Source organism: Macrosteles quadrilineatus, unplaced genomic scaffold, assembly GCF_028750875.1.
Source record: "Macrosteles quadrilineatus isolate MER2022 unplaced genomic scaffold, UCM_ALF_1.0 Scaffold_4__1_contigs__length_99947679, whole genome shotgun sequence".
In the NCBI taxonomy this organism is placed as follows: Eukaryota; Metazoa; Arthropoda; class Insecta; order Hemiptera; family Cicadellidae; genus Macrosteles; species Macrosteles quadrilineatus.
The window spans coordinates 30341269-30400459 of NW_026542597.1; the positions used below are offsets into that span (position 1 = coordinate 30341269).

The 59191-nt window shown below is 37.0% G+C and overlaps 1 non-coding gene across 1 annotated transcript; it reads left to right on the forward strand.

Moving 5' to 3' along the window:
* The first annotated feature begins 46391 nt into the window (after positions 1 to 46391).
* On the forward strand, positions 46392 to 46463 carry Trnad-guc (transfer RNA aspartic acid (anticodon GUC)). The gene has a single exon. It is a non-coding gene; the product is annotated as a tRNA-Asp (tRNA).
* Positions 46464 to 59191: the final 12728 nt, after the last annotated feature.

The following is a 59191-nucleotide window of genomic DNA, read 5'->3' on the forward strand; positions in this document are numbered from 1 at the left end:
TATTATTTCACCTTGAATCAGTTAAAAAAAACATTGTCTTAGGGGATTTCCAAATTCTGTTACATGTTGAAAGCTTGTTGAATTTGTTCTTAAACTGTGCATAACAGTCTTTTTGGAATGCACTTTTATGAATTAAAACAGTAGAAACAACAGTAAAACATTTAATCCTCCTGAACCTTACCAAATAACTTTGCTTGTTCTTGAAAAACTAGTTTTTGTTCTTCATTGTGGTGCTGGATAGAGCAGTTAAAAATGTTATCTTGGATACAAAATGTACTTTGGACATTGTGACACAGGCTGTTTTCATTTCAATTCCGTCCTTTGTACCTCAGGTTCGAATGCAGTTGAAATTACCCTTGGAAATTAACATTATAAGGATGAAAAAGTAAGGAGGAAAGTTAGCCACGTGCTGCAACTCCTGCCAGACTCAGCACCATTACGTCAGCAATGCAAGGTCGTGCTGACACTGAATATTACATCAGCAGTGTTGTGTCAGGTCTGGCCCATGTGTGTATTCTACTTTGGTAAGTCCTAGTAACTAGAGACGCTCAAGTAGGTTACTCTGTTAGACAATACGTATGCAGTGATATACTTCGTGTTTTAGCGTTGTACTCATCGGCAACATAGGCAAGGTAGCCTACTTGTTTTTCCTAATAGCATTTGTAGCCAAAGTCAACCCTGTATTCTCTATCAAAAATACAAAACGGGCTTGATGTAGTTCAGTGTGCTACTGCTACACGCTATTAAGTTCTAAAATAATGTCTCTGGAACTCAAGATTTGGATGTCGTAACTATCATAGGTTCTTCTCTACAGCTCCGTTTTGTAAACGGCAGGTAAAGGAAGAGATTCTGTTTATAGTTAGACCCACTGTTGATCGAGACCCACTATGCAGGATTTGGAGCTGGTCAAATGAGACTGCTGATCGCCTTCTTTTCGACTGTAAGGAACTTTTTGGGGTAGAACAAACCAATCTCGGTCATCTGGTAAAAACTGCTTCCCAGATAAGACAATAGGGAGTCAAAATATATTAATCCACGTTTGAAAGAAGAAAGTGAAAACCACTCGTATAGTATAATCCAGAACTGTTTTCAAATTCCTATATTATAGGTGTAGTACGAAACATAAGATGAGTCAAAAAAACTTCCTCATGAAGGGGAAAGTTCTTTGTCAACAAATGTGTTTAGCTTGATCAAGTGGGTGATTATCATGCAAAGGCCCAAGATCTATCTCATGTTCCTCATTTTATCTTCAGCAGTATAAATACTTAGCAAGAGGTTACGGCCTGTGAATGATAATCCTCTAATTTCCAAGGAATTGAAATTACTCCGATACTTAAATTAGGGCTAAATGAAGACGTCCACAGTCTTAAGTTTACAAGGAGTATTTTGGTTTATAGCAAATTCCCAAGTTGTACTTAAGCATAGACAAATAGAATATTCTATTTGTCTATGTTATAAGTTACAATTACTCTGAGACTTAAAGTGGTGCTAAATGAAGACGTTCTTAGTCCCAAATGTATAGGAAATATTTGGCTTATAGGGAATTCCCAGTAAGTGCTATCGGTAAAAATGCAATTTTGAATCGCTTTCGTCATTTCGTTTTCGTCTTGTACCGTTTCACAAAGTCATGCTTTTCCATATGAACATTTTACATAGACTACTCTGAAGGGGACAAATCCCTTCCCATGTTAAACTTGTCATAAACTTGTAGTCCATTTTAGAATAAAAAGCTCTGACTTCTCCTGAGCGACCGATAAAGTATCCTGCTGTAAAACGCAGTTTTCTTATTTGTTGACTTGTTAGTCGCGCCAAACATTCAGGGTAAATTATTTATATAACAACTCTATTATCATGACTAAACATTGACATTTCAAGAGTAGTGTATTTAGATCTATGGGTTTATGTAACTCAAAGTGAGTGAATTTCGCAGCATAATCCAATTAGAGCGTAGAAATGACTCGACCAAGGCTAGGAGGAGGAGTAGCATCCTGTCAATTGAAGAGCCATAGGCTTGACCAGGTCAAACGGCACTGTGGGGACCACAGCCATGCGTTATGACCATAACTTTATGGTGTACAAATAAATGGATCATTGCCCAACTTGGGTATGATAAAAGTATCCTCAAGTGCTTACTGAAGTACTTTAGCCCAAAATGACTTGTTACGTGAATAAGATTGAATTCCATACGTTTAATACTGCTGGACCTATAGGAATCAATTTGACTTTGTATCTGCCACTTTGATCTTGTAGTCTTGGAGTACCTACATGATTTTCTTGATGACATTCATTTGTTAAGTTCTCTACAACTCACAATCATAGGGTTTGTTTTGGAAAAGCAGTATTTTTGTAAGATTTTAGAATCGTCCTAACTACATTTTTGTGGCAGATATGAAGTTATGAATTAAAAAAATAACGTATTCAACTTTTTATATTAACAAATCAAAGACCAGTGTAAAGCAGCCATTTTACGTTTCTTGTTATGCAATTTACAAGAGAACCGTAATTTGGATTAATGGTTGTAATTCAGAAAAGAATCACTTAGTCTTCCATTTCCAATTCCTGGGATCAAGGTCGTCTACCCACAACCGTGCTGGTGGCCACAGGTTATATCAGGAGATGATGAGTCACTTAGTCGGATCCAAGGGTCCGAGTAGTCTGTAGTAGTCAGTGGGTCCCAGTGGGTCCAGGTTAGCCACACCTTCAGTGACTCACACATTCCTGTCGCCACGACCTGGCCCTTGGTAGTTTAAGAATTGTGAGAGAACGTAAATCCTTAAAACATATTCATCTCCCCTGATAATTTGTTTATGATTTTTATTTATAATTATATTTTTCGATTCCACTTTACAAGGTTTCAATTAATCCAGTAAATATATTATGTTAACCATACTTAGCCTATCTATACATGCTGGGGCCGCTGCTAAGTCCACACCATCATACATGACAGGGGCTGCTGCTAAGTCCACACCATCATAAAAGCTAGGGGCCTCTACTAAGTTCACACCATCATACATGCTAGGGGCCTCTGCTATGTCCACGCCATCATACATGCTAGGAGCTGCTGCTAAGTTCACCAGCAATCGTAAATTATATTGTCATCCGTCTTACTTTAACTATTCTTGGAGAAATGTATTGTATTTCTGGTATTCCCTGAACTGGTTCTTTGTCAAAAACATCAATCAATTGAATACATTTTCCCAATTAATGCTTAAATAGTTGTAACAGCAAGCACCAAGAAAAGTCAAAACTTTAAAAATGCTATATAAAAAGTACAGCTTGCTTCTTAAAATCAAGGCTTGCTCGTGATTCGCCCGTCCGGATGCAGAGGTCTGTAGCAGGCTGGTGTCCAGATCGTTATCAGTGGTATTACAAGGTATGACATCATCAGATGGCCCATAAACTCTCTGTAGGAGGGTCCTGCAACCGCCCACATGACGTCACGGGAGTTATGGCGTTGCTGCACCATGGGAACTCGTCACGTGACCGGGGAGAGAATCAGCAATACTCTCCATAGAGTAATCAGTGAAACTGCGGATAGTGCAGAATGTGCGAAGAGTAACCGACAATTTTTACGAGCTTTGAAAACTCGATTCATGATTGGAATAAGAATCAGAGATCGCTCTAAAAAATACCAAAAATATGTTTAATTTAATCACACTGTATACTATACATAATAAGAAAAAGTAATGTACATCTTTTATGTCAAGTGTTGCTAACCTGTTCCGTGGGAACTTGATCGAAAGGATAATCAGAAATCGTCTTCATAGAGTAATAATTTAATCTCCAGATGATGCAGAATGTGCAAAAAGAGATGAATCTGTTTAAACAAGTGTTTCCGACATGTACCATGGTAGCATTTCATGTGATTAGAGAAGGAATGAGAGGACTCAAACATGTTTAATCTGTGAGTCTGCGAAAAATGAAGAGTTTGCCAGAGCGACCAAAGTTCCTCACGTCCTTTGTTTGAAGCCCTGCACACACCAGAGCGATACTCCGTGCGATACTGGAGCGGGCGCGATACTTTTTCTTGGAAATTCTCTTGCGATACCAGTGGTCCGTGCGATACCATGGAGCCTTATGGAGCCGCACACACCAGAGCGAACCGCGATACGCGATACCGAGGCGAATGCGATACCGTAGCGATAGTATCGCGGTAACGCTGCATGCACTGTTTGCAGCGCTGTATCGCGGCGATACCAATGTGGCCAAACGATGGACTAACGTGTAAAAACAACAACAACATGTTTTGTATCACCAAACATTTACTTGAAGTTGTTTATACATATCCGATGCACTATGATTTATATCACGTTTTAGCAACTAGAAATTTAAAATAGGGTTCGTCTTCATTATTTGTTATTAAACTACGTTTTTCTGAAGAATTTACAATAGAATTCCCAAACATTCAGACATCTTGGATTTATTAATTACTAGCTGTAACCAACGATATAAACAACTCTGGCTGTAACCCGCGGGCTTTGCCCCGTTTAACTTCTTAATTTTCAAGATTATCTCGTTCGCATGGCTCAATCACGTCCTGGTTGAAGTTTGTTCGCTACTCTCACTCACCTTTAGGTTGGAGCTCGTTCGCTACGCTCACTCACCTTTAGGTTGGAGCTCGTTCGCTGCGCTCACTTGCCTTCAGGTTAGCTCGTTCGCTACGCTAACTCGCCTCCAGGTTGAAGTTCGTTCGCTACGCTCACTCACCTTTTGGTTGCAAATTAGCTGTTGTCATAAATGTAAAAGAAATAATAGTGCTGCACCCTGTTGGTAATCCTTGTAACTTTGATGCTATTGAACATCATAGAACAGAACCAACTTGTTTAATTGAAACAGCTGTTAAGATTCAATAATTCCATTTCTCATAAGGTTAACATGGGAAACTCCAGAGCCACTGGGGCGGAGCCCGAAAGGATTTTTGAAATAAGAATATGCCTATATGTTAATCGGGAATGTGAGCTATCCATGCCAAATTTCTGCCCAATCGGACCAGTATTTTTCGAGTTTACTTTTCCCATACATACATACACACATACAGCAACCACCTCTTTTTTATAATAGTATAGATAGATTTAAACCCTTAAACATTTGATTTGAATTATCAATAGTTTTTCCAGTGCCGCTGTCAATCCAATGTTGGGTGATTGCTGACAGAATAGCGTATTTAATACTGGTTTGATGACGATTCAAATTACTATTTAATAGTACATACAATATTGTATTAGCTATAGCACAGCATATTGTAGAGGTTTTGCTAGTCAGACTAGACGAACTAGAGAGATGGTAGGTAATGGTAATGGTAATGGAGGTGGGTGGAATGCTAATTGATCCGTCAACTCATTGAAAAATATATCTACATACCAGTCTTACCTTAAGGTGATTGGGGAGCGAGCTGGCGTAGTGGTTAGGGCGCGGGACTTCAGTCCCTGAGGTCCCGGGTTCGATCCCCGCCAAGTCACCAATGGATTTTATCTAACTGGTAATGCCGCAACCCCTAGGTCTAGCTTGAAGTAATGTGAAAAACAATCCCAGGCTCGTGCCTAGCGTCCTAGGAAAAAACCTTAAAGTGATTGCTAGCCGTTCTTCGGCACTCGCTTCACGGTAGTGGGTACTTTCCTTTTCGATAATGCCAGAAATCAAACTCAGCAACTCGTCAAAACATTCCTGATTAATTCCAGAATATGTAGAATCTTGTTTAATCTTTTCTTAACTGGGTCATGAGCGTATATGGTACTCGCCAAATCGCAGCCGTTCTTATTTATGTCGTATACCCACATTTTCCTTGCTCTCTCATCTTCTATAATAGCACGGCTAGTTAACAGAAAAGCTTCTTCTTCATCAGACCATGTCATAGTTTTAAGTTTACACACAGTACAGTATACAAACACTAACTATAACACAACACTTTTGCAACTAGAGAGTCTCACAACCACCGCACCCTCTGAGGTGTACTAGCTTTCCCGCGCGTCCCTTTCCCGCTCTGGTGTGGAAGCACCTGTTTTCGCTGCGATATTATCACCCAAATATCGCAGATAAAATTCTAGGAATAGTATCGCGCGCCCCCAGCGATAAAGTATCGCTCCGGTGTGTACAGGGCTTGAAGTTAATTGTTTGCGATTTTAATTCATCGTTGTTTAAAGGAGTATTGTCTCTTATCATTGCAGCTCCAGTACTCGAACTGTGACGATAATATGATCGTATTTTAGTGAAATTTGTTGATTGAAACATCATCTTCTTTACTTCTTTTCTATTATTTTAGTGTTTTCCTCCTTCTTATCATTAACTAGTGTTTTATTACTACTATAACAATTCGTTAATGACAGCTAAATTGTGTTTCTCGACAATGATCGGGTTTGGTTCTGTATTCGTATATATTTTTTCTATGTTAGACACCTTACAATCTGGGAGTCCGATTCCAGAAACGTCCTGAAACCTTTGTTCAGTTATTTTTCTTAAAATGAATGCGAAAAAACATTCCTTACGTGAAGCGTTGCTGAGATTTTACAGTACTTTTAGTTTTTAGTGCATTTTTAAGAAGAGGACCGCCACAACTAAAACTTATCCTATGCAAGTCAAGTTAGGTTTTAAACTAGGTTAGTCAAAATCAAACCTTGTAGAGGGCCAATTTTAATAATGGCGGCCCAGATCCAATCCAAATAAATTTACTGTTCATAGTAAACCAAAATCAAGTTTACCCGGTTACTCCCGAAACCCGCACACGACACGTGATATAAGAAATAATTACTGTAATTAATACATCTGTTGTGATGGGTTGCCTAGTTTATAGTCGGCCACAACATCACGTGACCAAGTGACCACGTGCTCTGAACATCTGTTGGATTTAAATGGCGGGCAAACAGCAGCTGATTGTGGCTACAATCTGTTAACAACAGATGTTCAAACCACCAGCTGATGAGAATTATAAGTTGGGCAGCAGGTAGGCACACACTGGGACTGGAGGCTGTTGATTCTGTTTCTAGAATGTTTTGGTTCGTTGATAACTGTTGTGCATTTTATTTTATTGGTTTATATTTTTCATTATATGCATTTAAATTAGCTTGCAATTAAATGGAGCTTTTCTTGGATGATCTGCTGTAATATACATTTTCTTTTTTTACATGCATTCAACCATACTTTTAGGATATGTTTTCAAATTAGACAAGACTCACAAAAACACCAATATATTACCAGAGTTGTATGCCGTTCAATCGAATATACAGGATGAAAAAAGTCCCGGGACGCTTAAATATTTTAAAAAGTAATAAAGATACAGCTTCAAAACTTGCTGTTTAAAAGCTTACTTACAACACTGTTACTAAACAAAACTCATTTTTACACATTATTCAATGGTGTGCTAACCCTTTAGGTGCATGACCCGCTAGGAGCACTCGTTTACGCTAGGAGTCAGAAGACGAGAAGACAATCTTAAATAAAAGCATAGATTGATATGCACATCAAATTAAAGAGATTTGTTAGTAAAATACAATGCCCCCCACCGAACTCAAACGGACAACCGAGTAAAAAATGACAGCTATTCAAAGATGCATTGAATGTTCATTGCTATGTATTTATAAACTACCGTACCTCCTCAGGAGGGCACCCGCTAGAAGTCAGAAGAAAATCATAAACTTATGCATCGGTCAATATGAATACACAATATGAATAAAGGCCTTCATTATTAGAATATAATGCCGCAAATTTGAGCTCCAAAGAAGAACCGAGTAAAAATTGAAAACGTTCAAAGATTCAAAATGGGCAGATTCAAAACAATCTTTGAACGGCTGCCATTTATTACTCACTTGCGGGTTCGAGTTCGGGTTTGCGGCATTGTATTTTACTAACGAAGCTCTTTAATTTATTATCAATCCATGCTCACATTTAAGATTTTCTTCCGACTTCTAGCGGGTCACCCCCCTGAGAAGGTAGCGCATCACTGATAATGTGTACAAATTATTTGCAAACCAAAAACTTCAAGGATTTTACTCTAATACGACTTTTACTTTCCGGAACAACGGAGTTGTTTGTGAAAAATGAAACAGTTTTTTTTTTTTATTTTCCTACGCAATAATAAGTTACTAACGAATATTTCATAATTTTAGCTCCGACCAGCAATCATTATCCGAATAACGTTTATCCTGATTCCTCTAGGCTTCTCCATTTCCACTCCGGTACCGTTGCTTTGTTTGCACAGAGCAAAGAATGTTTGTCACACCAAATGCCTACAGAGAACGACAAAAGATCGAGACAAAGACAAAGAGAAAGAAAGACTTGGCAACACGGCACGCCTGCATTGTACAACAGGACTACGCTTGAATTTCTTCGCCTGCTGTAGGCCTTTATTGTTTTTGTTTTCCTCTATCCCATGCATGGGGCTGTGCCTCAATATTAGCGGTGACTAAACAGTAAACGTAACAACGGAAGTAGGAATAGTAAACCTGTTACTCTATCTGAATCACGCGTTATAAATCACATCAAGTCTAGTGAGTCACAACACAATCCCATTGTGTGAGTCTAATAGGGAAATGCTTATCACAGTACAAAGGTTATGTTCCGAAATTTACAGCAGTCATCTTCTTGCTCACGGTTTCAGTTTTCCTTAAGACCATGGGTGCCAAAGGGGTGCGAAAAGGTTAGGAAAACAATTTAGTAGCTAAAATGTTCTCTGAATACTTTTAATAATTAACCTTTTAAAAAAGTACATTACTTAATGACCATAACAAAAATCCGTTTTAAAACACCATAATGTAAAGTTAAGGGCAGAACCCCCCGGATTTTCGTAATCTATTGCACCCCCTGTTCCAAATCCTGCTGGTGCTTATAAAGACTTATATAAGCAACGACATCCTGCCAGCCCATGAATCACTGGAATGTCTAAATCGGAAGTAGATTAGACACACATTAGAAAGTAGCTTAGCCATTGTGGGAACGTATTTATAAACATCATTTTCCTTGTTAGACTCATCGTAATTTACATCTATAATTGACATAGAAGATATTTCGCCAAACTACATGTTCACAGGTAATACATGCAACTTACAGTTGGATTTTTTTTAGCTAGAAGCAGTTTAGGTGTGGTGGAATATCTTTGAAGATGAACCTATTTGGCTGTATTGCGATCATGTGTTCATACGTGTCAAAATTTGAGGTTAAATCAAAACAATTTACCGGTTCGGTTTGAGTATTTTTATTTATGTGTCTTTTTGAGCATATTAAAATGAAAATAATTTTTGGATAGAATACAGTGTCCGACTTCCTTGTAATATGGCCTACATTTCGTTGATTACAAATTCCTTCATATTTTAACTGCACTGTAAAACTTTATTGTGAAAAATTTCTTTAAAAATCAGGGCAATTTGCTGTAATCAAAAGTCGCTTGAAAAGGGATAGAACAAAATGAAGGGTCCTAACCACTGTTCATTACTAATTTTCCTTATAGACGTTCATTAAATTAAAATGTCTTTAGATATTAATTGCATTATACAATTTCAATTTCTTTTTATCTATGCTGTTTTGCTGCTATGAAGGTTGTAATTAAGTACCGGGGGACCATGGGTCGGTATTGTTTATTTCGATTGTAAAAGCAATACAGTATAAAGGAAACATTTATGTAAAAGTCGATGGTAAAAATCACTTGTTTATAATAGCATAAACATTGTTTTGACAGTTTGTTTCAAATAAAACCGCTGATTGAACATTTTTGTTTAGATTCTACTGATTCTAGTTTACATAAAATAAATATGATATTATTAAATTGGTATTTATTTTACTGCTAAGCCAAATTTTGCTAACAATTGCCGCAGTACTTCGGGGATTACGTTTTGAAGTATAATATCATTGACTTTACATCTACACTATCTTAATATCTCTTTATGTGTAGATATAAAGTCAATGATAATATTAATATAGTATTAATAATAAGTATTGTATTAATAGACAAAGGTTTTGATAGGAGAGCGCCAACTAAAATAATCAGTATTTGATCGGAACTATTTTCTCCTAAATATATCGAGTAATCTTCGGTAAAATCTTTGCTCAAAGTAGTAACTGATGTTTTTCCCTTTGTACTGTATATTGTAATTTGCTAGTGTACTGTGGATGGCTTGATATAAAAACAAATGTTACAAGTCTTTTGTTTACTTTTTCCTTGTTATTTTGTTCAATCAGCATGGTTACTTTAACCAACTTAGCAACCTACAAGGCTAATGTTTAGGCCTAAATTTTAAAATGAGCTGTGAAGCGAAATGCGAATTTTCCTAGGTTGTCGTCAATCGGTCAATCACGTTTTAGGCCAGAAACTATTTACAAGATTTGAAGGAAATTGTCGGCGCAGTTTTCGAGATTTTTGTGCAAGAATACACATAAGAAAAAATTGATCTTATAGAGAATAGGATAATAAAAGCAAGTAAAACTGGTAAGGAAGATCAATCCTTTTAATTTTCGCAGGCCAAAACAATTTTATTGCTAGGAAAAAATGCATGGACGGCATTTAAACAGTACTTTTACGACGTTTTATACATACATTGTAAAAACGCCGGAGAGGTTTCAATCAATTTGCGAGAGCTGGACGGTAACAAAGAGGTTAGAGCTACCGGACCAGTGGCCGAGGAAGACGGCGGCTGCGGCAGCGGCAGCGGCAGTAAGCGGGTAGTTAGGAGGTCGTGCCGTTAACTGACGACGTGGCAACACCGCAGACAGCACCATCTGGCAACACCGCTCCTCGCAGGTGGCTCTGCTTGAATGCAACTTCAGACAATGGAGCCCTACTTTCTTTTCTAAAAACATAGTGTTCACTTTCCTCCCCAAAGTGAGGGAGGGCCCGAGGATTTGTTGATGTCTGCTCGTCTTGGAAAGTCAACAGAGTGGTTATTATATGGAATGGAATTCGTCCTTCGAAGTACAGTAGTGGGGAGCACGGTGTGCCTGTCTCAGGATTGTTTTGAATTCCGACCTTTGGACTGCCAGGTTTGTTGCCCTCATCCCCGGAGGGTGTTGAGAAATTATTGTTCGTTCCCACATCTTACGTACGTCTATTGTTTACACATTTTGGACATACAGTAGTACAAAGACATTTTTTACGTCAATATCTTTTGACTACTGGATTTTGAAAGATCCATTTCTACTTTACTTGAGTGTTTGTTGATCCTCTTGCACCAAATTAATACTTTCATTTTTCTTTTAGCCTAATTTGAAAAGGTCTCTAAAGAAATGCGTAAATCATATCCCTTTAAATAACTTTTCCAATCTTGTGAAACGTTTTTTGTTGATTCAGTGACGCTACGTCAGTTAGTCTACTTAATAGGATGTTGAAAGAGAAAATGAAAGGCTAAATAGTGAAAATGTTAGGTCAAGAATTATGTCGCTGTAAAGACTCGTGTGTTTGTGTGCATTATTTTAGTATCGACAAAACCTCTCTTCAGGTCTTTCTCTGTTCTTCCTCCGAGTCTCTGTCCCGGGAGCTCCAGAAGCCGCAGCAGTTAGCCCCTCACATTCCACAACTGGTGCGGGTCTCAGCCTTAACCCTTCACCCTCCCCTCCACTGCCATCCGGATAATTATTGCAGATAACCGCACGCCGCCACCACAGCCTCTGTGATCGTCGATGCACCGGCGCTCGGCGCAGCGGCCATCTTCTTTTGAATATTAATGCGATACCTTGACAGTGCATCCTGCCTGCATCCTGTAATCAAGCTGGACCTGGCCGTCTGCGGTCTTTGGTGGTTACCCAGGAGGCTGAGCAGGAAAGTTAGGTCAGTATAACAGAGAATATCGAATCTCGAGGCCTATGAAAAAAGTAGAGGAGTGGTAAGGTGATATGCGAAGGAATGATGATCCTTTTCAAGACCTAACCTAACTGATGACAAGGCAATCGTACATTTCGTCAGGCAAAGTAAACGTACAACACTGAAAACTGAAAGGCCTACCGCTCTACAAAGATTTCATCGATATAGACGAAGATCTTTTCCACTGAAATGCAGAAATGGCTGTGAAAACCTGATGACTGCAAATGATTCCAGTCACATCAAGCTATGAACAAAAGCACTTTCTTTGTGTCTAAATAAAAGGTGGCTTAACACCTAAATGTGAAGAAAGTTTAAATTGCGTTACTTGACCAAAGGTCAACTAATACGATTTACGGAATTCAATTGTTGCTGGGACACTCCAGGTCTCGTAAGTATGGAACCATTGAACAGCTGAAACCAATTTTATTGTTAGTTCTGTCCGGTTTTCTGTAGATGTCATGTTTTGTCTACAATTTGTTTCTTGTTATTTCAGTAATTTCAAACCTCGTATAACGATCTAATCATAAACAACTCGTCAACTAGCTATACTTACCGGTGACCAAACAGTGAGACACAAATAATGAGAAACCAACCCTAAAATAATAGAAACAAATTGTAAACAAAACACGACATCTACAGAAAACCGGACAGAACTAACAATAAAATTGGCTTCAACTGTTCCATAAGTATGAGAAATCTACTAAAGGGACTTAGGGACTATGTTTTATCTATGGTAATATTCAGTCAATTATACGTTTGTAAATAACAACCGTTAGGTATTTAGCCGCTGATTTAGCCACTCATTAACATACACACTCGGTTTGACACTGTCTGAGATACAAAGTATGACGAGACAAACTGTCACATGATCGCGCAATGTTAAATCGATCTCTTGACAGCTCCTATGAAACACGACTACTTGCGCAAGGCGACCGCGACAGTGAGCAGCTGTGTGACCTGATTCCAGCTGCGGTCATGTCTGCAATATCTAGCCTATCCTATAGCCTGCCTTGTGTGGCTTTGCACTATCAGGCATCTGGTGGACATGTATGCAATAATTAACCTATTCTATGGACTACGTCGTGGGGCTCTGCACGATCAGGCATCTGGTGGACATGTCTGCATTAATTAACCTATTCTATGGACTACGTCGTGTGGCTCTGCACTATCAGGCATCTGGTGGACATGTATGCAATAATTAACCTATTCTATGGACTACGTCGTGTGGCTCTGCACGATCAGGCATCTGGTGGACATGACTGCATTAATTAACCTATTCTATGGACTACGTCGTGTGGCTCTGCACGATCAGGCATCTGGTGGACATGACTGCATTAATTAACCTATCCTATAGCCTGCCTTGTGTGGCTTTGCACGATCAGGCATCTGGTAGACATGCCTGCAATAATTAACCTATCCTATAGCCTGCCTTGTGTGACTTTGCACGATCAGGCATCTGGTGGACATGTCTGCAATAATTAACCTATCCTATAGCCTGCCTTGTGTGGCTTTGCACGATCAGGCATCTGGTGGACATGTCTGCAAAAATTAACCTATCCTATAGCCTGCCTTGTGTGGCTTTGCACGATCAGGCATCTGGTGGACATGTCTGCAATAATTAACCTATCCTATAGCCTGCCTTGTGTGGCTTTGCACGATCAGGCATCTGGTGGATATGCCTGCAATAATTAACCAATTCTCTATGGACTACGTCGTGTGGCTCTGCACGATCAGGCATCTGGTGGACATGTCTGCAATAATTAACCTATCCTATAGCCTGCCTTGTGTGGCTTTGCACGATCAGGCATCTGGTGGACATGTCTGCAATAATTAACCTATCCTATAGCCTGCCTTGTGTGACTGCACAATCAGGCATCTGGTGGACATGTCTGCAATAATTAACCTATCCTATAGCCTGCCTTGTGTGGCTTTGCACGATCAGGCATCTGGCGGACATGTCTGCAATATCTAGCCTATCCTATAGCCTGCCTTGTGTGGCTTTGCACGATCAGGCATCTGGTGGACATGTCTGCAATAATTAACCTATCCTATAGCCTGCCTTGTGTGGCTTTGCACGATCAGGCATCTGGTGGACATGTCTGCAATAATTAACCTATCCTATAGCCTGCCTTGTGTGGCTTTGCACGATCAGGCATCTGGTGGACATGCCTGCAATAATTAACCTATCCTATAGCCTGCCTTGTGTGGCTTTGCACGATCAGGCATCTGGTGGACATGTCTGCAATATCTAGCCTATGCTATAGCCTGCCTTGTGTGGCTTTGCACGATCAGGCATCTGGCGGACATGTCTGCAATATCTAGCCTATCCTATAGCCTGCCTTGTGTGGCTTTGCACGATCAGGCATCTGGTGGACATGTCTGCAATAATTAACTTATCCTATAGCCTGCCTTGTGTGGCTTTGCACGATCAGGCATCTGGCGGACATGTCTGCAATATCTAGCCTATCCTATAGCCTGCCTTGTGTGGCTTTGCACGATCAGGCATCTGGTGGACATGTCTGCAATAATTAACTTATCCTATAGCCTGCCTTGTGTGGCTTTGCACGATCAGGCATCTGGCGGACATGTCTGCAATATCTAGCCTATCCTATAGCCTGCCTTGTGTGGCTTTGCACGATCAGGCATCTGGTGGACATGTCTGCAATAATTAACTTATCCTATAGCCTGCCTTGTGTGGCTTTGCACGATCAGGCATCTGGCGGACATGTCTGCAATATCTAGCCTATCCTATAGCCTGCCTTGTGTGGCTTTGCACGATCAGGCATCTGGCGGACATGTCTGCAATATCTAGCCTATCCTATAGCCTGCCTTGTGTGGCTTTGCACGATCAGGCATCTGGCGGACATGTCTGCAATATCTAGCCTATCCTATAGCCTGCCTTGTGTGGCTTTGCACGATCAGGCATCTGGCGGACATGTCTGCAATATCTAGCCTATCCTATAGCCTGCCCTGGGTAGCTTTGCACTATTGGGTCACTGTCAGTCGTTACTGCAATACCTTAGCCTGTAACATACTTTTCTACATGTTATAATATTTAGCCTGAAATTGGAGCTTTCCTCTTCGTGGCATCGTTCTTGTATCATGTCCCCCTATATAGTCTACCTATCCTATAGTATATTCGAGAGGTTAAATACCTTTTAGCGAATTTCCCTATAGGGAAGTAGCTATTACCGTAGGTCTCATGGTAAGACTTAGGCCCGGGACCGATTTACTTTTTCATTTTGATGTCCCCAGAGGCCAAAAACACCACTCGTTCAAATTTTTATATATGTATATATATATATATATATGTGTGTGTGTGTCCGTGAACACGATAACTTGAGTAATTTTTATCCGATTTTGATGAAATTTGGTTTGAAGGTGTAAGGCGGGATAAACTTGAATGAGTTCGCGATCCAGCATGATCGGACCATGGGAACAGGGTTTTATGGGGGGTTTTATGGGGCAAAAATTGGGTTTTCTCACTTTTGACCCTCAAAACACAAAATTTCCCAATTTTTCTCTAAACCTTCTTAATGAGCTTAAAAAAACAAACAATTCAGTATATCAAAGTGTTTTTGTACGGTTATTGGTTACGGAGAAAACTAATAAAATGGTTAATTTAAAATTCCCATGTTATTCTTATGGAGAATATTGTAAAATGTTGTAGTTTGCTTGTTTATGGATATCTTTTGATCAAACTTGGCAAATATATTCATTTTATACTAAGCAATAATTATTTTACTTAAAACACACACTTTATTAGTTTCCTTGTAGCAGCAAACCTAGGTACTCGTTAAACCTAATGTTATTTAAATAGATCAATTGAAAATCAATTCAGCCAAATGGAAATTCGCTTAGGCGTCAGGTTTGCTGCGGCGGGGGTATTTGTTGTCAACGTAATCCACTGGATCCAACTATCCTATAAATCCTGCATCGTACAGCTTTGCACCATTTGACTATTATTGTTATCGTAAGCCCGTCCTATAGCCTGCGTGAGTCGTGACGTCATGACGTAGCTTTGTACTATTTGACAACCACAATATTTCATCGCAGCCAACTTTTAAAACACGTTCTTGTTAAATAGATAAACTAGGGTAGACAACCAATAGCTATTTTTCTTTCAACTGTTTATTTTTAATGTCACAGAAGTAGGCCTAAGCCTTGTTAGTTCTCAAATGTTTAGTTGCCACTGCACGGCTGATGCAAGAACAGGAAATAATGGAGGAATCCGATACAGAAGGACGTTGCTTGACCACATGTCCGTCTACACCCAGAAGATTTCAATAATATTAATTACAGTCAATTGCACTTAACATGTACTCTTTTTTTAATTTTCTCACCGATATTAGTGCATTACGTCACATGTAAGAAGTTTCCCGGATGTATTACGTTTGATTTCAGTACAGCCATGAGAATTTCCCAAACGTGTAGATTTCAATTATGATAACAATACCGGGTTCGAGTAAACTAATTGAGCCATGAATTACCATTAATACCCTATTCAATTACTAATATTTAAGCTATGATGTTGTCTATTTTATTTGCGGGATTACATAAACCATACTCACGTGACTTTAATTGGTTTTTAAATTGGGTAAAATGTATATTTTTTTAATTCAAATAATTAATTCCCCAACTATCGCAATTAAAAATTAAAATTATTAAAAATTTTACAATACTGGCCCTTGAAATAGTCAGGCATTCAAACAGTAAACCTTCTGGTTTGAACTTAATCTTGTTAGTAATCAGTAAAATGGCTAATATCCTAGATACGAGCAAAAGATAAAGAATTTCTTGAATAACAAGCCTCTTGGGCCACCGAAATATATGTCCCTTGGATTTTAAATAACGTTTATATCATGTGATAACAACATAATAACCTAACTGGATTTATTAAATTACTAATAGAAATGGCCTTGCTTTACGACAGAATTACATTTACATTTTATTAAATATTAATTATCTTGTTGCTTGAAATATTTATTGTAGAAACTGCATTATTAATTAACCGAATTGATTGATTGCTTGATTCCCTTTGATTGATTGTTTAAGTAACTTTTTTACTGGTTTAAATTCTAAATGATAACCTTTTGAAAACAAAATGAATACAAATTATATTTTTTGCCGTTCCAAGCAGATTAGTCGATAAAAGAATTTTCACAAGCTGAACATATGTCATAAATTCCTTCTTCAATCAATCAATGACCTTCTACCCATTTCTAGTACACCTCGGTATTCCGGCGACTGCAAGAACAGGAAATAATGGAGGAATCCGATACAGAAGGACGTTGCTTGACCACATGTCCGTCTACACCCAGAAGATTTCAATAATATTAATTACAGTCAATTGCACTTAACATGTACTCTTTTTTTAATTTTCTCACCGATATTAGTGCATTACGTCACATGTAAGAAGTTTCCCGGATGTATTACGTTTGATTTCAGTACAGCCATGAGAATTTCCCAAACGTGTAGATTTCAATTATGATAACAATACCGGGTTCGAGTAAACTAATTGAGCCATGAATTACCATTAATACCCTATTCAATTACTAATATTTAAGCTATGATGTTGTCTATTTTATTTGCGGGATTACATAAACCATACTCACGTGACTTTAATTGGTTTTTAAATTGGGTAAAATGTATATTTTTTTAATTCAAATAATTAATTCCCCAACTATCGCAATTAAAAATTAAAATTATTAAAAATTTTACAATACTGGCCCTTGAAATAGTCAGGCATTCAAACAGTAAACCTTCTGGTTTGAACTTAATCTTGTTAGTAATCAGTAAAATGGCTAATATCCTAGATACGAGCAAAAGATAAAGAATTTCTTGAATAACAAGCCTCTTGGGCCACCGAAATATATGTCCCTTGGATTTTAAATAACGTTTATATCATGTGATAACAACATAATAACCTAACTGGATTTATTAAATTACTAATAGAAATGGCCTTGCTTTACGACAGAATTACATTTACATTTTATTAAATATTAATTATCTTGTTGCTTGAAATATTTATTGTAGAAACTGCATTATTAATTAACCGAATTGATTGATTGCTTGATTCCCTTTGATTGATTGTTTAAGTAACTTTTTTACTGGTTTAAATTCTAAATGATAACCTTTTGAAAACAAAATGAATACAAATTATATTTTTTGCCGTTCCAAGCAGATTAGTCGATAAAAGAATTTTCACAAGCTGAACATATGTCATAAATTCCTTCTTCAATCAATCAATGACCTTCTACCCATTTCTAGTACACCTCGGTATTCCGGCGACTACCCGTTTTGAAAATTAACATGACAACTACCATATTTTAAATTTTGGAGAAGATTTCTGTAAGATAATTGGGAAATGTCATAAAAAAACTCCTTGAGTTTGGTGGCGGATGGACAAGTCGGTTATGCATGACGTATATGTATACGTACAGACAGTCATACAGTACATATGTTTTGTATTTACTGTATACACATGATCCATTTTCCTCTGTGAAGCTAATGAATCCAATGTTTGTGTTCAGTCGCAGTGTTACACAATTAGAGCTAATATTAACACAAACTGTGTTAAGTGTCCAATCCTCCAATTGGACCACACATGGCGAAAAACTGCAAAACTCACACGTGCGAGCTAAAAATACCAAACAATGACGGTTGTTATGCAACTTAACATTTTAGAAGTTTAAATTGATTGTAATCATTTAGGTAACAGCTTGTGAGCAGTTCTATCATAACAAGGAAATTGGGGTTGGGGTTACTAGGAAGAGGGAAGGATATTGTGAAATCTCGAGGGGATAGCGACTAGCGAGAAGCGAGATGTTGAAGTTGTCCACCGGCGATTGTAGCGCTCAGCAGCTCTGGCGGAGAATGCGGGAACTACCTGCGAGTGATAGCTACCAGGTGGCAGCACCGAGCAGGCATTCGATTTCTCCCCTAGAGGACATTTCCCAAAGTATTACAGAACCTAAAGAAATTAAAAACTCTCGGTTATTAATATCTATCTATCTATATATTAATAGGCAAGCATGTTTCTTTAAAACCTTTTTTCTCAGCTCGTGTGCATCGTAGGGAAAATCTACGCATACCGTTGGAAAGCTATTTTCCTGTAGGTGTGCAGAATACCTTTATAAATTTAAATAGGCTCAAAGATAAGCACAAAAAATGAGTTTAAAGATTAGAAAAAAATAAAATGGATCTTATGCGTTGCTATGCTGGTTACGAAATAACAACGAAATATAAACAGAAAATCAAAACAAATGGAGGAAACTCCAATCACATGTTTTATTTACAGTGTGGGGTGAAAATAGATAAGTGAGTACATTACATATTTTTGGTCGAGTTTCGACCACTGGACGACCTCTCGTACTTATTTAATACGCAAGCAGGATTTTTGTGACAATTACTCCTCCGAAACTACTGAACCGATTGACATGTTTTTGGTGTCATTGGAAAGAGCGTAACGTGAAGTTGTGCAGGAAACTTTCTTTTTAGGGAAATAATTAGAGAGTGAGGCCCTGGGGCCCTTTAAAGTTTCGTATTTCTCCATAAGAGTAACATGGGAAACAAATATTGTTTTGAAACTCCAGCTGTTGTCAGAAATTAAATCTATATCTATCTATCTATATATTAATAGGCAAGCATGTTTCTTTAAAACCTTTTTTCTCAGCTTGTGTGCATCGTGGGGTAAATCTGCGCATACCGTTAGAAAGCAATTTTCCTGTAGGTGTGCAGAATCCCTTTATAAATTTAAATAGGCTCAAAGATAAGCACAAAAAATGAGTTTGAAAATTTGAAAAAAATTAACATGGATTTTATGCGTTGCCATGCTGGTGACGAAATAACAACGAAATATAAACAGAAAATCAAAACAAATGGAAGAAACTCCAATCACATGTTTTATTTACAGTGTGGGGGTGAAAATAGAGAAGTGTGTACATTACATATTTTTGGTCGAGTTTCGACCACTGGACGACCTCTCGTTAATATTAATTAGTTATCACCAAAGATAGCACATTTTCCTTATAGATTCCTTTTCTATGTTATCAGCTGAAGACATTGGCATTACTCTATAATGTATAGGCATGTTATGCTCTATCTGCATAATGTACGCTCTATTTGTTATAGGCATGTTTCCTTCCGGAATGCGTTTGATATTTCCTAATAAATTACTTCTTGTAATTGTACCAGCTTTAAAACTTAGTAAGTTACAACTTTGTTAACAATTGCTTGCCCTCTGGTAGGATCAACGAACAACTTGTAAAATGTAATGTACCTTCTTACACTTGAAACCACAGACAAAAACTCAAATTATATGAGCCTTCCGCTACATGTTTTTGACAGAGCCCTTCATGCTTCATAATTGATTAATTAGAGGGAAATATGGTGATGTAACCGACACTCAGAAACATTATTCAAAGGAATTAAGTTTGTATATATGAATATTTAACAGCCTCGATAATTCATCATAGCATTTTGGAGTCCGTGACATCGGTGAACATGGTATAATAGCTTTATTTCTCTTATAAAATATTACATAATGATTTGAGGTGATTTCGTCATAATCGTAACAGTTTTAATTTTTTTTTTGCAGGCAGGACTCATCCTCATAATTCAATTTGCCAGAATATGAATTGTACCAAGTCACGTTTTGCTAATATTCTACCTTAACATCTTCTACCTTAACATGCATAAAAGATCAAGTGGAAAACCCGAATATAAAAGAGTTTATATAAAAAATACCAAATGGCACGTATCTGGTTTGTGAAAAATCATTCTTGATTTCTTTCATTAGTTTGATCCATTAACCATTTCCAGGAGTTTGGCTGTTTACTTACGGGACGCCCTGTACAACTCTTCTACTTCAAAATTAGGAAAATGGTCCGCTTCTTCTGCGTACGTGCCGAGAGCAGTTTCATCCTAGGCATACTTGACGATCTATAAATTGAGGTTTATTGGCTATTGAAGTGCCAAATTGAGAGTAGAGCATCGATCTCTTCGTTTTAAATGGCCCGAATACTGTACAAGTAGTCTCGTGTCAAGCATGGAATAAGGACAGTCAGACTGTCAGCTTCCCACTCAAACAGCTGTTTACAAGACAACCAGCTGATAAGAGTGACAGATGGTTGTAAGCTACTTAAGTACACGCTCCTTATCATTTTAATGTTTCAGCGTTCACAATTTTCTTCAAGGGCAGGTTAAACCATTTATTCCGTGGTAAGACCTTACTGTGAGACACAGAAGAACAAATATGTATACTTACATAAACGTATGCTTACAATTACGTATAATTGCATTACGTATACTTACATTGTACACTTAACTTGCAAATGAAAATTAGCTTTTATCGAGTTATTTCACAGAATAATAAATAGAGGCAGCTAATGAAGAGGTATATTGAGGTGTATCTTTTCTGTGGTTATATCTGGAGGTAGCACAAGTTATTTGGAGTTCGATTTTCAAATATGAGTTAACATTTTAATTATGAGTTTACCTGGGGGTTGTGCCGTCATGAGTGTTAACAGATTGCAGAAAGCCAAGAAGTGGAGCCTTAAAAACCACAAACTATTCTCGCAAATATCTACTTATATTTTAAATAAAAAAAGGTCTTTAATTATCTTTCTAAAAACAATTGAATATTTTTGCAAATAAAGAATTGCTTATTAACTAATAAAACACAATTTCCGTATATTACTCTGATAAACACACACGATAAACGTTTTTCAACCGAATCGATCCTTAAGATTCCTTACAGGAAGGCGGTCAAGTTTTAAGGCGACTCAGGTTGCATATATGTTTAAACTCAATTTCAATTTCACACAACCTGTCTCCAACACATGGTGGCTGTCAATAGCTCAAATTCCTCAACAAGTGCTCCAGATATATCTGCAGCACAATGCAGTTCAATTGTTGCCCATATACGTCACATAATCCCCCCTCTCCTCTGCGCTTCGTTGTCGGAGCACAGCTGATCTATCTGTGATCACAGTCAGCTGTTGTGACAGATGTCCTTGAAGGTTGCATGTGCAACCCGATACAAAGACCTTGGCCTGACCTGACATGCGCCAGGTGTAACCTGACCTGTCCTGAGACTGAGCACCAAGGCCAAGGTGGCTTCACAAACAAGGGGTAGAGGAAGCTATGTGGATGTTGGTGTTGTAGTTGTTGAAAGTGCAGCACCCCTGAAATTCGCAGATGCTGGTTTTGTGGTTGTTTGAGTGGCCGAGTGGGGTTAGGGAGAGGAGTGATACTGCCACCTCGATAATTTTGTTTCCAAATTCATTTCTAATATTGTATTTCATCTTAAAAATGAAAATGAATATTTCTTATTGTTGCCTTCTCTTAACAGCCTCCTGGATAGCTCTGAGGTTGCGACGTTTTTGCAGGGCAGGTGACGCAGGGCTTTGCACGAACCGACTGGGTTGCTGACATTTTTTGTTCACCTTCAATTCCGAAGCTTGCTGACTAGATTCTAAGGAGAATCTATACTGCTGAAACAAGCTATCAATTTTCATCAGATTGCCGTACTCATAATTGTAGATTTATAACAACAGGCCAATTTTTGGTAAACGATCTGGTATTGAATCGTTACTTTTCAAAACAATATATATTTTCTTTAAATAAAATTCCACTGGTGTAAATAAACTCAACAAATTTAGGAGGAATCTAGAACAAACCAAAAAGCCTATAATATTGCAACCTCTACATTGGAGGATTCTCTTACTAGGCACAAATCTCCTAAACACAAATACTTTAGGTGTAATATTCAAATGCTAAACTAACCAACAACTCTGTAACTAATTGGTCAGCATTGTTCTATATAGGCTACAGTCATTCCACCACATTCCACGGCCATGAACGGTTACTCGCTGAATATCCATTCTGCTTCTGTTCTTCGGCAGCCTCGGCCGCGGTTGACAGCCTCATCAGTTTCTTTTTCCACCTTGACTCGTTGATCTCGAGACCTTGATGCACTTTCACCCGTAGAGTAGGCCTTTGGACATGCATCTACGCGCAGGCATCAACTACATACATCAGCACATTCAGAATTATAAGTTTACTGCCAATCCTTGGGCTGGGGCCAGTCATAATATGTGAATAAATAGTATTGACCTTCGGATACTGAAGTTGACATTTCATCTGCAAGGACCAGCTATATTCAAATTGTTATAGAAAGAACACAGTTGAACAAGCCAATTTTGTGATTAATTATTCCCATGAGTAGACTATGTGAAAATAGAAAGCCGGACATGCAGCAGTTTGGTCAGTTACTCTCCAACAAGTTCTCTTTTTCGAATTTGATTGGAAGATAAATGTAGAATGCAGTGATTGTGTTTTTTGTGCGGAACAAAGTTATTTAGGATCGACAATGCAAACTTTCTTGCACCATCACGCAATGACTGAACATATTTCAACCAAACCTGTAAAGTGTTTCGACAAATAGAAGGAAGGTTTGTGTAGAAAGAAATTTCAATTAGATAATCCAGAGGTATACAACATAAAACTTAGTTAACAGTTTTAATGTTTTAAAACTTTTTTTATTACTACGCCCAAATATAATATGCGTATTGTATTGAGCGTTCAAGGACGGCTGGGTCTAGTGACATAACGGAAGAGGAAAGACACACAGATTCCCCTCCATTCCTCCAACACCCAATAGTTTTAATAACCTGTTAAGCAGATAAATGCACAAAAACAATGATCATAAGGTATCAGGTATCACTATACTATTCAAAACATAGAGAAAGCATATTCAAACTTTTACCAGATTCAAACAAAGACAGCTGATACCGTTGTATATGTATTTGCTCACGTGTTGAGTTCCTGAATGGAAACTTTGAATGCCGCTAGTGATAGCTGAGGTCTAAGGTGAAGTTTGGTTGACATTTAGGTTGATAAAGTGCAGTTCTTGTGTGGTGTTCCTGTTATTTAAATTTGCATTTTCTGTAAAAAAAGGAAAACGTGATAGTACAGTATTTTATTTTGTTTAACTTCAATACACATCAACGCAACACCTGTTGTGCTAGGAACGATTAAACACATGTTGCTCTATGTTTAACCGTAATTACCCAAACTGACTATGAACCATACTGATATCTATGATCACACATACTAATTTGAACAACATGCTAATAGTAGGCGTAGTTTACGTAACGATCGTGTAAAGACTATTTAGCCTACGCGGGTTGCGTACACTACTTTACAACCTACGATTGTATCTACGACAACACTACCTACTTTAATTAGGTACAAAACAATTCAACAACTTCTAAGCGAGGTCATTTTTTCGTTTATAGCCTCTCATTGCCACTGATAGTTAGTTATGCAACGACTCTGTATAATCACAATGAGCTCTGTTAATTAATTTGTCTTAACAGCTGATAAAGTTGACGTTCGAAGGGTTACAATTATACTCCTTTTCTCTTAATCCTTTAACCTCATTGGCCCGTCACTAGTGATGTAAAGTAAAAAAACAACAATGCGGTAAAGTTAGTAAACAATGCGGTAAAGTGATTTTTTGTTAATTCTATTATTCTATTTTGGATTGAAAAGGTTAGTTTAAAAAACGGTCGTAGGTAAATACGATTTTTAAGTTACGTGTCAAATTTATATAGAGTGCGTTTAGTTTAAAATATGTATATCTTGTTACTCACTTAAAACCATTTAACCAAGTAACAACATAGTTGTTATTTTTATAGCTGTTGACCTCTGATATTGCAACCAACGAGTGAAACATAAGCTACAAAATCTAACCTAGATAAACAGATTTAGCTATCAGCGTCACCTACAATATACAAACAGGTATCATAAATTACAAAAAGATTAGAAGTTTCCACTTGAAAAATTCAATGTCAATGGTATAAATGTTACGTTTGCCTGTTACATTTAAAACGAGTGTTGAGGCTGTGACCATTCATTTCTTATCAGCTGACGGAGTCAATAAACTCAAGTGACCACTTCAGAGAGCTATTTAGAATTGACACGTGTACAAGAATCTGTAGTTTGTTAAACGGTCTCTTGTGATCGTATTTGAGTGTTTGATGTCAAACAAATATTACATTACATTGCACATGGTTATAATCTACGCCATAATGTTGTTAGTATTTTTTTATTAGACAAGCTGCTATACCCGTGCGTTGCAACGGGAAGAAAATGTGACCCAGAGAGCTGTGGTGCTGATGTGTGTTTTAAAATACAACAACTCTATGATTTAGTATGAGAATATAAACTGATTTAATAAAAGTGTAAACCTACTTACTTTCAAACCCCTACTTTTAATGTTAATGGATCCAAAAGAATATGACAACATACCTTAGTGTAGCAATAGCATCGATTGCTTCATATTGATGTTTCATGAATGGCATGTTTTTTTTAACCATAATTCTTCAATTTTAGTCAAGCCTCTTTACATGAAGCTTACTATATAAATTACAAAATGAAACTTTGAGCAATACTTTACAAAACGTATACAACCTTTCTTTAAAACCAAACATAACCCTCCTCAATCTACATAAAGCGCCACAAACATCTTTTTCGAGTAAATAAACAAACACCAGTTCATTGTACTGATCAGCTGTTTCATTAACTAAACTAAATTAAATCATTTAAACTTTATAAGCATGCCAGGCGTAGCCCTTTGGAAATCAACCTGTGGGGCAGAGCCCTTAGGAAATTCATCCATATCAATACTTTTCGGCAAATCTACATACTCTAACCTTCATTTTGATGTGCCATATGCCTATATTTTTATTTGGTCAATGGCCTTAACCATTTACATAAAATTTGATTGTATCACTTTAATAATATAATAGATTTTTATTTGGTAAATGGCCTTAACCATTTACATAAAATTCTATTGTATCACTTTAATAATATAATAGATTGTTTAATTTGATAAAACAAATCTATTATATTATTAAAGTGATACAATCAAATTTTATGTAAACGGTTAAGGCCATTTACCGAATAAAAATATAGGCATATGGCATATCAAAATGAAGCTTAGAGTGTGTAGATTTGCCGAAAAATATTGATATGGACAAACTCCCTAAGGGCTCTGCCCCACAGGCTGATTTCCAAAGGGCTACGCCTTGCATGTTTTGGAAGTTATGTTATTAGATTAATTAAGTGAACAACAGCTGACCAATACAATTGACAATATTGTTTGTTTGTTTACATCTTTGTTTACTTATTTTATTATTTACTTTTATGTTCTTAAAAGAGGTGCGGTGAATGGACTCTGAAGCTTTCTAACTGTTTGATACAAAGTGAGTTATTAACGGCGTTCGAAACACGATGAATGTGAGATTAACAAACCATGTATGTTGTTCGTGCCAAGAAGTTGTCACCGATATTTAACAGGTCGCCAATTTATTAAAAAGTATTAAAGACGTCGCGAAAGATAGCGTCGTTTTTGTGTACAACCGTACCCACCTCGGTCACCTTAGTCCGTAGGGTATGAAGGTTCCACTGCTTTTAACATCCTTTCAGATGACAATTTCTCGAACTTGGGCCCTTTAAATTAAATATAAAATCAAAGTTGATTAAATTAATTTAATGGTGGCTTCTGTACACCTGTGAATTCGCGGGTAGAACCTCTTGTAGTAATTTATTGAGGGAAAAGAAATGCATTCTGTGAAAGCAACAGAAAAAGCGAATTTATGTTTTTTATAGGTCTAAAACCAATTTTAAATTTATGTTTTACATTCTGTTCGTAAAATACCACAATTTCGTAATGTTTGGGTGTTATATATAGTAATTTGTAATTACTAATAATAATTTGATTTTTGACTTTTACATTTTAAGAAGTAATATTTGACTTTTATAACCTTTTTTATAGCCACATTAAAATTTTACCCCTTATGAAGTAACAACACAACTTTATATTTGGTTATTGCATTAATTTCTTTTGAGGTTTATATAACATTTAAATACATTAAATATGACATGCGGTCGTAAAATTTTACTAAGTTAGGTAATTTTAAGTGTACAATTTTTTTTATGTTTACTGACACCATTGTATTAATATCACGATTAAATAAACAATCGAAATATTAATACATTATTCCTGCACAATAGTCGTTGCGAATATCTGACACAAAAAAACTGCAAGAACAGTAGACATAGTTATCATGTTGCACGTTGTGAAATGTAATACAAGTGGGCCAGACATGGCAGCTACAAGTCATACATAAGTGTACTACTTGTACAACCTAGCAGACAATATACCTTGGGCGTGTCTCACAATCAGGTACTGCATCTCCAAAAGTGGGTAGGAGGTCACTAGTACAAGGCGCTAATGTCACTCCAATACATATAGATACTGTATTGGGATTGTACGTACAACTACAACTAGACCTACATTCGTACAAGGGAATGAAATGGCTGTGTTCAACTCTCACAGTACAATAACTGCCAAATATATAATCATTTAGTGAGATTCAGGTCATCACAGTTTCAAACCTTATTTTCAGTGTCTTGTTTTTCGAAATGTTGCTTTTCGAAGCAATGCCCTACTAAACTTTTCGGAACAATACCCTTCCCTTTATTTGGTTATACCTTTTGTGTGTATGCCTTACCAACAGTAAATATATAGAACTGTTTACGAGCAGTGCCTTTCACAGATAAGATGCTTTCAGACAAATGCTTATACAATTAATTTACGTTTACGCCTAATTTATCTTTAATGCTTAATATACTTATCTTGTTTAAGGCTATGTAGGAGGGGAACATACCTTATTGTAGAGCATATCATTTATACATAACTGAGTTTACACTATTTCGCATTTATCTGCTGGGCCATAATACACAATCCATGAGATTCAGCATATCAATACACTTTATTTGAATGGACTAATACGGTTATTTGATTTAAAGACATGCCAAAAAGATAGTGTTGGTTTGTCAATTTTTAAGATTATATAATTAATATTACTTAATGAGAAGGACAATCAAACTAATAATTAAAAATTGATAATTTTTTAAAAGGTACTTGATCACAAAACTTGCATTTAATCAGTTTTTGATAATCATTTTCTGTATCAATAGAGGACAGGAGACAGGATTAATAGAGGACAATTCAAAGCTCTGTCCTTTATCAGGCGAATATAAAACGTGTTTAAACAACACAGGTCGCCATAGTAACTAAATTAGTTTCGGAGAACCATAACTGATAGACTTTCTAGCCAGAGGCCGAAGTTTAATTCAAGGCTGGTTCATTATACTGAGAATTTAAAGATACGGTCACACAAACAAATACTACTACAATTACATGTATTACTATGAATGAAATTCCAGGTAAAATTTGCCTCCGTCAGTGACTCACACACAAAGCGAGGAATCACGGTAGAGTAGTTTAACAGCTGGTTACCGAGAAACAACAGCTGTTTGTGACGTAACGAACGCTGTTATTGCATCAGCTGTTCAAGGTGAAATGTGGGAATCGTGGCGATAATGGACAAAACAAGTGATGGAGCAGAAACTGTACACTAGGCCGGCCGCACACTGATCAGACAAAACGTCTTCTGACAAAACAGAAGACGTCTTGTTGGAAAACAAAAATGTCGCATTGGTGTGTGGTGGTCTCAGACAAAAGACAAAAACAGGAGGGAAAACTAAATTCAGTCACCCGTAGACCAGTGTTGTGAAAAGCCAGATATTGTGTGGTGTTAATAAAACTGATGAGGAAGTGGACGTAGCAATTATGTTGTGGAACTTTATACAGCTTGCAAAACGAAGGAAGGGAGACTAATTTTCTACATGAATCTAAAATGAACAACAACTAACTGTAAAGAAAATTATAAAAAATAAGGAATTAGCTGAAATATTTGAAATTTAAATAACATTTTTATTATTTCTGCATAAATTGAAAATGAACAACTACTATCTGTAAGAAAAATTATCACAATATATAGATAATTTGAAGTATTTGAAATTAAAATATCGTTTTATTATTTTCTGCATGAATCGAAAAGGAACTACTACTAACTGTAAGAAAAATATTACAATATATAGATAAGTTGTACTGTATCCGCCCTCCGCGCATGCGCAGAACTGTTTGTCTGATCGCGTTTTGGCTTCAGACGAAATATTGGAGGCGATCACAAAAACACCCAAAAACGTCTTCAGACAAAACAACCAAACAACGCGTCTGAAGCCTCCGTCGCATCAGTGTGCGATGCCTCCATTTAACTGCATGGTAGGCCACTCCCTTCCGACGTCTTTCGACAAAACGTTTTGTCGAAAGACGTTTTGTCGCATCAGTGTGCGGCCAGCCTCCTTTGATTTTTGACTGTAGATTCTAGCTCCTCTCTATACTGCGACATATGGATAAAAAGATTAAACTTTTATAGATAAATAGCATATTTCATTACTAGGGCGTACAGTGACTCTCTTTGAAAAGACATTTGTTGCCGGTGTGATAAACTATATTTTTCGTCATATGCACCATTATTTAAACAAATTAAGTTATAAAACTAAAATATTTTTCATTTAAAGACAACATCTCAAAAGTACTTCTAACTTGTTTTCAATTTAATTTGCTGATGCAAACAATACAGTAAGTGATTCAATAGTTTCGTCTATTACGATTGTGTTAGTGTAGATTAAACCATCGATATGAAGTAAAAGTATATACAAGAAGGCAACAATACGCTACAAGCGATTAAACAATCGATACATACGATTGCTTACAATCGAAATTTACAACTGATTTGACAACCGCTGATTTTCACTCCCTAGAGGCTAAAAACGCGTTTTGGAATAAAAATGCTACTTTAGATTCGCAACGCATGTATTAAAAACGGCTGTTTTTGCTGCCGTATGACGAAAACATACTTATAACGCGATCTGATGAACGCTGTTTATTTCTTGTTATTTCATCAACTTACCGCTAACAACAACAACAAACTGATCTAGTTACATTGCATGCGCTCAGGTATTGGTGTTTGTAACCTAAGAATATAGCGCCCGCTGAAAATTGCATCCTTAAAACAGCAGAAAACATTTAGTAGGCAACAGCGAACTCAAACATAACTGGATATTAATCAAACGAAACAGGTTTAAGGTTTTATAATATTACGTACCAGAAGTTTTTAAAGTAATGCCAATCAGTAGTTTACCATTTTTATTGTAATATTCTTGTGACCTGTTGGTCTTTCCCTCTTTCTTAATCTCTAAAATCTGTATATTATTCGCTCATATCTTTTTTTTGAAAATCAAGTAAAAATAACTGAATTGGCAAGTGTGAACAAATAAACCAATTGTTTTTTGGAATGACAATAAAAGCAGGAAATACAACAATCAACAATCAATAATGTGAGTAGTATTATAGACTAAGCAGGGAGTATGTTTAATCTATGGTAGTAAACACAAATTATATTTTACCTTACAGATATACAAATGTATAAATGGCTATATTACATCCATTTGAAGTACAAATATATCATTCTATTACATTACATACATATTATTCATCCTATTTATTCTCCCCAAAAGATTACTCTATGTAAAGATAAATTAGGGTCTACAAGAATCTGTATTTTGTAGATTAAAAAAATTGACTAAAGGCGGAGACAAAAGCCTATTTTGTCAAGTAGTTCAAGGGCTTACAACTGATTGTTATATTTTCAGAGTGTTTTTTCTTCAATGTCATACCTTCAGATAATTCAACCGGCAAATTAGCTCATACCGTGTAAAATGGATGTTCAAGTACAGAGAACATCGGGTCTCCTTGTGCTGTTCAAGAGTAGTTGGACAATCGCGTTGAAGCGAACCATTGTTGTGTGATTGGCACCGCCCTTGACTGAGCTGGCCATAGTGAAAGGATTTGTAGAATAACCTACAGAGCTGTAACATGGAGTAAAATATATGCAGTTTTATTTACTCCAAGGCCAAGCCTGAATGCATTCCAGTAACGAACAACCGCAGCGTGATGGCATTGCAGACGAAATAAGAATGATCAAATATAATTTGAGAAGTTGCTACAACACACTTTCAGGAACCTTTCTATCTTGTTTGCTTATGCAGGCTGGACTGAAAGATATGAAACCTAAAAAAGGTATCTTATTTAATGTTCCACAGTATCATCAAAGCAATCAGCGGCCATAAAATTCTCCAGTATTTTATTATATTTTTAAATCAGTCAAAGTATAATGATAGGCCTATAATTCGACAATTTACCAGAAGCGTTCAAAAAACACAAACACCTTGTGATAGTTTTCTATTTTCAAATATTAAAGCCATTCGAATGCCTAAAATTCTCTAGTCTCTTGTGTTAGTTTTTTGTCGCATAAACCCATATCCTGTTAATTATGTCTGTGACATGGGTCGGATCTGGGCCTTAGGTTCTTAGCCGAGTAGAGTTATGGGGTTTGCCGAAAGGGGATTTTTTGTCAGAGAAGTTCCCCGATGGTTTTTGTTGGTAAATCTCGAGCTAAACGTTTTAGGCGGGCCCACAACTGTAAAAACATCTATTATTATTATTCCGTATCAAGGCTTAACAGTCAATAGATTAATCGTTAACGTACTGCCTAAATACTTCGATACACCGTTTTATGTTATGTTAATACAAGTAGTGTGGAACACTTCATAACGACAAAAAAGCTCAATGTTGGTATTCCTGTTTCCTTACTTAATCGCCTATCAGCTGTTATGCATAGTTTATAATAGGCCTATACTCTATTTGAGCTTGCAAAAACACCATGTTGAGTTTCCAAATTTCCAAACAAACCTCTAAAACGAGATAATTTGCAACCAAACTCAGGCATGCAACCATTAAGATAAAGCCTTGTCGCAGTAAAGATTATACAAGGGAGCTAGAACTTCTTCAAAAGACTCTAAGATTATACTATGCATTTTAACCAAGAAAAGCTAATATTTTGAAAATATTGAAACCCCCTCAACGGCCGACCTATATACATAAACAAGTAGTTCTATAGAAGTAGGAAATGTCGATTTCCTAGAAACTCTCTCGCCACGAAGATAATTCAATGTTATTGGGGAGACTAGAAATCTTGTTGTCCTTGACTGACTTCGACTTTGGCCCACCGATCACCTTTTAGGTGGTACAGCTAGAACTGGGTATCTTTCGTCACCTGGAACCGGGGTTTTATTTAGAAAACTAGACTAAATAACCTTTTTAAAGGACTACTGGCATTTCGTGTGCCCTTCAGTAGTCACATCAAAGATCTAATGGCCTATAAGCCAAAAGGTTTAAGCCGGTGAGCAAAGGGAAATACCGATTTATACTACCTCGAGTCTAGTTTCATCCGTGTCGTGCCATCTCGGACAAGTGCTATCTCGGCCAAGTGCTATCTCGGCCAAATTCTCGGAACGAAGGGTGGTGAGTTAATCCCCTACCACCGACCAGTGCTATCTCGTCCAAAAACTGTTCATTGATAGTCTTTATATATTATCAAGTCAGTTCAACAATATAATGTACAACAATAATGTAAATTAAAGCTGTTGGCAAATAGGACTAAACAATAAAAACTACACAAGGTGTAAAACTGAAACAACCATAAAATTCCGCATGAGATCTATTCTCTAGAATGTTTTTACTCATTCTCAGCGATCTAACAGCCAAATTCCACATTACTAAAAAGGTTTGATTTTAAAACACAAACCAAGTCTGGAAATGCAAAATGCGGCATTTCGGCCTTGTAAATTTATTTACATATTTTAAACAATTACATAATATTTACATATTTACAAAATGATATTATAACTATGTAAAATATAGCTACCGCATATGCATATGTCATCATGTTTTCCGTGTCTTGTTTAATCCATTTTGATAAAGTAAGATACATTCCTCAAAAACTTTTTAATGTCCCCAGAAACCTCAAACTGCTCTGTAGCTCTTTCCTATGCACGTGTCCATCAAAAATATACTTCTTCTTTCTCTTTACTCCTTCTAAATTCAAGCCCAAACAAGATATAAAACAAACAAATTGGTTCAGCAGTTAAAAAGTAATAAGAGATTTTTAAACCCATATTTTTCCCGAAAAAAAAGCTCAAAAGACTCCAAAGAGTATATACAAATATTTTTCGCTTACACAGCAGTTAATCTCTTCTAAGACTAAATAAACTGAAAAAAGTATATGTGATATTTTTTTTAATGATTTTTTTTAAATCACTAGTTTCAGTAAGAAACAAAATTCAAAATAATACTTGAAAATTCTAAGAGCAAATTAGTAGATACTACAACATCTAGCATTTGTGAGATACTGTGTAACCGTTGTGAGATAAAGGAAGTTGGACAAACACAAAGAAATGTAAAAACTAGATCCAAAGAAGACATCTCGCTTGAGTAGGGTATTAAAAGTGAGTGCAATTTAAAATTTTGTTTTCAATTAAATCATAAATGCTAGTCACATTATTTTTAACCACAAATCAGCACCTTTCCTAAACCGATCCAGGATGATCATAACAATTCAAGAAACGTTCAGGAAACATCCAAATCATGCTATTATGTTGTATAAGAGACTCTTCAACACTGATAACTCGGAAATCGTAGATCGTTCACTCAAAATTGTTTTTATTCCTCTTTTTCAGACGAACAAAATGAGCCTTCGCATAATGCTCAAAGTTTTATGGTTCAATTTATACAAATTGTAGTAGGATGCGGAATTTCTAGGAACAGCCTAGAAAGATTCAAAATTGAAGACACGTCGTCTTTAAAAATGGCCAAGATAGCACCAATTAGTGTGTTTAATCAACTGTAAATATGCACTGGCCGAGATAGCACTAATTTCTTAGGAAATTCGGCTTTGGCCGAGATAGCACTTGGCCGAGATGGCACTACATCGTTTCATCCCTTCGGCTATGACTGGGCATTTGTAGACTGGCAAAGCTAATTAAGGAGGATTCAGAAGGGGGAGGGTGAAACAAAATACATTGCAGGGTTATCAAGTTACTATTATATATTGTGTGGTGTGCTTTTGTGGGTTGTAAAGACTTTTGTTGTTTATTAGTTCAGTTTCTCCTGTGGTTTATGATCCACTACAATAATTCTACTCTATAAACACTCGTGAGAAACTTAAACTACCATTACATAATCATGCAAAATAAAGCACTAAGTGTTTTACCACAGTTTTATTATGTGTTTAATATGTGAGTGGAGAGTTATTTGTTTTACTGACAATTACAAATTTGACTGACAAATTTGGAGGCGTTACAACGTTTTCACAATTATTTAGCCTACCTTTTGCGTCTTTCATTTAGGTCCGGTTACTGTATATTAACGTGGCTTTACTTATAGTTTATATTCTATAAATATAGTCACACCGTTTTATTGGATTCATTTACATTCTTGAAGGTTATTGAAAATCTTTAAAAGTCGTCATCTCCTGGAAACACACAAATTTTTGCTATATAAAGGTACAGCTTTCATTAATTTTCAATGTAATTAGAGGGTTCTAACGAGCATGCGTCCTTTTAATTGAACCAACAAACTGAAAAGAGTGAAATGAACGAAGCAAGTTGGTTGATTTATTGATTGTTGCAATTTGTTGTTATCTATTGTATGTTGTTGTTTACTGTTTTTTAAATAGTTATTTAAATTGCTAAGCTATTTGTTGATTATTAATGTGTATGATTAATTTTGATATTAAATATCTTTGAATGTCTAAATTTGTCAATGTGAAATGGTGTTTACTGTTAATTAATTGTGCAATTATTTATTAAAATCAATACACGAACAGCCTTGCCTATAAGGGAGTCTATTGTTGGACTCTCTCTATCTTCATCATCTTCTATACTTTCATTCCTCTTTCCTTCACCTAACTTTATCGGTCACATTTTCAAGTCGGTTGTTTTTAATTTAAGCCGATTTTAGATACTTATCGTCTGAAAAAGACTCAATATAAGACTCAATAAGAATTTATTAATGCCATTAAACTTATTAAAAAACTTATACAAAAAAAAACATAAAATGGAGTTAAATATTATGATTTTGTTGACTAATTTACAACACTTTCGTGTTTATATGTGACAATACAGAAACAATACAAAAGGAGACTTCCTATAAGATTGGTGTTTATCCGTACCAATAATTAATTGGCGTTTTATGAGATGCAATTGAAACATCGTAGTTAAGCGCTCATGTGAGTGAGGTATGACATTTCAATTTTTTCAACTGTTTAAAATGTTTTTACTTTTAACATTGATAAATATTTATTTATGCATACGAGACAATTTTATGAAATAAATTTATGATTTTTGGTTGATTAATACAGTGTCTTGAACTTAAGTTATTCAAACAGATGCAATTGAAACATCGTAGTTAAGCGCTCATGTGAGTGAGGTATGACATTTCAATTTTTTCAACTGTTTAAAATGTTTTTACTTTTAACATTGATAAATATTTATTTATGCATACGAGACAATTTTATGAAATAAATTTATGATTTTTGGTTGATTAATACAGTGTCTTGAACTTAAGTTATTCAAACGACCAATAGCTCAAATTAAAGCCTACGATTTACTGATTATTTTGAGTCTAAAACATATATATAAAAAAAACAATACTTGAGCTATTGATTGTTAATCATAGAAAACATTATTAAAACTAATTTTGATGTTGGTTGTTCACCTTGCGTTTGCTTGGAACTCGTCCGATTTGAATAACTAATAGCTTAAATGAAAGCCGGTATTTCACTGAAGGTTTAGACCAAATATATATAGGATTATATAATTATAACTGGTGAAATACATCTTAAATGAAAGTAAGAAATAAAAAAATAGTCAAATATATGTCCTTTGGTCGAGTAATACAGTCTATGTGTGCATACCTTCAATTTGAGACCTCACTCATGAAAATCGGTCGAAAAGAAGAGCCGAACGAACTTGGAAAAGACAAACAAATTTTTGTTAAATTTATAAGATACCTTAGTTTCAATAGCGATGTTAATACGATTACCAAACATTATAAACCATTACCGGTATGGTGTCATATGGATGACATAATGCAACCAAGTTACTTCAAACGGGAAATGGGACGATTGGCACACATTTTTTGATCTTCTGCCCATGGCAGTATTAGCACAATCATTTGAGCGGAATAAGTAGGGTCAACTCGCCTGCTTGGAAAAGGCACGATTGGCACAACCGCTCGACCAGGTAGACGCCATCGAACGAGGGAAAACGGGAAGTTTAAAATGCTACTACAGTCATTTGTCGGTAATATCGAGTATTTTCAAAGGTTCAGTTAGGTTAGGTTAGGTTAAGTTAGGTTAGGTTAGGTTAAGTTAGGTTAGGTTAGGTTACGTTAGTGTCGTTTTATTTTTGGTTCCAGCTAGCGCAGTGACCGTAGCTGCAGATTTGTCGTGCAAACTTACACCTTCCTTACTTTAATAAGCACCACAGCAGGAAATTTGTGGGCCAAAACAATTGTCCATTTTCCCGCATTCTGGCTACCTGGCTACTACTTCCTTACCGGTCTGTTTGCCAATCGTACCTTTCCGAACCCTACAGGTTGACCCTTCTTAATCCCTTCTAATGATTGTGCCAGTCGTGCTATTCCAAATCGGCTAAAAATGTGTGCCAATCGTTCTACGGCCCTTCAAACAGACACTGTCTTACTGTCCTCCATTCATAGAGAGAAATTAATACACTCATTCTTGAAGTATACACTTGATATAGGCATACTTGACACCCATCATTACACTCTTGATAAACTTCACAATTTCATATTCTCCAAATTTCGCCAGACATTCCTACACCTACTGTAAGCCATAATGCCAATTAACATTGTGAATTGCAAGGTGAATTAAGTCTGGGAGCGACTAGATATAGACATATGCGATGAGAATGGTTATTGTCTTAATAAGCAGTGGGACGAGGTCAGCTGGTTCAGCTTTGGCCTGAGAACACATGTCAAGTAGTGTTAATTGTTGAAATCAGCTGGTTTCTGCACAGTTGCAGAACAGTTGTTGAATTTATTGTTCAGATCAGCTGAGTTTCTGTTAGTTTGAAAAGTAATTTCAGTAAACTAGTTGTAAGCTTCCTAATTGAAATAAAATGGGTTTTAAAGCGCTACAGATAACTTCATTATTTAATTATGCTGGATTTATCGATATTTCTAGACAACGGGCTTATTATTTATTTGTAACACACAGCAAACCTGTGAACAATGTGTGTGCATACAAAGTTATCATACAATATGGTCGGATTTAATTGTTGAATAAAAATAAAACAGAAATGTAGCCTACAATTTATCATTTGAACTACCTACTATAATTCAGATTTTAACAATTTATTGGCGTTGTCAACGACTACATGTTTTACGTTTTGCGCTGTTTGGTTATGATACGGAGGAAAAGTCATGTTTTAAGAAGGTCCTATTTAGTACTGTCAAAGTTGGTCAAATTGCACATTAGTGGTACAGATAATCGCACTCTACATAAACCAAAACCGAAAGCAAACCTTAAAATTGTCTGGGGTTTTATAAGGATGATAAATCATAAAGAGAGTTTGTTTAATAAATGGCACAGCATTGTACTACATTCTACGAAACCAGGGATGCTAACGAAGTATTTTTCTCGTATCTAACTTGTTTTGTAAGGTTGATCAGATATTGACAAAATGTTTTCAGCATTCTTTATCTTTTGATCGGTATTTATGATTGTAAAGTGACACTCTACATATCTCTGCTGTGTCCGGTTGTATTCTGATAAGACTAGAATGTTGTCGTACAAGTAAATGACCTCTATAGCATGGTTATGGATGTCCAACAGATAGCCCAAAAAGCTGGTAACAGCCATCTGCTTTTACGTAATGCGTGATGTTTTCAGCATTCTTTATCTTTTGATCGGTATTTATGATTGTAAAGTGACACTCTACATATCTCTGCTGTGTCCGGTTGTATTCTGATAAGACTAGAATGTTGTCGTACAAGTAAATGACCTCTATAGCATGGTTATGGATGTCCAACAGATAGCCCAAAAAGCTGGTAACAGCCATCTGCTTTTACGTAATGCGTGTCCAAACAGATATGAGGTTTATCGCAAAATTGTTCAACGTGATGCAATTCGAGATTTATCAGTACAAAATGTATTGTATAACTGTCAGATAAAGTGAACGTATCGTTATGTAATTTGTTTAGTTAACAACATTGTATAGTGTTGCTTCTTGGTTCATTGCATACTAAATGAGAACGAAGTCGGTTTGGTTTATCTTATCTTCGGTTAAAGTTTCTTTAATTTATCACACGTGAACAATGATGTCTTTTGGTTTCCAATGTGGCGCTCACATTTTCCAGGCGGAAATGACAGCATATTGACAGTCAAAACGTGGTACAAGGAACACATAGTAGTATCGTAAACATTTTTTTTTATTTCAAGAAGAAAATGGCAACCTGTTGATAGTCAAAACACCCACAATCGTTACATCGAAATGAGCGGACGGTCGTAGCAATTTGCTAATTCCAAGCGAAAAATACAATCTTTTGGCAGTCAAAACATCGTAACCACAAGGCGTTGTAGAGAATGGCAACCTGAGTAGTCAAAACACCCATAATCGTTACGTTGAAATTAGCGGACGGTCATAACATTTTACTAGTCCAAGCGAAAAAGACAATCTTTTAGCAGTCAAAACATATTCACAAGTGTTGTATCGCAAAGCTATTGGACCAGGAATGGAGGCACGAGGCACGCACGACACGAGCGAGGGTCAGACCACCATAGGAGGGGAAGCACCGTAATTTTAAAGCCCTAGGTTATAAATATCTCCCCTAGCAAGGTCACACCTTTGCCTAGGCTATAGTCTATAGTCTGCGCAGGCAAGGATGGGACTTTCTAGGATCTAGGTTTAATCGTGGAAGAGAAATGCCTTTCCGGATAAATGCAGATGATTTTGAAGAAATTTCGCTCGGGGCTGCATTTATTCACGTTATTCTGCATACCGACATGCTTCAGTTGAGTTTTGTAGTATGTTTGAAACCCAGTTTTCTCTTCAACGAATCTCCATGTTCAATTAGTCAAATACTACTGTAGAGGCACGAATTACACATGGATTTACATTCCATTACATCCCTACTCCCTAGTGCAACATTCGTAATTTTAGAGGGGGTTTGACGAGTCTACTCTTTAGCTAGCACAAAGTAGGCAACCTTTTCACTATGATGGAGAGTTTGGCTTGAAGAAACTATTACCAATACAAACTCACCCGATCAAGTTTCATATTGTTGCCTAGCCTAATTCCTAAATACATTAAATCCAAATCAGGCACTCGTATTTTAAAAACTTGTCTAGTACGTGTTCAACCCTTTTGGGATATCCAATGGTGCTCCATTCCGGGTTCTAGGATATTAGTTAAATTTGCCGGCCCTTAGAGGATAGCTAACAGCCCTATGAATCTAACATCCTCCCCCATCACAAACATTACCCCCACCTGAGGGGCGAAGGAGTGGACGACGTGCGTAAATTCACATTCCTCCATCTCCCCCCCCCCACACACACACTGCTTTCTTTCTCCAAATCAAAACATCAAATCATGCTCCTTGGCCTCCTAGTTATCGAATTGACATAGGCTGCTGCAAGAAGACCTCTCTCATCCTATTGCAAAATATGTCTCTAAAAAATAGTTCTATCATCAAAATGTATCAACAATGGAAAATTATAAAAACGTTTTTAGATTTTATTTCCCAATTGATTCACGATTTGCGCTTACCTTACATTTACGCTATAGCTTACCCATTGTTTAGACGACAATTCTACAAGGGAGTATGGTCATAGTGAGATCCTGGATTTGGTCTAATAATGTGATTCGGATCTTATCACGAGAGTACATTAGGCACAGAAAACGTACAGTAGCACGTTTTCTGTGATTATGGGGTTTCCTCAGCCAATCACCTCTTTAGGTGGCGGGTTCTTTTTTACTTCTTCAGTTCTTCGTAGAACAAAGTTATGTAGGTAGTATGCTGTATGGCATTCAATAGTATAGATTAATGATTCGTCTATAACAATATAAAATAAAATAAAGGGTTAATTGAAAATTAGAGTACAATTCTGTTAAAACTGAGAAAACCCCAGACCCCATATAAGATTTAAATACAAAATGCATCCACGCGAAGGGAACATCTCAACAATACATGGAAAGTTCTGGAGATCTGGACCAGACTAGTGCTGCCCTCACAGCTCGGTGGCGGCGTCCCCAACCAGCAGCAACCAGCAACCAGTAACCGATACAAAGATGCAACTACAGGGCATTGGGCAACCTCGACAAGATGATATACATTTCTAAAAGATAGATAGGTCTTTGAGGGATGTCACAACGCAGCTGGATATGTTTGGAGAACGATCTACCAACATTAACATTATCATGGAAAAACAGACGTTGCCAAAGTAGAACATAATCCTAAACAATTCTGTTTTAATAATAGTTGTTGGTTCGATAAGAGTGGGTCATTATTGACTAGATATGAAAACATCGTATAGACTTGGTATGGCACGAAATAACACATGCTTGTCTGCAGAGAGTCCTCAACTACTATCAGAGGAAATTTTGTTAGAATGAACAGTTATTAGCTCTGACGTATGTATGATTTATGACAGTGCAATTCTGTATTGTTTTAAGCTATTCAAAAAGAGATTGTTTTGGTATCTTGGCTGATGAAGAAAAGTGACAGGAACAACAAGATTGTAGGGTCAGATGGAATTTTGGTTATAGTGACATTCTGATAGTTAATGTCGATTTAAAGCTGCTCACGACGCCATCTCGTAGCCAGTCTGGCTACAGCCAGTGATAACGCAATGGCCTTGCAGGGTGATTAGAGAGAGTTAAAAGCCAGTTGACGTCCATTGAGTGGCCAATGGCCAGAGGTCCGCATCTGATGATAACTCTAGATGACCTTAATTGCTTGTGAAGCGATCAGACTGTTCTAACTGCTTCCTCTATCACTGTTCTGTATCTACCAAGTAGTGTGGAAAGTTTATAAACTACCCAACTAATAGTCATCCATGATGTGCTGGAGACTTATTGATGATTCTCAGTTAATCTACATAGCCTGCACATGATTAACTACGGCATATGTCCATCCGTCCATCCCCGCCTCGACATCGGCCTTAGCTCTGCCTTGGGATATTCAAAAATCAAAAATTGTGCTTTTTGAAGTAATGTATTGTACTGACAAGTCTCTGTGGACTTATGGAAAGCCTTAAGAAATCCTTTAAGGGATAAATGTTTGAAGTGCCTTTATTTATATTTGCTCGATTTACTTTGTGAAAAGGCTATAACATAGTTTCTTCCACCACACTTGCTAGACGATCTCAAGGATAAATGAAAAAGTAAATCGGTCCCTGGCTTAAGTCTTATCATGAGACCTACGGTAAAAGAGATACTACTATGGTGTAAGCTATAAGCTGAAATTTAGTAATTTAGAAAGAGGTGAGTGTTAGTGGTGTAGGGTTGTGATACGGTCGTCACCAGAAGACCACGATTCTAATTTAGAAAGATTTTGAAAAAGTTATATGTAGAGTATTAATTAACGCACTATCTGGGTCGCTGATCTGTACCAACCGCTCCACTTCCAGAGTGCTGATGCCGAAATACACGCAGCGTCAGCACTCACCACGCAACCAACGTCTGACTACTGGCTTGAATACCACGTTAGGCTCTCTTTTGTAATCTAAATTATCAAACTTATAGTTAAAATACATAAAAAATGCATAAAGATAGAGACACCCTTGGAAACGAATAATTAAAAACATTTACAATTATTAAATTATTAGATAGTTTGTAGAGTTGATTATATATATAATATTATTGTAAAAGTGGAGACCGTTACATCCCTCCCTATGTTATTCTGTTGCTCTTAGCATCTTACCAGTAATTTGAGCGCCATCTTCAAGTCATCGTAAGAGATAAAAGTATAATGATTTCAAATTGGCAAACACTAATTAATGAAAATCCAGCCTCAAGTCCAAAGTGAAAGCCAGAAAACAAGTTCGTACCCGTTTCCCAATCAAGGCATAAGGGATCTGCGGGCGCCGTAAACGTGAGTAGAAAGTTGAGTCTGGCGGCAAAAACTGTCCCTCCGGATAAGGAAGTCTACTTCACTTGTTTGGTCGGCTGCTGCAGCCAATTGAGCAAGACTCTTTAGAATTCACGACTACAAAAGGCAACTGCAGTCGTCGGACAGCTGACGTTCATGGTAGAAGAAAGAAGCCTTGTGTGGCAGGATTGGCTAGTAGTTATGAACACCTTGAAACGGATAAATGTTAACACTGACAATCAGTTCCCATCAAGTGTTAAACACGAAGTCAAAGACCGAATGTGCGAATGTGTGAACATTGGGTTTTTTAGGGGTTTTTTCAAGTAGATGATCGTAAAACGAAAGTTTTGATAAACCCCCTTTAAAAGTTTGAGTTTTGAAGTTTAGCGGAATTGGGGTCTTTTCAAAAATACCGCCACCCCTAAAAGTTTTGTCAATGAGACATATTCTATGTATATATTGTAATTAACAGAAATGGGGCGTTTTACCAACTAGCTTACGAATTAAATTATTACTTCAATTTCATTTGCACAAGGCAAATTTTTATATTGGCAACACTCTTTAGAAAAACCAACATTAGTCTGTCGTATCGGTAGTTATTCAGATGTTCGGGTGAATCTGGAAGGCTGTGGAAGTTTTTACCCCTCACCATCTGTCCCAAATTATCAGCGACCCCGGATAATGAACGAGCTGCCCCTGGAGTCGTTGTTGTCGCCAGGGAGGGGATCGAACCAGACAGACAGCTGTGACGTCACAACTGGTTGCACCTTTTGTCGCCAGGGGCGCATGTGTAGCGTCGAGCTGACGCAATTGTTACATAATTACATTTTGCTGTTTCAATAGCGGTAGAAACAGATGCTACAGCTCGGCTCGAGGGGTTGAAATACAATAGAGTGGAGTCAAAAGAAATCAATATAGCATAATACTAAATTATGCATTGTGCGTATGCACTCTGTACTCCGTGGTCCATTCTCACAATTTGTTGACGCTTATCTGAGTTGAAGTTTAGACATTGTCCTCTTCAAAATGCATTCTGGGGTAAAATAACCAGTACTTTAGTACTTTGGTATTATACCAGCCACACCTAAATAGGGTTAGGTTACCACACTTAGGTTAGGTTAGGTTAGGATAGGATAACCGGTCTGTATAATACCAAAGTACAGTACCAAATAACCTTTAAAGCTTTCTTATCACGATCCTGTATATAGTGTGCTCTTAAATTTACACTTGGATCCTGTAATTGCTGTTTCGTAATCGTTTTCAAAGTTTCACCTCTAGGCAAAAACTTTTGCCTACCTTACTCCCATCACGCATGGGTCAACATTATTGGGGCATACGAAAATCTCATTACCTAATTTAAACTTATTTTGGGTAAGGTCAATAGGATTGTTCATGACTCACATGGTCGAGCCATTTTTCAAGTATGTGATTTTTCCGTTATTTTATAGGAAAATAACATAAGTAAAAATTTTGAGCAGTCATGTTTACAGCAATTGGGGTTGTTCAGTTTGGTTTAGAGTTCAAAGGACTATAATATACTAAAGTCTATGGTAAAATCACAATTAAAAAATAAATAAATTCCTGGACATACCACGGTTTACCAAGGTGATTGACTACCCACGTACCAAATTTTATCAAAATCGAACCACATGTGTGGTCTGTAGCTTTGTACACTCCACACGGACCACTTCGAAAACCTCTTATTTTGGGTTCAAGGCTGAGTGTGTATACATCAATTTTGGATCACCTTGAGGTGATCCAAAATTGATGTATACACACTCAAACTCGAATATTTTTACGAAAAAATACTTTCTCAATACTATGTGTATGGGAAGAAAGTAAAAATAGTTCAGCATACACTCTAAAATACTGTTGGTAGACTCTTTTCTTGCCCTTAAAATTTTTACCCTGAAAAATTGGGAGTGTTGGTTGACCAGTACAGTAAGTGCTAAGTCCAATTCAAGACGTTTGAATTAAAAACGGTATTCTCACAATCTTACAGCATTTACGCCTTTATGACGCATTTATGAAAAGCTTTTAGTCACATTGGTTCTTCCCTATACTTTGCGTGTGAATATGCAATTCGGCGTTGTCATTGCGCATGGGTCCCTCGTTGCCGCCAAAAATACCCGCCAAAGGCCGGGCGCACACCTGATGCGGCCATCGACATATAAAATTATATGTCGATGGATGCGGCACGGCACGGCACGGCGCGACGTTTTGCCTTAAGGCGCCTTATGCGACTAGATTTCTATTATTTTAAATGGGAGTGCCGCACACATCATCGGGCACGGCAAGGCAAGGCAAAACAGCGCCGTACGGCGCTTTGTTCTGCCTTTTCAATTTTCGTCTTTCGGGCAAAAGGCTTGAGGCAAAACGATGTGCGCATGCGCGAGGATCGACACCACGTTCAGCGCAGTCCAGTGATAGCCCATGTCAAAATCAGTGTGCACTTCCAACGATTAGTAATTATGAATTTTTTCCGGATCTGCTCTTAGTTCTGCAATGAATGGTTTCAAGTCCTTTTTTGGTTGATGGGATGCACCAACGATTCTCTGTTAGGGACATCATCCATTACATTCATTAGGTACCATCATTGACTATATAAACATAACAGTCAATGGTACCATATAGCAGCGATAGCAGCAGCCTCTTATTCGCCTTCTGCATCCATTCTCACAAAATGTGTAGTACAAAGTGTCACAAAATGTACAAACAACCTCATAACACACAGTATCTCACTTTACTGAAACCATGGGATCGACCATATGGGTGCTCAAGTCGCCTTGTCGTGCCGTGCCGTATGCATCTCAAATCTCCATCGGGCACGGCAAGGCGAGGCAAAGACGTCTCGCCTCGCCTTGCCGTGCCGTGCTTTATCAGGTGTGCGGCCGGCCAAACAGATCACCATGCAAGTCACACCCCTGACAGGACGTCACGACCGTCACGGCAGTGTTGTCGTCTTATCGCTTCATCAGTTTGTCGAGTGGTAAGACTCTGTGAATGTCAATCTGGTATGAAAAACAAGGAGTAATTCAACGGACTATACGACTCTATTTCAATAATGGGTCTTTTGCATAGATCGCCACAATTCCCTTAAATTTTTCGTAAACTCAAATTCAAGTTTTATTATGGTGGTGATGTAATGGTAGTAAGTTACTGCACTTAAAGTAAAATAGTTTTACCTATCTACAATTTGTCGAAAATCTACTTTTTCTAGGGTATCATTATCCCATTTTGATTCTCTCAGATTCCACTTGCTTCTGATAAGCTTCGTGGTGTAAATCTACATTACAATATAACATCTTGTAAGTGATTACGGTATATTGTTTTATTGTTTATACAACTAGCAGAGATGAAATTTGCAATTTATTTGATCCATAGAACATCGTAAACCATCGATTATCAAGCTACCTATCACAGTTCGATTGCTGTTTTAATTTAGGTTAGACTAACTATCAGCTAAGGTTAACTAAGGTTCGGTGAGCTTGTATAACATTTTAAAGGTTATTTTGGCCATTTTGGGGAATGGAAAAATATACCTTAATACTACTTATAGTTCACTGTACTAGTTATTGCATTTCGTATCGTGAAATGTAGTTCATGAGTTAGTGATTTAGTGTACGTCTACACATGTATTACGTCATTGCTGAAGAATTTTTTGATGCAAATAAGTGCTAGCGTGGCGCGACAAGTCGTGTTAGCCGCGCCGCTTTGCAGACCTACTCTACTCTTGCCTGTAAAATAATTCATTTTAAGTTACTATCATGATGGATCTTTGGTATTATACCGACCGCACCTAAGTAAGGGTGGTTAGGTTAGGAAGATTTTGTTTTTAAAAATAATTAAAATCAAAATTTTTAAGTTAATTAAAAAGGTTTGTTTGGTATAATACCAATGTGAAAGTACCTATATGATTTTTTTTGTCCTAGGACGCTAGGCACGAGCCTGAGATTGTTTTTCATCTACTTGAAGCTAGTCCTACTAGCTTACTAGTACTTAGCTTACTTACTAGCTTACTACTTACTAGTAGAGGTTGCGGCATTAGATAAAATCCAAACTACAGTAGATGGCACCAAATGATGGAAACATAATTTCTATTTGATTTTGTTTGATCTGTGGGTTAAATCTGAACCGTGGTCAATAGCAGAAATACATCTACAAGTATTTCTTGTGAACTACTATTTTCCCAGACACTGTATACCCCAACAATCACAAGACCAATGGTCTTATAACGACACATTGGTATTATGGGATCGTTGGTAGGATACCTCTTCATGTGTTTGATATAGAAAGTTTGAAGGCAATACGCTATAATAGTTTATGGTGCAACTACCATTGACCCACAATATGGGGTCAATATGTGCTAAAGTCATGTGTCATTTCAATGATAAGAAATATACATTGAAATAATTAGCTACGGGTGTACAAATTAATGTATACATTTGTACAATGTGGATGCTAACAACTCGTATATGCATATTTACGTAACTGTATCACATAATATTAAAAATAAATATTTTCAATCCAATATTGTACATCAATATTTTCCGAGCCATCAGCATTTTTTTTATACAGTTCAACATAGACAATTCGCCATCTGATTTCCATCAATCCTCGGTAGTATAGTGGTCAGTATCCCCGCCTGTCACGCGGGAGACCCGGGTTCGATTCCCGGCCGGGGAGGAGACTTTTTACAGATCAAAATTTAACTTTTTTGTCTTTGTAAATTTTTAGGACAAAAATGAATGTTGTGAAAATAGTTTTGGAGCTGTCACACACTCAATCACCATGTTCAAGACGTCGTTCGATAGAATGTGATACGTAGATTTTCTATCAAACGAAAAATCTTTAGGGACTTGTGGCCTTCTAAGTTCCCATGTTATCCTTATCGAGAATCTCTCTTTAAATTTGAACAGATGAATCCTAATATACTAATAGTATAATACGAGCTAAGTCTGTTTGTCTGTCTGTAGTATATATTACCCCAAAATCCAGTGGAAGGATCTTTACTAAATTTTGGAATTACAATTATTGTATGTACTTAAAGCCCTAAAAACGTGATTGGTTACAGCAACAGCCTCAGCAAAATTCGTATTTCGCTACACAACTCATTTTAAAATTTTAAATTGGCCTTATGAGCTGCTAAAGTGGCTATGTTGGTTGAACAAAATAACAAGGAAACGGTAAATAAAATACTTGTAACATGTGTTTACAACAAGCCATCCACAGTATACTAGAAAACAAAAAATACAGTACAAAGGGAATAAACATCAGTTAATTATTGAACTAAGATTATCGCCATAGGGGAAAATAGAGCGATTGTTTCGTATTGGTGACGTTTGAGTGCACTGGTGTCAACTCTTCCCCCTTATTTAAGGTCAGATTTGTTTACATAATTTGGACAGCTGTATTCAGTTGTATAAGTAATTGTAAGTAATTGTTGTAGGCTATTACAATAATCTTTATAGTAAGCAATACATGCTTGAACCAGACTTATCTGTCTTCAGTTAATCCAGCATATGATAGTATTTTAGGGAGTATGCCCAAATGTTACTTAAGTTGTACTTAAAGAAATATGTACCTAATTTAGTACCAATAAATAAATCACACCCCTTTAAACGCTACTGTATTAACTTATGATTGTATATTAATTACTACACTAGGAACTAAAGTCAAACAACACCTATTCTATTGACATTCGTTTTTCTAGTTACAACGTAAGAAATGTGTGAGATTAAAAAAATATCTGTTGAATTGCCAAGTTAAAATTTCCATCATAATAAATTTAAATTCCACTGAAACTTAAATAATACAAACAGAAATTTGTTATGTATAAAGAAAGCGTGAGTTTCCTTTATATTGCTTTATTGCTTTTACAATCGAAATAAACATACCGAGCCATGGCTTGGTCCCCCGGCTCTAATGTACCACAGACTAAGGAAACCTATTAAATACATTATTATAGTCTGTAACTATACAATGAAAATTGAAAAAAATAATATTTGAAACAGCTGATTATATTAAAATTGAATCAGTGGAAACATATAAGTTATTTATATCAATAGAAAAAAACGGAACTTTTGTTTGTAAACCGAGTGCTATTTATAAATCCTTAACTGACACGAATTAAACGTGTAATCAAATTTTCAAATCTATGGTTTCTTTTATGTATAGCATATGTCAACTAGTTAATTAAATTAATACCTCAGTCAATAAAATGTATTTACAGATGTTCGAAAAGTGTACACGGTACCTTGTTTTTTACTTAATTAACAATACAGTTTTATAGAACAACATAAAGGATCTTTTTTGACAATATTTATTATTTTGACTAATAGTTATTTATTATTGAAATTATTCCACACGAAAGTTTCCTATTAAAAAATTAAATACAGTATAACTTATTAATTTATTGGTCCAGTATGGTCCATATGGTAAATACGACAGACAATAGACCAATCATTTATAAAATTCGTCTAAAGCACTTGAGACTTGCTAGTATGACTAGAGGGGTTTAATGCTGAAACATGTTCGTAATTGGCACACTAGAATGCTGAATATGATGGCTGCAGCAGTTCATCGGCCGAACAACGCGTTGACAGACAGTAGTAATCTAATGCCGAGGGCGAAGTCCCACTGAGAGAAGAGAGTGCAACTATAGTTTGTTTGAACAGTTTCTTCCTACATTCTTGGTAAGGCTATATACTTAAGTTTCTTTATGTTTACGATTGTTTAGGTAATTATCATTCCATAATCATTATTATTAGTGGCTGTATGAGTATACTTAATCTTATACATTGAGTAGATGTTGATTCAATAACATTTTGCTTCAGTAGTCATGTTCTCTCGCTTGGGGGCGCTTAATTGAGTTTAAATACCTCCGCCACAGCAAACCTGCAGACTAAGCGAATTTCCTTTTGCCTGATTGGAATTACTAAATTACTAAAATACTAAAATGTCTCCTTAAAAATAACCCATTTATTCCCTATTTAAATAGAGTTAGTTTAACGAGTACTTAGGTTTGCTGTAACAAGGAGAGTAAAAGGTGTTTTTTATGTTAATAGTTTAGTAAGAAATAAATGCCTTTTCCAAATTTGATCAAAATCTTACTAATATTATAAACTAGCTGTACCCACGGGCTTTGCCCCGTTTAACTTCATAAGTATTCGCATGGCTCAATCACGTCCTGGTTGAAGTTCGTTCGCTACGCTCACTCACCTTTAGGTTGGAGCTCGTTCGCTGCGCTCACTTGTTTTCAGGTTAGCTCGTTCGCTACGCTAACTCGCCTCCAGGTTGATGTTCGTTCACTACGCTCACTCACCTTTTAAGGTACGTCCACACCGAACGCGCAGAGCTGCGCCGCGCTGCGCCGCGCTGTGCAAAGCATATTGCGCTGCGCGAAACTGCGCTAAACTGGGCGGAACAGAGCGCCATGTTCATAGTTGCGCGGCTGTGATCCGTGTTGCGCGGGCTACACAATCATACCGATGTAGAAAATGGACCCTGCAATAGCTGCTTCGGTTTTTATTGTTATTTATAATGATCGGTTAAAAAGAAGGAGAAAACCACGTCGTCATTGGGTGACGCCCATACTGAGACGTCGGGAATCGTATGGAGGGGAATCCATGCTCAATGATCTCCGTATTGGTGGGCAGTTTGAAAATTTTTGCCGCATGTCGTCTGAAGATTTTGAGTATCTTCTCAATTTGATTGGGCCAGAAATCACTCGACGGGATACTAATTATAGAAAAGCTATAAGTGCTAAGGACAGACTGGCGATAACTGTTCGCTTTTTAGCAACTGGAGACTCTTTCACAAGCTTGATGTACCTTTTCAAAGTGTCTAAACAGAGTATTTCATACATTGTGATGGAAGTTTGCAGGGCTCTGAATAATGCACTGAGAGACTACATACAAGTAACTCCATTCAAAAGCCATTTTGATCATACACAGGTAGTGACAGTTCGAGCCGAAACGACGCGCAGCAACAACTGAGCAAATGCCCGTCCACACTGAGCGCGCAAAGGCGAACAAACTTCAAAGATGTTCGTCAAAATACCGCCATCAGTCGGATCGTGTTCGCGGATGTTCTCGAGTGCGCGTAGCTGCGCGGTTCGCCGTCCACACCAAGTGCGCCGCTCGGCGCGCACATGTTTTGCGCAGCGCGGCGCAGCTCAGCGCGTTCGGTGTGGACGTACCTTTAGGTTGCAAATTAGCTGTTGTCATAAATTTAAAAAAGTCATCCCTTTTATTGTTTATAATACTTAGATAAAGGTTTTTATGTTTTAATATTTAACATTGAAGAAATTAAACGTTGTTAAGTGCACACGTGTGCTGCGATTGGGGTTTAATACATTTGGACTTATTCAAAAGTAAAATAGTTTTCTGTGCTGCACTCTGTAGAAACACTGTGGCACTATTTCAAATCAAGACTAATGCTAATGTTGTGACAGAACATTACAGAACATTATTACATGCAACATGACAGAATGTTGTGATTATTCAAACCTACAAAACAGTTGGTGAAAGTAAACATCTGCTTTTGAATTATATTTATTTGTATACATTGTAGATCAAAAAGTCTGACATTGGTCCACTTAAAACCCTCTGGGGCAGAGCTCTTTTGACGGATATGCACCAAACTTCACTCGAACCATCCTTGAAAGATGCTTAATAATGCCTGAAAGTTTCCTTACAATCTGTCGAGCGGTTTCGGAGTCCATAACGGATATATATATATATATATATATACACACACACACACACATACATAGTTCCTCTTTTATAGCTATAGATTTGAAAGTTTGTGTGTTTGTTTGAAGTTCAATCACGCATAAACCACTGGACGGATTGGGCTGAAATTTGGTATGAGGATAGCTCACATTCCCGATTAACATATAGGCATATTCCTATCTCAAAAATCCTTTCCGGCTCCGCCCCAGTGGCTCTGTTGTTCCCCATGTTAACCTTATGAGTATTCATAAAGGGAATTAAAGAATTTAGTCAGCTGTTCCAACTAAAAAAGTTGGTTCTATGATATACAAAAGCATTAAAAAGGTTATAAGATTTACCAACATGGTGCAGCACTATATATTTTTTTAATTTATGTAAACAGCAAATTTTTAAGCAGCAACAAACAACTGTGATACGCAATGAGAACTGTCAAAGTAGGATTGTTTACACCTATGTTTATGTTTTAATGTCATGAATAATTTGTGATTGTCTGTGAATTCCGTAATAATTTATCTTTCCTTTATTCTTCAAGTGGTAGAACATAATGTCTATGATAGAACACTATGGCTATGGTATAGTTGTGTAATACCATTAGGATACCGTCAATTTAAAGAACCAAATTTTATCAAACTTTGTCCTCCCCCATTGCATACGCAAAGCTTGAGTATAACTTCAATAAGTATTTTAAACTTATATGCCAAACCCGTACGAAGGACGGGTACTCTGCTAGTATGTTCATAAACAAGCAAACTACTGTACAACAGTTTACTTATTCTCCATAAGAATAAGATGGGAATTTTAAATTTAAAATTTTTAGGAATTTTCTGCGTAACCATTAGGCGCATAATAACGCTTCAATATACAAAATTATTTGTTGTTTTTTACTCTACGAAATAGTTTGGAAAGAAATTGCTAAATTTTATGTTTTGGGGTCAAAAATAGGAAAACCTAATTTTTACCCCATAAAACCCCCTATAAACCCCCGTTGCCATAGTCCGATCATGCTGGTTCGTGAACTCGTTCGAATAAATGAAGGATTACATGTTTATACCAGATGTCAACAAAATCTAAAAGTTTTTGCTTGAGTTATCGTGCTAACGGACACATATTAATATATAAATATATATTACATGTTATATTTTAGCGAATTTCCCATATACGGAATAATAATAAATAATTCGCTAAAATATAAAAACGTATAGGAACATACGAAATTCAGAAAAAACGTGTATTACGATAAACATTTAATAGCTATAATAATTAGGCGGTGTGAGCTAAGCTTTTTAAGATCGGGACTAATGCTAACATCAATTGAATCACTCAATAGCCACAGGGGAACGAAACTACAGATTTTATGTCTAGGATCACAGCATAGAATGAGGTCTCTATTATTCCTCTCTCTTTATAGGTTGCTATTATTATTTACCATTAATTGAGATTAGTAGATGAATGGTTTTAATGCCTGCCTAACAATCATAAGGAATCGACACGTATACTAGAACGGAAACGGTTACATAAACAAATTAGGCCTATGTCACTGGCCCGAAAGCAAATACACTTTTATATTATTACAGTACTAGCTGTTGTATCCGTGCTTTGCAACGGGAAGAGGACACAAAATAGAAACATTTTAATCTTTACATCTGTTGCATATAATAGTTTTACATCCACCAACACTTTTAGAAACAAAATTCAACTTTTATTGCCTTATTAGAAACGTTTAAGTTATGACTTTTAAATCTGGTAAGTAATGGATACCACCATTTTGTTTTGATTATTTTTAAATCTAGTGTATGCTGATATATTAGAAAAAACCGACCAAATCTTTGAATAAAACTTTTACATGTATTATTTATCTTCATCTCCCTTAGTTGCATATCTTTTTCCTTTATTTTTGACATTTTAAAGTCATTTCAATTTTGAAGTAGCAAAAATACTAATTATTAAATTTAAATGCACATTTGTTAAATTTAACTTTTCTTCCTATTAAATCACAAATCCTTCCATCTTCAGTTTATTCACTCACAATAAATCATTAGCAAAATTACGTCAGCTGTTATAAACTTTAGAAATATTGCTGTACCTTATCAATAGTCTTTGAAATATTAAAGAAACTATATCTATAGGTACTATAAAGAATTTTAAACAAATTATTTGGCATTAAAGACAGCAGACAAAACTAATATGATTATCAAAGCATCAAGGACTAAAAAATGTAATAGCAAATACAGTATATGTTTCATTGCATCTCTGATTCTACTCTACAAAAATATCAACAACAAACAACCAGTTCTTTAAATCAGTTTCATCGCCCATTGCCTTTACATTTTTACACTTACCATTAAGTAAACATAGTAACATTTAATTAATTTTAGAAAAAAAGGAACACTGTGTACGGCTTAGTTTGATGATATTTTCCTTGGTTTAATTTAATCAGTGGTGTGGCAAAACATAAATAATAAATTTGACAAATAAAGTAAATGTGAACTGAAAGCTATGTTAAGATAAAATAAGAGTATTTTGTATTACCATTTGATAATTAAATATAGTTACACATATACAACAGATTTTATAACACAAAAATCAACGACATACAATTTAGTTATTGATGATATTCATAGTTTAATTTAAGCATAGGTTAGTAAAACACAATAGCTAAATTCACCTAAATATACATCTAAAAAAAATATGATTTGCAAGTTATGTTAAGTTCATCTAACACATGTTAAGCAGTTCGAATTTATTTAAAGTAGCCTCCAAATTAATACAAAACATCTATACGTTGTAATTTTCTTACTGTTTCCATGAAAATATATCAATAACATTATTTTCATAACACTTAAGACACTTTACAAATCGAAAGCAGATCTTGAGTTGATACAGCATTGCTTTTGGAATATTTTTTTTATTTCTATAATCATTGACATAGTTTTTGAATAAATGATCTTTGATACATTTGTATATTAAATAAACCAACCACATAATTGTGTGATGTATTATATTTTAATTTCATTGGATCAGCTGACTTAAATTGTGAAATATGCAATTTGGCAGTTCTTCTGGTTCACATTAAAATGTCAAAGCAAATGTAAACATTGTGAGTATTCTTATTGCAGCCATGGAGACCAATCAATATTTACTTTTTAAATCCTCACATCAGAACTTTTAAAGCCAAAGGGGTAAAGCCCGCGGTCAGTATCGAAGTGTGAATAGTCCTATAATGGTCATTGGTATGGTAGCTATATTTTTGTAAAGTTTAAGCCCAGATTAGTAATACACATACATACAGACACCATTAGATTTTTATATAATAGTATAGATTTAAATGTAACTGTAAAAACTTCGTTTTTAACTTCATTCTACACTTATTTTGCATTCTATTCAGCTTCAAATACGCCGCCGGCTTAAATGTTTTTAGCTGGATAAAGCGGTCAGATGATGTTAAAATAGTACTAGAACCAAATAAACACCAAGGAATCGACCAAAATGGATACTATACAAGTTTACAACTGCTATGTTCAGAGATTTTGTTATAGAATTAATTAGCATTTTACAATTTAGAGGATGACATTATCTCTATGTGTTTTATCTAAGTGAATTCGTCTATATTCAAAGAAATGTGATATATATATTTAATTAATAGTCATGAAGATTATTATTGAAAATGTTCCTTAGTTGTATTATGATTAGAAAGTTTATATTATAAACACACCGCATGAACAGTCCTTTGGAATTTTTTTTTCAAACAGAGCAGACATCAAAATGCATTTTGATAACTATTATATATTATATTATAATATACAAAAATTTTAAACAATAATTCAAGGTAGGGTAACCCATGAGACTAATAATTTGTACGCAATAATTACAGGGTATTAATATACAGGGTGGTAAAAAAGTCCCTGGACAGTTAAATATTTTTAAAAATAATGCAGATAGAGCTACAATACTTGGTACAAAGTTACAGGGCATAAAACTCTATTTTAACACATATTCAGTGATCCAATAACTCTTCAGGGGGACGGCCCACAAGGAGTCGGAAGAAAATCTTAAATGGAAGCATAGGCCAATATGCACATCAAATAAAAGGTCTTTTTTTAGTAGAATACAATGCAGCAAACCGCACTTCAAAAGGTTGATCCTGCGCAAAATTACAGTTGTTCAAAGATTCATTTAATTTACATTGCTATTATACGCTTACTCCTCAGGGGGCACAGCCCTAGGAATCGGAAGAAAATATTTAATGTAAGCATAGGTCGATATGCACATCAAATTAAAGGTCTTCTCTAGTAGATTATGATGCCGTAAATTCAAGCTCAAAAGAATGCCTGAGTAAAAAATGGCAGTCGTTCAAAGATTCAAAATGGCGGATTCAAGAAATCTTTGAGCATCTGCCATTTTGCGCAGGATCAACCTTTTGATGTGCAGTTTGCGGCATTGTATTCTACTAAAAAAGACCTTTAATTTGATATGCATATTGACCTATGCTTCTATTTAAGATTTTCTTCCGACTCCTTGTGGGCCGTCCCCCTGAAGAGTTATTGGATCACTGAATATGTGTTAAAATCGAGTTTTATGCCCTGTAACGTTGTACCAAGTATTGTAGCTCTATCTACATTACTTTTTAAAATATTTAACCGTCCAGGGACTTTTTTACCACCCTGTATTTATTGAGCGGAGCGAGCGAAGCGAGCGAAGCTCTTATACGTCGACTTTTATGCATTTCGTAATACGCAAACTCCTCCTAGACGGCTGAATCAATCGTTTTCAAATTTTGCATGGTGATAAAGACCATATCGGTGAGTGCCAACATCTATATGGCGTTAAAAAAGTCTCTCAGGAATCCGTAGAAAAATGAAACTGAAAATCACATTTTCTTAACATTAGTCTTATGGGTTGCTAGGTAACCATGTTGGCTGAATTAAATAACAAGTAAAAAGTAAACAAAAGATTTGAAGTTTTAGCATGTGTTCATAATAAGCCAACTACCCACAGTATACTAGGAAATTACAAATACAGTACAAAAGGAAAAACATCACTTGTTAATATTGAGCAAAGATTATACTTAAGATTACTTGATACATTGTAGTCAAGGGTAGCAGTGCGAAGTCTAGGATCTGTTTATGACGAATACATTAAGGTATCTGCAATCCTAAAATGCTATGGGAAGGGAAGGAAACAGGTCCGTGACGTAGGAAGTAGTGAAGGAAGTAGTAAAGGCAATCATAAAATGCTATGGGAATAGAGGGAAACAGGTCCGTGACGTAGGAAGTGATATGAAGGAAGTAGTAAATGCGAGCAGTCCGGAGTGTGGGGACTGTTTATGACGATAAGATTAGGGTATCTGCAATCCTAAAATGCTATGGGAAGGGAGGAAAACAGGTCCGCGACGTAGGAAGTGGTGAAGGAAGTAGTAAATGCGAGCAGTCCGGAGTGTGGGGACTGTTTATGACGATAAGATTAGGGTATCTGCAATCCTAAAATGCTATGGGAAGGGAGGGAAACAGGTCCGCGACGTAGGAAGTGGTGAAGGAAGTAGTCAAGGCGAGCTGTCCGGAGTGTTGGAACTATTATGACGATTAGATAAGGGTAAGGGCAATCAAAAATGCTATGGGAAAGGGAGGGAAACAGGCCCGTGACGTAGGAAGTGGTGAAGGAAGTAGTCAAAGCGAGCTGTCCGGAGTGTGGGAACTGTTTATGACGATAAGATAAGGGTATGGGCAATCCTAAAATGCTATGGGAAGGGAGGGAAAGAGGTCCGCGACGTAAGAAGTGGTGAAGGAAGTAGTCAAGGCGAGCTGTCAGGAGTGAGGGAACTGTTTATGGCGATTAGATAAGGGTATGGGCAATCCTAAAATGCTATGGGAAGGGAGGGAAACAGGTCCGTGACGTAAGAAGTGGTGAAGGAAGTAGTCAAGGCGAGCTGTCTGGAGCGTGGGAACTGTTTATGATGATTAGATTAAGGTATTTGCAATCCTAAAATGCTATGGAAAGGGAGGAAAATAGGTCCGCGACGTAGGAAGTGGTGAAGGAAGTAGTCTAGGCGAGTTGTCCGGAGTGTTGGAAATGTTTATGACAATTAGATTAAGGTATCAGCAAACCTAAAATGCTACGGGAAGGGAGGAAAACAGGTCCGCGACGTAGGAAGTGATGAAGGAAGTAGTCAAGGTGAGCTGTCCGGAGTGTGGGAACTGTTTATGACGATTAGATAAAGGTATTTGCAATCCTAAAATGCTATGGGAAGGGAGGGAAACAGGTCCGCGACGTAGGAAGTGGTGAAGGAAGTAGTCAAGGCGAGTAGTCCGGAGTGTGGGAACTGTTTACGACGATTAGAGTAAGGTATCTGCAATCTTTAAATGCAATGGAATGGAGGGAAACAGGTCCATGACGTAGGAAATTGTGTAGGATGTAGATGTGTGGATTTATGTATCTCCAATACTACGGTGCTTTCAGAGTGAACTAATGATTTTCCCCGAGCAAAGCTCGGTCCCCAGGTACTATAATCAAATGACGACACTAGCTTGAGGTTCGTGACGTATGAAGAGGTCAAGGAAGTAGTAAAGGTGAACAGTCTGGAGTGTGGAAACTGTTTATGACGATTAGATTAGGGTATCTGCAATCCTAAAATGCTATGGGAAGGGAGGAAAACAGGTCCGCGACGTAGGAAGTGGTGAAGGAAGTAGTCAAGGCGAGTAGTCCGGAGTGCGGGAACTGTTTATGATGATTAGATTAAGGTATCTGCAATCTTTAAGTGCAATGGGAAGGGAGGGAAACAGGTCCGCGACGTAGGAAGTGGTGAAGGAAGTAGTCAAGGCGAGCTGTCCGGAGTGTTGGAACTATTATGACGATTAGATAAGGGTATGGGCAATCAAAAGTGCTATGGGAAAGGGATGGAAACAGGTCCGCGACGTAGGAAGTGGTGAAGGAAGTAGTCAAGGCGAGTAGTCCGGAGTGTGGGAACTGTTTATGACGATTAGATTAAGGTATCTGCAATCCTAAAATGCTATGGAAAGGGAGGAAAATAGGTCCGCGACGTAGGAAGTGGTGAAGGAAGTAGTCTAGGCGAGTTAACCGGAGTGTTGGAAATGTTTATGACAATTAGATTATGGTATCAGCAAACCTAAAATGCTACGGGAAGGGAGGAAAACAGGTCCGCAACGTAGGAAGTGATGAAGGAAGTAGTCAAGGTGAGCTGTCCGGAGTGTGGGAACTGTTTATGACGATTAGATAAAGGTATTTGCAATCCTAAAATGCTATGGGAAGGGAGGGAAACAGGTCCGCGACGTAGGAAGTGGTGAAGGAAGTAGTCAAGGCGAGCTGTCCGGAGTGTTGGAACTATTATGACGATTAGATAAGGGTATGGGCAATCAAAAATGCTATGGGAAAGGGAGGGAAACAGGCCCGTGACGTAGGAAGTGGTGAAGGAAGTAGTCAAGGTGAGCTGTCCGGAGTGTGGGAACTGTTTATGACGATTAGATAAAGGTATTTGCAATCCTAAAATGCTATGGGAAGGGAGGGAAACAGGTCCGCGACGTAGGAAGTGGTGAAGGAAGTAGTCAAGGCGAGCTGTCCGGAGTGTTGGAACTATTATGACGATTAGATAAGGGTATGGGCAATCAAAAATGCTATGGGAAAGGGAGGGAAACAGGCCCGTGACTTAGGAAGTGGTGAAGGAAGTAGTCAAAGCGAGCTGTCCGGAGTGTGGGAACTGTTTATGACGATAAGATAAGGGTATGGGCAATCCTAAAATGCTATGGGAAGGGAGGGAAAGAGGTCCGCGACGTAAGAAGTGGTGAAGGAAGTAGTCAAGGCGAGCTGTCTGGAGCGTGGGAACTGTTTATGATGATTAGATTAAGGTATTTGCAATCCTAAAATGCTATGGAAAGGGAGGAAAATAGGTCCGCGATGTAGGAAGTGGTGAAGGAAGTAGTCTAGGCGAGTTGTCCGGAGTGTTGGAAATGTTTATGACAATTAGATTAAGGTATCAGCAAACCTAAAATGCTACGGGAAGGGAGGAAAACAGGTCCGCGACGTAGGAAGTGATGAAGGAAGTAGTCAAGGTGAGCTGTCCGGAGTGTGGGAACTGTTTATGACGATTAGATTAAGGTATTTGCAATTCTAAAATGGTATGGAAAGGGAGGAAAATAGGTCCGCGACGTAGGAAGTGGTGAAGGAAGTAGTCTAGGCGAGTTAACCGGAGTGTTGGAAATGTTTATGACAATTAGATTATGATATCAGCAAACCTAAAATGCTACGGGAAGGGAGGAAAACAGGTCCGCAACGTAGGAAGTGATGAAGGAAGTAGTCAAGGTGAGCTGTCCGGAGTGTGGGAACTGTTTATGACGATTAGATAAAGGTATTTGCAATCCTAAAATGCTATGGGAAGGGAGGGAAACAGGTCCGCGACGTAGGAAGTGTTTAGGAAGTAGTCAAGGCGAGTAGTCCGGAGTGTGGGAACTGTTTATGACGATTAGATTAAGGTATCTGCAATCTTTAAATGCAATGGAATGGAGGGAAACAGGCCCATGACGTAGGAAATTGTGTAGGATGTAGATGTGTGGATTTATGTATCTCCAATACTACGGTGCTTTCAGAGTGAACTAATGATTTTCCCCGAGCAAAGCTCGGTCCCCAGGTACTATAATCAAATGACGACACTAGCTTGAGGTTCGTGACGTA